Here is a 72,089-nt window from a genome sequence, read left to right on the forward strand (position 1 = left end):
GTTGTAGAAACATCTCAAGGATGATCAATGGAAACAGAATGCACCTGAGCTCAATTTCGAGTCTCATAGCAATGGGTCTGATTACTTATGTAAATAAGGTATTTCTGTTTATTTTTAATACATTTGCAAAAATGTCTAAACCCTGTTTTCAGTCTGCCAATATGGGGTATTGTGTGTAGATTGCTCCATTTTAGAATGAGGCTGTAACGTAACAAAATGTGGAAAAAGTCAAGTTGTGAATACTTTCCGAAGCTATTGATTACAATCCCGTGAACATGCCCATCTCGTGACCACTGTGCTCGACATCAGCACCATCTCCTGTTTACCAAACTGCTACCTGTTCACGTGTGCAAGGAGAGGTGACAACAAGAGAGAGGAGGCGAGGAAAGGAGGAGGGGCCAGTGAAAGAGAGAGAGAGAGCAACCTGGTCTCAGAGCATTTCGTATTATTCTGTACCTCAATCCGAGAGACTCCATTTTGCATGTTATGTTTGGTATTGTTACATGAGATAAATGGTCAATTAATAAGGCAAAAACTCAAATGTTGCGAGTTTGAATCTCGTCATCGACTGCTATCTGAATAGACAATCGGACAATTTTTATTTATTTTTTATTTTTTTTATTTATTTTTCTTCTTGGGCCTCTATAACTATATCTATTGTTTTTACTTTTGTTGTTGTGTGATTTGGATTCATCCCCTCTACCACACGGAAACCCACTAATCTACTGACGGAACGCAAGAGTTGGCTAATAACAGACCTCCATCTTATGCTAGCTTGCTCCTATGCTAGCTTGCTACCGATTTAGCTGACTAAATCGCCGTGACCCCCAACCAACCTCTCCACTCACTGGACCCTTTTGATCACTCGACTGAGCATGCCTCTCCTTCATGTCAATATGCCTTGTCCATTGCTGTTCTGGTTAGTGTTTATTGGCTTATTTCACTGTAGAGCCTCTAGTCCTGCTCATTATACCTTATCCAACCTATTAGTTCCACAACCCACACATGCAATGACATCTCCTGGTTTCAATGATGTTTCTAGAGACAAAATCTCTCTCTTCATCACTCAATACCTAGGTTTACCTCCACTGTATTCACATCCTACGTTACCTTTGTCTGTACATTATACCTTGATGCTATTTTATCGCCCCCAGAAACCTCCTTTTACTCTCTGTTCCAGACGTTCTAAACGACCAATTCTTATTGCTTTTAGCCGCACCCTTATTCTACTCCTACTCTGTTCATCTGGCGATGTAGAGGTGAATCCAGGCCCTGCAGTGCCTAGCTCCACTCCTATTCCCCAGGCGCTCTCTTTTGACGACTTCTGTAACCGTAATAGCCTTGGTTTCATGCATGTTAACATTAGAAGCCTCCTCCCTAAGTTTGTTCTATTCACTGCTTTAGCACACTCTGCCAACCCGGATGTTCTAGCTGTGTCTGAATCCTGGCTTAGGAAGACCACCAAAAATTCAACATTTTTAGACAAGATAGAACTGCCAAAGGGGGCGGTGTTGCAATCTACTGCAAAGATAGCCTGCAGAGTTCTGTCCTACTATCCAGGTCTGTACCCAAACAATTTGAACTTCTACTTTTAAAAATTCACCTCTCTAAAAACAAGTCTCTCACCGTTGCCGCCTGCTATAGACCACCCTCTGTCCCCAGCTGTGCTCTGGACACCATATGTGAACTGATTGCCCCCCATCTATCTTCAGAGCTTGTGCTGCTAGGCGATCTAAATTGGAACATGCTTAACACCCCAGCCATCCTACAATCTAAACTTGATGCCCAAAACCTCACACAAATTATCAATGAACCTACCAGGTACCTCCCCAAAGCCTTAAACACGGGCACCCTCATAGATATCATCCTAACCAACTTGCCCTCTAAATACACCTCTGCTGTTTTCAACCAAGATCTCAGCGATCACTGCCTCATTGCCTGCATCCGTAATGGGTCAGCGGTCAAACGACCTCCACTCATCACTGTAAAACGCTCCCTGAAACACTTCAGCGAGCAGGCCTTTCTAATCGACCTGGCCGGGGTATCCTGGAAGGATATTGATCTCATCCCGTCAGTAGAGGATGCCTGGATATTTTTTAAAAATGCCTTCCTAACCATCTTAAATAAACATGCCCCATTCAAGAAATTTAGAACCAGGAATAGATATAGCCCTTGGTTCTCCCCAGACCTGACTGCCCTTAACCAACAAAAAAACATCCTATGGCGTTCTGCATTAGCATCGATACTGTAATCGGCTGGCCATGCTTTCCACCTGGCTACTCCTACCCCGGTCAACAGCACTGCACCCCCCACAACAACTCGCCCAAGCCTTCCCCATTTCTCCTTCTCCCAAATCTGCTCAGCTGATGTTCTGAATGAGCTGCAAAATCTGGACCCCTACAAATCAGCCGGGCTAGACAATCTGGACCCTTTCTTTCTAAAATTATCTGCCAAAATTGTTGCCACCCCTATTACTAGCCTGTTCAACCTCTCTTTCGTGTCGTCTGAGATTCCCAAAGATTGGAAAGCAGCTGCGGTCATCCCCCTCTTCATAGGGGGTGACACTCTTGACCCAAACTGCTACAGATCTATATCTATCCTACCATGCCTTTCTAAGGTCTTCGAAAGCCAAGTCAACAAACAGATTACCGACCATTTCGAATCTCACCATACCTTCTCTGCTATGCAATCTGGTTTCAGAGCTGGTCATGGGTGCACCTCAGCCACGCTCAAGGTCCTAAATGATATCTTAACCGCCATCGATAAGAAACATTACTGTGCAGCCGTATTCATTGATCTGGCCAAGGCTTTCGACTCTGTCAATCACCACATCCTCATTGGCAGACTCGACAGCCTTGGTTTCTCAAATGATTGCCTCGCCTGGTTCACCAACTACTTCTCTGATAGAGTTCAGTGTGTCAAATCGGAGGGTCTGCTGTCCGGACCTCTGGCAGTCTCTATGGGGGTGCCACAGGGTTAAATTCTTGGACCGACTCTCTTCTCTGTATACATCAATGAGGTCGCTCTTGCTGCTGGTGAGTCTCTGATCCACCTCTACGCAGACGACACCATTCTGTATACTTCTGGCCCTTCTTTGGACACTGTTAACAACCCTCCAGGCAAGCTTCAATGCCATACAACTCTCCTTCCGTGGCCTCCAATTGCTCTTAAATACAAGTAAAACTAAATGCATGCTCTTCAACCGATCGCTCGCTACCTGTACCTAATCTCTGAAACTGGAAACACTTATCTCCCTCACTAGCTTTAAGCACCAACTGTCAGAGCAGCTCACAGATTACTGCACCTGTACATAGCCCACCTATAATTTAGCCCAAACTACCTCTTTCCCTACTGTATTTAATTAATTTATTTATTTTGCTCCTTTGCACCCCCATTATTTTTATTTCTACTTTGCACATTCTCCCATTGCAAATCTACCATTCCAGTGTTTTACTTGCTATATTGTATCTACTTTGCCACCATGGCCTTTTTGCCTTTACCTCCCTTATCTCACCTCATTTGCTCACATCGTATATAGACTTGTTTATACTGTATTATTGACTGTATGTTTGTTTTACTCCATGTGTAACTCTGTGTCGTTGTATGTGTCGAACTGCTTTGCTTTATCTTGGCCAGGTTGCAATTGTAAATGAGAACTTGTTCTCAACTTGCCTACCTGGTTAAATAAAGGTGAAATAAAAATAAATAAAATAAAAAAATCGACAACTTTAGCATTGTAGCTAATTAGCAACTTTTCAACTACTTACTTATTTTTAGCTAATTTTCAACTAATTAGCATGTTAGCTAACCCTTCCCCTAACCTTAACCCTTTTAACTAACCCTTCGCCTAACCCTAACCTTAACCCTTTAACCTAACTCCTAAACTTAACCCTAACCTTAACCCTTACCCTCAACCCCTAACCAAGCTAACGATAGTCCTACTTTTTCAAATTGTTATTAATATTGTATATTTTGCAATTCATTATGTATTGTATGTTTAGAAAATTCATAACATATAAGAACTGTAATTCGTAACATTTAATACGAAATGGGTGATGGCAATCCACAAATGATGAATACATAGGCCTACAATACCAAATTTAACATAAATGGAGTGAGACACTATGCAAACCCAGAATAATATGAAATGCTCTGAGACCAGGTTGGAGAGAGAGACAGCATTACGACACCACTGGAGAGACGTGGAACAGTGATAATAAACCACAACGGCTAGGCTTACTAACTGGGTTAATACAGATGATTACATCATAAACATTGCGCGTGCAGACACCAGGCACTAGAACGCATGCAGTGACCGGTTGCGCAATTGAGAGTGAGAAACTGGGTTAGAGCAAACGGAGGAGCTGAAGAAGGAAGGGATGAACAATGGTTTACCTCGTCTGTAGACACTATCAGCCTCAAACTAATGTAGACACGCACAGAGGGGAGGAAAGAAAGGGGTGAAGGAGGAAGGGAGAGGGAGGAGAGAATGGCACAGTCACATAGAGACAGTGGTGAACAATCGGTGGACGAAGCCTAGCTAAAGAAACAGAAGGAGAGGACAGGAGGTCGGATAAAAGGGATAAACTATGTTCTTTTTTATTTAAAGATGGGGAGTGAAAGAGGGAGTGTTCGCCCTCGGCGTCATAACGCATCCATAGATTAGCCCAAATCAAACGCTCCACCGCCCGTCCATGGCGTAAAGACTGGGGTACATAAATATATCTGAAATAATTAAATAATTCGCTGTGGCGAGAAGAGCGTCAGCCGCAGTGTGTCTCTCCTTGCACCACGTAAGCGCAGCCGAAACAGAGACGAGGACAGGGAGGACGGAGAGAGAGAACAAGCCATCCCTTTCCTAGCCGAACCAAGGAGAGGAAACGCGACAGGCAGACAACAATGGGAATATAGGTCTATATATACCTAAACCATCTGTGAGCAACCAGCACAGCGGAGGTTTTTGTGGTGTTTTTAGCGGTTAGCTATAAAGGAGACCGGTGATTCGGTGTTGCAGCGGCCGCGCTGAAGAACCGCACATGTCAACACGTTCAAGCTCCACATCTCCATCCCCGCCCTGCGCGGATCGCAGATCCGTCTAACGGCAACGCCAGGCAGGTTACCGAATAACGGAACCGTTAACGGAACCGGAGAACAGTGATGAGAAGGACTCGGATCAATGGTTTTATGATATGAGCCTTTATAAACGAATCAATTAATGAATTACTTATCATCGATGAGAAAGGACCAATCAAACAACTGATTTTATGGATTCATGTTGACATGTTCGGAATGATCCCTATAACCTGCTTTATCGGTGTGATGTGCTTTATCTAAGGATCTATAGGCTATGGGCTCTATTCATGACAGAAATATATACATAAATACCACATTTAGGCTGATGACTTAGTAGTAGTCTTAACAACCCATGCGTTTCTTCCTATCTCTATCGATAGATACATGGACAATTAGGCCTACCCGTTAGATCTATGCGTTTGTCTTTGCATAAAAATATGTTTCGGTTAATTTAAAAACGAGTGAAGCAACCGTTTTTTCCTCCCTCTGCTGTATTGAGACGTTAGGCAGCAGGCAGGCAGGCAGTCACAAGCAACACACACACCATCCGTCCCTCTGTGCACCTCTCCATCTATATCCCTTCCTCCCTCCTCTATCCCCCCTCCTCTAATCCTCCCCATCCCTCTGTTCCATTCCCAGATTATCAATTTTTATTAATTTGTTAACGTATTAGCTCTTTTAAGGATTAAAAACTGTTCATCCTATCTCAATCCTATACGCCTCTCCTTCACTAGCATCTCATCGGCGCATCCAGACACAGACACACAAACTTGACATACACACCGGACAGCTCGCCAATACAACACAGCAGCGATGGAGACAACTAAACTGCCCCCGACCAGCCCGTCCTCCCCGACCACCGGGTTCTCGGTACCGTCAGCGGAGAAGGTGGATGGGTTTCCCCGGCGCTCGATGCGTAGAGCCCGGCAGAGGCGCTCCCACTCCTCGTCCCAGTTCCGCTATCAGAGCTCCCAGGTCGAGCTAACGCCACTGCCGCTGCTCAAAGGTGGGTCCTCTGCTTTCTCCTCAATATCTATTCTATGTATGAGACCTTTTGTAGTACGCTACTACTTTATGTCCTATCAATGTGTATTCTATGTTTATAGTAGGCCTGCCTTTGCTCAAAGATGGGTCCAATACCTGCTCATCAAGGTCTATTCTATGTAGTATGGCCTGTAATATGATTTAGGTTGCAGGCTATTTCCTCAATAGTGTACTTTTGACCAGGGCCCAAAGGCTGTCCTACATCTCCATCAACTTCGATTCTATCTTTTTTTTTCAGGAATAGGCCTACAGCCTAGGCTGTATTCTATGTAATAGGACTATTGATGAAATGTAGTGCACTACATAGGGAATATGATGTCAAAGTAGTGCATTACATATGGAATAAGTAGTGCACTACAGTACATCAACAACATTTATTGATTTGATTTAGTCATTTAAAATCATAAGCCTATCAACGTGCATGGTATAGTCCATTAGGACGTAGTGTATGTAGGCTAATAGACCGTATATACAATTACACTACATGGCCAAAAGTATGTGGACACCCCTTCAAATTAGTGGATTTGGCTATATCAGCTACACTCGTTGCTGACAGGTGTATAAAATCGAGTTAACAGCCATGCAATCTCCACAGACAAACATTGGTAGTAGAATGGCCCGTACTGAAGAGCTCAGTGACTTTCAACATGGCACTGTCATAGGATGCCACCTTTCCTACAAGTCAGTTTGTCAAATTTCTGCCCTGCTAGAGCTGCCCTGGTCAACTGTAATTGCTGTTATTGTGAAGTGGAAACGTCTAGGCGCAACAACGGCCCAGCCGTGAAGTGGTAGGCCACACAAGCTCACAAAACGGGACCGCTGAAGTGCGTAGTGCTTAAAATGTGTCTGTCCTCGGTTGCAACATTCACTACTGAGTTCCAAATTGCCTCTGGAAGCAACATCAGCACAAGAAATGTTAGTCGGGAGCTTCTTGCACACAATCCTAAGGTCACCATGCACAATGCCAAGCGTCGGCTGGAGTAGTGTAAGCTCGCCGCCATTGGACTCTAGAACAGTAGAAATGCGTTCTTTGGAATGATGAATCACACTTCAACATCGGGCAGTCCGATGGACAAATCTGTGTTTGGCGTATGCATAGTGCCAACTGTAAAGTTTGGTGGAGGAGGAATAATAATTTGGGGCTGTTTTTCATGGTTCAGGTCAGGCCCCTTAGTTCCAATGAAGGAAAATCTTAATACTACAGCATACAATGCCATTCTAGACGACACTATGCTTCCAACTTTGTGGCAACAGTTTGGGGAAGGCCCTTTCCTGTTTCAGCATGACAATGCCCCCGTGTACAAAGCGAGGTCTATACAGAAATGGTTTGTTGAGATCAGTGTGGAAGAACTTGACTGGCCTGCATAGAGCCCTGACCTCAACCCCATCGAAGACATTTGGGATGAATTGGAATGCTGACTGCGAGCCAGGCCTAATCGCCCAACATCAGTGCCAGAGCTCACTAATGCTCGTGACTGTATGGAAGCAAGTCCCTGCAGAAATGTTCCAACATCTAGTGGAAAGCCTTCCCAGAAAAGCACAGGCTGTTGTAGCAGCAAAGGGTGGGACCAACTCCATATTAATTCCCATATTTTTGGAATGAGATGTTCGACAAGCAGGTGTCCACATACTTTGGGCCATGTAGTGTATGTTTGATGTAGGCTAATCAAGTAATTTCTAATCATTATCAAAGTGGATGAATCTAGAACAGAGCATCCCATAATGCAGGAGTTCCCAAACCTTTTTGGCCCATGACTCAATTTTGTTATCAACATTTATTTGTAACCCCACCATGTAAAAGGAAGTAATTTAATAAACGGCCAATGTTTACTTTTTTAATTGGGGATATGACAGTCTATTACAGATCAGTCTGACAGTACTTTTGACAGTATTTCAATCTGAAGGAAGGATGATTTGTAGTGATTGAAATCAGAATCAGAAAGGTATTATGTTAAGAAGATCATCAGGCAATAATTTTGCATCGTCTTCTGTGTGGAAAAGAACATCATCATTGTATTCATAAAGTATCTCAGAGTAGGAGTGCACAGTTTTGTCTTTTAGATCATAATGAATAAGATTACAGGGGACCTAATTCTACATAACCACTTCTGCTCCGAGAAGCTTTGTGAGTACACATGCAACAATAAAGTAAAATAAATAAGTATTTGTCCTCCAGACCTCCACATCTCCCTCAAACAGGCTGTTAGCTTGGCACTCATCCCCAGCTTTGATGTCCTCCCCTCAGGCTACGGCATCAGCTTGTCTCCCTGGTCATGGGTCTCCACGCTTTAGCTAACACGCTAACGATGCTAAGGTCACATTTTCACCCACGGGGTAGACTTTCCCCCTCTCCTCTCCTCTCCCCTCCTCTCCTCTCCTCTTCACTCCTTCTCTCCCCTTTTTAGTTTTATTATGTATTATTTTACCTTTAATTGACTAGGAAGTTGAGGCAGAGAATCTGTTTATCAAGAGTCAATTCGACCCAAGAGTTATTGTGACCCAAATGGCAATATATTCCCTTTGTAGTGCATTACTTTTGACCAGAGCCCTATGGTCAATGGTAGTGCACTACATAGAAAATACTGTGCCATTTGAAACGCAGCCAGTGAACCTATAACAAAGGCCTGGTCGTGTTTCTAGAACATTATAACATTACTCATACAGATTCTTTACTGAATCCAATTAAATTCTGAATCAATTACAATCAAATTAAATACATCAGTGTTTTTTAGTCCTGGTCCTGGGAACCCAAAAGGGTTCACATTTTAGTTTTTGCCCTACTGTAGCGCTACACACCTGTTCCAACTAATCAACTCATCATCAAACCTTTGATAAGTGGAATCAGGTGTGTTAGTGCTTGGGCAAAACCAAAAAATGGACACCCCTTCGGGTCCCCAAAACCAGGATTAGGAAACACTGGAATACAACAATCAATTAAAATACAGTTGGATAAGTGATAGAATATGCAGACGATGAAGGGCACACAGTTAGAATCCAGAGGCATAAGGGGGTTCTGTCTGTGTGTGAGTGTTTTTGTGTGTGTGAGCTCTGAGCGCTGAAGCCGTTGGCAGAGCCTTGCTCCCTAAGATAGACCAGATAGTTTCTCGTGACCACACACACACACACACACACACACACACACACACACACACACACACACACACACACACACACACACACACACACAATTATACCCTTGCCAATCGTACTTTAAACAAGCCAATTGTGTACTTTTAGGGGACAAAACAGTATCTTTCTTACATATAGTCTACAGGTACAAAAGTGTAACTTTAGAAAAGGTGTGCCTTTTCAGGGTATCACCATAGTGACAAAACCGTTTTTTCCTTTTAAGTGACAAAAACATACCTGTTCTCTATACCAAGTCCTCAAATGTACACACCCCTCTGTCATTCAACTTCTGACACCAAGTCCCTGACTGGGACTTGAACCTGGATCCAGCAACTGTAAAGTCAACACCACAACAACATTATGCCACAAAGTCCATACCTCATGGCAGTGTTGTGTTAAGGTCACTATGTTATCCATTACAGCCCTTTAGTGTGAAATGCTCTTATGTAAGCCTATATGAAGACTTCAGAAGTGGCAGCAGACATACTCAAACTTTAACTAACTTAACTATAGACTTTTTAAACTGGCACAACACTTCCACTCATGGGTGGCGAAAAATAACTAACTGAAAGCCACACACCCACTAAGCCACGCCTTCAATATAAGCCTGGCACAGGTATATTCATCATTGTGCATTATGTTGGGTACAAATATGTACCTTTCTTCAATACATTGTCAATTTGTAGCTTTTCTGCTAAGCAAAGGTACAGATTAGTGCCAACAAGAATTGTTTTTAATATGTGTTTTTGCATGTACTGTACATTGAGTAATTTATTGTTTGATAAATACAAAAAATGCTAACTAATCCATACTTTTTTGCACCTGTTACTGAAATGGTTGTTCCAGTTTAAAATACTTAGGTGGTCTCCTCACACTGTTTCTAATGCTGGCAGCCATTATACATGCAAGTTGCAGGTGAATACACATTTCAACTGTTGGATGGACTAACACTGGCTGGATTCCTTTAGGAATTACTAAACACTTTGCAAGCCAGCATAATGTGACTTGCAGGAAGGGTTGCAAAATGCTGGTAAATTTCCCTTGTTTTCAAGAAATCCCAGTGTGAAGATTCCTGGAAATCCTTCAAACAGGTTTTAAACTTAGGAATTTTGGGAGATTTGCCAGAATTTTGCAAACTTACTTGCAGGCCCGATGTGGCATGTAAACCATGAGTTTCTGTATTAGGATAAAGCTAGGTCTCAAAATAAGGCCTTATGAGATATGTAATGTATTGTGATAAAGACTTTAATTATAATAATAACATTCACCTAAGAACTCATTTGATGAAGGCCACAGGACTGAAAATGAATTAATTCAACAACCACGTCTCTTTCACTAAAGGTCATGAACAGTCAAAATCATGTTTCTCATGAAATTGGATGATATATAAAACCAGCACAAAGTATGATGACCAAAGTATGAACAACTATTGTTGCTTCTGCATAAATAAAGTTTGATCATAAAGTTACTGGTCCCCTCCCCCATGTCAAACTCCTGGATTCAGGAGGCGGGATTATTAAAGGGAATGGCTGATATCACCCTAATTCACTTTTTAATACACCAATGGTAACATGATATTCTCTTACCTAATAAAAAAAACAGTGCCTTGTAACCAACATCGGAGAAGGCATGTTTGCAGAGTTGCGTGGTTTATAGCCAGATAGCTACTCTACTGGTGCCAATATTTGACTGTAGGGTGTCAGGAAATATAATTAAAAGTGTACACTATTTATCTATGGCAAAGATATTTATATGATTCCTTTTCATCTGTGTCTGGTGTTAGCTGGTTACTTCAGCCAGCATGGAACAAAAGGGGGGGAAGGGTTGTTCAAAACTATGACGCAGTTGTCACATCCGTCTGTGCTGCTGTGAACCGCATCACAAGAGACATGCCAAATCGGAGATGTGTAAAATAGAGTTGAAGTCGGAAGTTTACATACAGTGCCTTGCGAAAGTATTCGGCCCCCTTGAACTTTGCGACCTTTTGCCACATTTCAGGCTTCAAACATAAAGATATAAAACTGTATTTTTTTGTGAAGAATCAACAACAAGTGGGACACAATCATGAAGTGGAACGACATTTATTGGATATTTCAAACTTTTTTAACAATTTAAAAACTGAAAAATTGGGCGTGCAAAATTATTCAGCCCCCTTAAGTTAATACTTTGTAGCGCCACCTTTTGCTGCGATTACAGCTGTAAGTCGCTTGGGGTATGTCTCTATCAGTTTTGCACATCGAGAGACTGACATTTTTTCCCATTCCTCCTTGCAAAACAGCTCGAGCTCAGTGAGGTTGGATGGAGAGCATTTGTGAACAGCAGTTTTCAGTTCTTTCCACAGATTCTCGATTGGATTCAGGTCTGGACTTTGACTTGGCCATTCTAACACCTGGATATGTTTATTTCTGAACCATTCCATTGTAGATTTTGCTTTATGTTTTGGATCATTGTCTTGTTGGAAGACAAATCTCCGTCCCAGTCTCAGGTCTTTTGCAGACTCCATCAGGTTCTCTTCCAGAATGGTCCTATATTTGGCTCCATCCATCTTCCCATCAATTTTAACCATCTTCCCTGTCCCTGCTGAAGAAAAGCAGGCCCAAACCATGATGCTGCCACCACCATGTTTGACAGTGGGGATGGTGTGTTCAGCTGTGTTGCTTTTACGCCAAACATAACGTTTTGCATTGTTGCCAAAAAGTTCAATTTTGGTTTCATCTGACCAGAGCACCTTCTTCCACATGTTTGGTGTGTCTCCCAGGTGGCTTGTGGCAAACTTTAAACAACACTTTTTATGGATATCTTTAAGAAATGGCTTTCTTCTTGCCACTCTTCCATAAAGGCCAGATTTGTGCAATATACGACTGATTGTTGTCCTATGGACAGAGTCTCCCACCTCAGCTGTAGATCTCTGCAGTTCATCCAGAGTGATCATGGGCCTCTTGGCTGCATCTCTGATCAGTCTTCTCCTTGTATGAGCTGAAAGTTTAGAGGGACGGCCAGGTCTTGGTAGATTTGCAGTGGTCTGATACTCCTTCCATTTCAATATTATCACTTGCACAGTGCTCCTTGGGATGTTTAAAGCTTGGGAAATATTTTTGTATCCAAATCCGGCTTTAAACTTCTTCACAACAGTATCTCGGACCTGCCTGGTGTGTTCCTTGTTCTTCATGATGCTCTCTGCGCTTTTAACGGACCTCTGAGACTATCACAGTGCAGGTGCATTTATACGGAGACTTGATTACACACAGGTGGATTGTATTTATCATCATTAGTCATTTAGGTCAACATTGGATCATTCAGAGATCCTCACTGAACTTCTGGAGAGAGTTTGCTGCACTGAAAGTAAAGGGGCTGAATAATTTTGCACGCCCAATTTTTCAGTTTTTGATTTGTTAAAAAAGTTTGAAATATCCAATAAATGTCGTTCCACTTCATGATTGTGTCCCACTTGTTGTTGATTCTTCACAAAAAAATACAGTTTTATATCTTTATGTTTGAAGCCTGAAATGTGGCAAAAGGTCGCAAAGTTCAAGGGGGGCGAATACTTTCGCAAGGCACTGTATACCTCAGCCAAATACATTTAAACTCAGTTTTTCACAATTTCTGACATTTAATCCTAGTAAAAATTCCCTGTCTTAGGTCAGTTAGGATCACCACTTTATTTTAAGAATGTGAAATGTCAGAATAATAGTAGAGAGAATGATTTATTTCAGCTTTCATCACATGCCCAGTGGGTCAGAAGTTTGCATACACTCAATTAGTATTTGGTAGCATTGCCTTTAAATTGTTTAACTTGGGTCAAACGTTACATGTAGCCTTTCACAAGCTTCCCACAATCAGTTGGGTGAATTTTGGCCCATTCCTCCTGACAGAGCTGGTGTAACTGAGTCAGGTTTGTAGGCCTCCTTGCTCACGTACACTTTTTCTATGGGATTGAGATCAGGGCTTTGTGGCCACTCCAATACCTTGACTTTGTTGTCCTTAAGCCATTTTGCCACAACTTTGGAAGTATACTTGGGGTCATTGTCCATTTGGAAGACCCATTTGCGACCAAGCTTTAACTTCCTGACTGATGTCTTGAGATGTTGCTTCAATATATCCACAGAATTTTCCTGACATCTATTTTGTGAAGTGCCCTCCTGCAGCAAAGCACCCCCACAAGATGATGCTGCCTCCCCCCGTGCTTCACGGTTGGGATGGTGTTCTTCGCCCCCGCCATAAAAAAGCCTCCCCTTTTTCCTCCAAACATAACGATGGTCATTATGGCCAAACAGTTCTATTTTTCTTTCATCAGACCAGAGGACATTTCTCCAAAAAGTACGATCTTTGTCCCCATGTGCAGTTGCAAACCGTAGTCTTTTTTATGGTGGTTTTGGAGCAGTGGCTTCTTCCTTGCTGAGCGGCCTTTAAGGTTATGTCCATATAGGACTCGTTTTATTGTGGATATAGATACTTTTGTACCTGTTTCCTTAAGCATCTTCACAAAGGTCCTTTGCTGTTGTTCTGGGGTTGATTTGCACTTTTCACACCAAAGTACGTTCATCTCTTGGAGACAGAATGCGTCTCCTTCCTGAGCTGTATGACGGCTGCGTGGTCCCATGGTGTTTATACTTGCGTACTATTGTTTGTACAGATGAACGTGGTACCTGCAGGCATTTGGAAATTGCTCCCAAGGATGAACCTGACTTGTGGAGGTCTACAATTTTGGCTTATTTCTTTTGATTGTCCCATGATGTCAAGCAAAGAGGCACTGAGTTTGAAGGTAGGCTTTGAAATACACCTCCAATTGACTCAAATTATGTCAATTAGCCAATTAGCCTTCTAAAGCCATGACATAATTTTCTGTAATTTTCCAAGCTGTTTAAAGGCACAGTCATTGATGAAATGTCAATGTAATTTGAGCTTTGTGTGTCAGTATATTTCCTTGTGATGATTTTACTCTAACTCGTTGTGTGAAGTACTTAAGTAAAACTACTATAAAGTACTAATTGAGTAATTTTTGGGGGTATATTTTTGACAACCTTTACTTCACTACATTCCTAAAGAAAATAATGTGCTTTTTACTCCATACATTTTCTCTGACACCCAAACATACTCGTTAAATTTTGAATACTTAGCAGGGCAGGAATGTCTTCAATTCCCTCACTTATCAAGAGAACATCCCTGGTCATCCCTACTGCCTTTAATCTGGTGGACTCACTAAACAAATCAAATTTATTTATATAGCCCTTCGTACATCAGATGATATCTCAAAGTGCAAGCAATGCAGGTGTTGAAGCACGTTGGCTAGGAAAAACTCCCTAGAAAGGCCAAAACCTAGGAAGAAACCTAGAGAGGAACCAGGCTATGAGGGGTGGCCAGTCCTCTTCTGGCTGTGCTGGGTGGAGATTATAACAGAACATGGCCAAGATGTTCAAATGTTCATAAATGACCAGCATGGTCAAATAATAGGTCTGGGACAGGTAGCACGTCCGGTGAACAGGTCAGGATTCCATAGCCGCAGGCAGAACAGTTGAAACTGGAGCAGCAGCATGGCCAGGTGGACTGGGGACAGCAAGGAGTCATCGTGCCAGGTAGTCCTTAAGCATGGTCCTAGGGCTCAGGTCCTTCGAGAGAGAGAAAGAAAGAAGAATTAAAGAGAGCATACTTAAATTCACACAGGACACTGGATAAGACAGGAGAAGTACTCCAGATATAACAAACTGACCCTAGCCCCCCGACACATAAACTACTGCAGCATAAATACTGGAGGCTGAGACAGGAGGGGTCAGGAGACACTGTGGCCCCATCCGATGATACCCCCGGACAGGGCCAAACAGGAAGGATATAACCCCACCCACTTTACCAAAGCACAGCCCCCACACCACTAGAGGGATATCTTCAACCACCAACTTACCATCCTGAGACAAGGCTGAGTATAGCCCACAAAGATCTCCGCCACGGCACAACCCAGACAGGAAGATCACATCAGTGACTCAACCCACTCAAGTGACGCACCCCTCCTAGGGACGGCATGAAAGAGCACCAGTAAGCCAATGACTCAGCCCCTGTAATAGGGTTAGAGACAGAGAATCCCAGTGGAAAGAGGGGAACCGGCCAGGCAGAGACAGCAAGGGCGGTTCGTTGCTCCAGAGCCTTTCCGTTCACCTTCACACTCCTGGGCCAGACTATACTCAATCATTTGACTGACTGAAGAGATGAGTCTTCAGTAAAGACTTAAAGGTTGAGACCGAGTTTGCGTCTCTCACATGGGTAGGCAGACCATTCCATAAAAATGGAGCTCTATAAGGAGAAAGCTCTGCCTCCAGCTGTTTGCTTAGAAATTCTAGGGACAATTAGGAGGCCTGCGTCTTGTGACCGTAGCGTACGTGTAGGTATGTACGGCAGGACCAAATTAGAGAGATAGGTAGGAGCAAGCCCATGTAATGCTTTGTAGGTTAGCAGTAAAAGCTTGCCTTGACAGGAAGCCAGTGTAGCGAGGCTAGCACGGGAGTAATATGATCAAATTTTTTGGTTCTAGTCAGGATTCTAGCAGCCGTATTTAACATTAACTGAAGTTTCTTTAGTGCTTTATCCGGGTAGCCGGAAAGTAGAGCATTGCAGTAGTCTAACCTAGAAGTAACAAAAGCATGGATAAATTTTGGACAGAACGTTTCTGATTTTTGCAATGTTACGTAGATGGAAAAAAGCTGTCCTTGAAACAGTTTTGATATGTTCGTCAAAAGTGAGATCAGGGTCCAGAGTAACGCCGAGGTCCTTCACAGTTTTATTTGAGAAGACTGTACAACCATTAAGATTAGTTGTCAGATTCAACAGAAGATCTCTTTGTATCTTGAGACCTAGAACAAGCATCTCTGTTTTGTCTGAGTTTAAAAGTAGAACGTTTGCAGCCATCCACTTCCTTATGTCTGAAACACAGGCTTCTAGCGAGGGCAATTTTGGGGCTTCACCATGTTTCATTGAAATGTACAGCTGTGTGTCATCCGCATAGCAGTGAAAGTTAACATTATGTTTTCGAATGACATCCCCAAGAGGTAAAATATATAGTGAAAACAATAGTGGTCCTAAAACAGAACCTTGAGGAACACCGAAATATACAGTTGATTTGTCAGAGGACAAACCATTCACAGAGACAAACTGATATCTTTCCGAAAGATAAGATCTAAACCAGGCCAGAACTTGTCCATGTAGACCAATTTGGGTTTCCAATCTCTCCAAAAGAATGTGGTGATCGATGGTATCAAAAGCAGCACTAAGGTCTAGGAGCAAGAGGACAGATGCAGAGCCTCGGTCAGATGCCATTAAAAGGTCATTTACCACCTTCACAAGTGCAGTCTCAGTGCTATGATGGGGTCTAAAACCAGACTGAAGCATTTCGCATACATTGTTTTTCTTCAGGAAGGCAGTGAGTTGCTGCGCAACAGCCTTTTCAAAAATGTTTGAGAGGAATGGAAGATTCTATATAGACCGATAGTTTTATTATATTTTCTTTAGGCTTTATTACTGCCACTTTTAGTGAGTTTGGTACACATCCAGTGGATAGAGAGCCGTTTATTATGTTCAACATAGGAGGGCCAAGCACAGGAAGCAGTTTAGTTTAGTTGGAATAGGGTCCAGTATGCAGCTTGAAGGTTAGGAGGCCATGATTATTTTCATCAAAACACAAATGCTTTGTTTGCAAATTATGTCTTGAGTGTTGCAGTGTGCCCCTGGCTATCTGTAAATAAAATTGTTTTTTCCACCTCATCAATCTACACACAGTACCCCATAATGACAAAGCAAATACAGGGTTTTAGAAATGTTTGCAAGTGTATTAGAAATAAAAATTTGATATCACATTTACATAAGTATTCAGACCCTTAACATCTATGGCAGGGGTGGGCAACACCAGTCCTCGAGGGCCATCACTAGCAAACACCAGCTGATTAATCAAATTGCATTCTAAACTGAAGATCATGAGTAGGTGATTATTGGATTAATTTGTGTTAGCTGGGCCTTGGGAATAACTGTGACACCAATCAGGCCCTCGAGGACTGGAATTGCCCACCCCTGCTATATGGGATCGGTGTCCCTATACCGGGAAGGTTGATAGTAACGTACGCTAACGTGCGCTAATGTGACAAGAATTACTTTGTAAGTAACAGCAAACCTTCCAGGACATAGACATGTCTTATATGGGCAGAAAGCTTATATTCTTGTTAATCTAACTGCACTGTCCAATTTACAGTAGCTATTACAATGAAAAAATGCCATGCTATTGTTTGAGGAGAGTGCACAACAACAAAAAACGTTTATCACGTCAACTGGTTTGATACCTTCAGTTCAAGGTAAATAATGTACTTACATTCAGTAATATTGCTCTGATTTGACATCCTGGGGGTCCCAGAGATACAATGTAGCATAGTTTTGTTTGATAAAATACATGTTATATTAAAATGTAGGAACTGGGTTCTACAGTTTGAACCCCTGCTGTCTCTGGCTCCACGTCCACCCTGCCTGGCCATCTTGATGTGTGAAAGTTAGTGTATAAGCTAATGATCCATCATCTATGACATTCCTGGGAGTGTGTAAACTTAAATTTTGCATTACCATAACATTTTTCTAGGTTTTCTGTAGTTATGTACTTGAAAATGTATCAATTGACCAATTCAGCACATTTGGGGAGACTTGATACAAAATACTGTGCAGTATTTCAATGCTTCACTGGATCAATCTGGAACTTTGCACACACACTGCTGCTATCTTGTGGCCAAAATCAAACTAGCGCCTAAACTGCAATATTATATTATGGCCTTTCTCTTTCATTTCAAAGACGATGATGAAAAAAATTAAATAACGCATCTTTTTGTTTTTGTATTATCTTTTACCAGATCTAATGTGTTATATTCTCCTACATTCATTTCAAATTTCCACAAACCTCTCAGTATTTCCTTTCAATTGTATGAAGAATATACATATCCTTGCTTCAGGTCCTGAGCTACAGGCAGTTAGATTTGGGTATGTCATTTTAGGCGAAAATTGAAAAAAAGGTCCTTAAATGAACTCAGTACTTTGTTGAAGCACCTTTGGCAGTGATTACAACCTTGAGTCTTCTTGGGTATGACGCAACACACATGTATTTGGGGAGTTTCTCCCATTCTTCTCTGCAGATCCTTTCAAGCTCTGTCAGGTTGGACAGGGAGCGTCGCTGCACAGCTATTTTCAGGTCTCTCCAGAGATGTATGATCAGGTTCAAGTCCAAGCTCTGGTTGGGCCACTCAAGGATATTCAGAGACTTGTCCCGAAGCCACTCCTGCCTTTTCTTGACTGAGTGCTTATGGTCATTGTCCTGTTGGAAGATGACATTTCGCAACAGGCGGAGGTCCTGAGCGCTCTGGAGTAGGTTTTCATCAAGGATCTCTCAGTACTTTTCTCCGTTCATCTTTCCTTAGATCCTAACTAGTCTTGCAGTCCCTGCCGCTGAAAAACATCCCAATAGCATGATGCTGTCACCACCCTGCTTCACCGTAGGGATGGTGCTACATTTCCTCCAGATGTGACGCCTGGCATTCAGCCCAAAGAGTTCAATCTTGGTTTTCATCAGACCAGAGAATCTTGTCCTTTAGGTGCCTTTTGGCAAACTCCAAGCGGGCTGTCATGTGACTTTTACTGAGGAGTGGCTTCCGTCTGGCCGCTTTATAATAAAGACCTGATTGGTGGAGTGCTGCAGAGGTGGTTGTCATTCTGGAACATGCAACCTTTCAAACCAGAGGCAGATGATGGCACCCATCTGCCGTTCCCGTCCACAACACACTAGCAAAACCAAAACCTAATTGAAGGTAACAGTGCTCACTGTTGCCCCTAAGCGGCCGGTTTCCACACCATCTTCCTTCATCTTCAGACATGGATGGATGTTGAATACTGACTTGTATCACGGGTGACCTGCCTGAATATTGATATAATAACCATCATATAGAAGTAAACTTGTAGTCACATAATGATATGGTGTGTGATTCTCCCACTACGACTCGGGAAATCATGCAGTTAATGTCAGTGTTAAATAACGTATGATGAACACAGGGTGGTGAAAGTGCACGGTGATCTTTTAATGCTCATTTCCAATAAATATTGAGTGTCTGATTCTGGTGACGTGATGGTAGATGCTTGACTGCTTGGATGCCATAATAATGTCAACATGTAGACTAGCCTACCAGCACAGCCTACCCGCACTGTGTCTGCTAGCTGTTGGCTGGAGCGCACGTGCCATGACCAGAGTAGGCACATTTGCTATTTAACGCAAAGTCTTTGTGACAAAACTATCAGTAGAGCTGAAAATGTGATGTAAACACACCGATTTTTATTCGGTACATGAAAACTTAAGAGAAAAAGTAAATTTTGTGTGCACTATGTTATCACATGGTGTTTTTTAGTCTGTTTGGTGGAAACACCATTGGTGGGAAAATACGCATATTTTCTTTATGTGGATTTTTAAATATTCACATGAAAATCTTTTGCCAATTGAATGGAAGCCTAACTTATGTCAATCTCGATAAACAGAACATACTTATTCAGTATCGAAGGCTTTGTTTGACAATCTCAGAATGTCATTAAACCTTTCGGTGTTGTGTAACAGATGTTTCTTTCCATTTATCAGATGGCTGCCGCATTATTTTTTGGAAGAACGTGCGTAGTTATCCTACAGGAGACTTTTGAAGTAGCCTAATCAGATTAAAACATTGTGACTGGTTGTGTTTATGCCACATATAAAAGGTAATACATTGTAAAATATAAATTACAAATATTTGTGTTAAATAACTCCTACATTAAACACAAATCTCAAAGGCTATATTAAAGAGTTAGGTTCTAGGTGCGCGAGGAGTAGTCGTACAGATTGAAGAGGAGGCAGAGCACCATTAAGCTTTCCTTAATAACTGGGCCTGCTGGGAGGATATGTCTTTGTTTACACAGGCATGGTGTTCTTGGTATTCTTCTCCCTAATTGGTCTTTTGACCATTCAGATCAGCTCTGAAAAACATCTGATGTGAACATTTATGATGTGATTGGTCAAAAGACCAATTAGTGGAAAAAAGATCAGAATTGGGCTGCCTGTGTAAACGCAGCTTATGTGGTCACATAGGACGACTTGGGAGAATGATGATCCGCAACAGACAGCATATCTCAGTATGAGAATTGAAAATACAGCCAGACTGGCCTGTTACTGTCCCTTTCCAGACCTTGTACATTATCGAGTGTAGAACTGATTCAAATTGAATGAAAAATGTTGCACCATTATTCAAATGACATTTTCACTGCAGCCTAGAGTAGAATGTTGAAAATTGGTGCAGCTTTGAATGATTTTTTTGTGTTGTATGAATGCTAGTCAGTCTATTGCAGATCTGGACATATACGATCCACCTACTACCATTGTCACTATGAATGGTGGGTGAGGGCAGGATATACAGTTAGACTGGTAGACCATATTGACCTGGTGGTATAGTAATAGTTAGCGCACGGAAAAGCGTAGTGCATAAGGGAAGTACCAAAACACCTTGATATACAGTGGGAAGAAAAAGTATGTGAACCCTTCAGAATTACCTGGATTTCTGCATAAATTGGTCATAAATTGGTTCTGATCTTCATCTAAGTCACAACAATAGACAAACACAGTCTGCTTAAACTAATAACAGACAAACAATTATAAATGTTCATGTCTTTATTGAACACATCGTGTAAACATTCACAATGCAGGTTGGAAAAAGTATGTGGATTTAAAAACAGGTTGACCCTGCTTTGGCAGCAATAACATCAACCAAACATTTTCTGTAGTTATGGATCAGACCTGCACGATGGTCAGGAGGAATTTTGGACCATTCCTCTTTACAAAACTGTTTCAGTTCCACAATATTCTTGGGCTGTCTGGTGTGAACCGCTCTGTTGAGGTCATGCCATAGCATTTCAATCGGTTTGAGGTCAGGACTGACTGGGCCACTCCAGAAGGTGTATTTATTATGTTCAAGCCATTCTATTATTGATTTACTTCTGTCTTTTTGGTTGTTGTCCTGTTGCTTCACTTAACTTCTGTTGAGCTTCAATTGGCGGACAGATACATTCTCCTACAAAATGTCTTGATAAACTTGAGAATTCATTTTTCCATCGATGATAGCAAGCTGTCCTGCCTTGAGGTAGCAAAGCAGTCCCAAACCATGATGCCCCTAAGAAGAGACTTGCTTTGGCCAAGAAACACAAGCAATGGACATTAGAATGGTGAAATCTGTCATTTGGTCTGATGAGTGAAATTTGAGATTTTTGGTTCCAACCACCATTTCTTTGTGAGATGCAGAGTAGGTGAATGAATGATCTCTGCATGATTTATTCAGAATTTAAAGCACATTTAACCAGCATGGCTACCACAGAATTATGCTCTGCAGCGATGCGCCATCCCATCTGGTTTGCGCTTAGTGGGACTATCATTTGTTTTTCAACAGGACAATGACCCAACACATCTCCAGGCTGTGTAAGGGCTATTTGACCAAGAAGGAGAGTGATGGAGTGCTGCATCAGGTGACCTGGCCTCCACAATCACCGAACCTCAACCCAATTGAGATGGTTTGGGATGAGTTGGATCGCAGAGTGAAGGAAAAGCAGCCAACAAGTGTTCAGCATATCTGGGAACTCCTTCAAGACTGATGGAAAATCATTCCAGGTGAAGCTTGTAAAGAGAATGCCAAGAGTGTGCAAATCTGTCATCAAGGCAAAGGCTGGCTACTTTGAAAAATCTAAAATATTTGGTTACGACATGATTCCATATATGTTATTTCATAGCTTTCATGTTTTCACTATTATTCTACAATGTAGAAAATTTGAGAAATAAAGAAAACCCCTTGAATGAGTAGGTGTGTCAAAACTTGGTACTGTAGGTGAGGTGCATGCAAGCAGGTGAGGAAATTTGACTAGGATGGAATAAATTATGCAGCAAAACCTGCAAAAGGGTAATGTTGACCATCTTCTGTGCCCAATAAAAAAAAACACAACCCTCCCCAAAGCAAAAAACAAGTTAGACAACCCTGCCTTATTCTGTACCCACCCCAGCCCAGTACATTTTGGATTGTCCCTTATGTGGTGATGCTGTGTTGTGTTTTCTGATATGTAAGACACTTCTTGAAAGGGACATAATAAAGAAATAGTTATTCTATGTCCTCTCTCTCTGTCTCTCTCTCACTCTCTCACTCTCTCTCTCACTCTCTCACTCACTCTGTCTCTGTCTGTCTTTCTTTCTCTCTCTCTCTCTCTCTCTCTCTCTCTCCCCCTGTCTCTCTCCCTTTCTCTTTCTCTCTCTCTCTCACTGCGTCACAATGTGGGTGAGGTTAGACAATGAGAGAGAGACGGAGGAGGGCTGCTGCTATAATAGTGGCTCTTCGTCTCACACACACACACACACGCATGCACACACACACAAACAGCCAAAACAGAAAAAGTGTTTTTTAAAGACGAGAGTAGTAGTTGCTCATCTCATTTAGAAAGCCACAGAGCCAAGGATGGAGGGAGGGAGGAGAGGTACCCAGGGATATGGAGGGAGGAAGGGGAAGAGAGTAAGACAGAAGAGCAACATAGATGATGTCATCCTTTAATCCTTTCTCTCTCCTCTCTCTCTCTCTCTCTCTCTCTCTCTCTTTCGACCTTTCCCCATCTCTCTCCTCTCCCTCTCCCTCTCTCTCTTTCTCTTTCCGTTTCCCTGTATCTCTCCCTCTGTCTCTCCCTTTCCCCCATCTCTGTCCTGTCTCTCTCTCTCTTCTCAATCTCTCTGTGGTAGTACTATATTTAGCTCTGGCTGTGTGTGTGTGTTGCCGGGTGTCTGAATCAGTGATGCTTCTTCATGTCTGCCCCTTAAAGATGTCTGCACATCTTTAAACTCCCTGTTTATTTCACGTTCTTTCTCTCTCCTACCCTTTCGCTCTCTAGCTCTCTCTTTCTCTCTTTTCCTCTCTCTCCATCCCTGTTTCCACAAACTCACTGTCTCCAATTTAATTTGTATTTTTCTGCCACTGTGCTCCGGAAGCTACAATATGTACACTTAGAAAAAAGGGTACCGAAAGGGTTCTTCAACTGTCCCAGTAGGATAACCCTTTTTGGTTCCATGTAAAATTATTTTTAGTTCCAGGTAGAACTCTTTTCGGTTCTACCTGTGTAAAGGGTTTTACAATTAACTTAAAAGGGTTCTACCTGGAACCAAAAAGGGTTCTTCAATGGGTTCTCCTATGGGGACAGCCGACGAACCCTTTTAGGTTCTAGATAGCTACAATCTTAGAAAAAAAGGTGGTATCTCTCTCTCTATATCTCTCTCTCTCTCTCTCTCTCTCTATCTCTCTGTCTCTCTTATTCAAGTTCGCTCCCCCTCTCTCCATTTCTTTCCCTACCACCCCCTTCTCCTGTATCGCTAATCTTCCCTACCAAGCAAAAAGGTATCTTTAAATGATACCCTATTCCCTATATAGTTTACTACTTTTGAACAGAGCCCCATGGGTCTATTGGGGACACACACTCTATTCCCAGCACAATTCCTTTCCTTGATACTGTAGCCCAGGGATGGGCAACTTTGATGGGGATTGGGGCCACAAAAAATTGGAACTCATCATGAGGCGACGCAGTGGCTTGCGGGTCTGCGTACCCACATCCATACCCACACATGCAGTCTAGTGATTTATACAATCAATATATTTGTGCAGTTAAACTACTTAAATATCTTAACTAAACCCCCTGTATATATAGCCTCACTATGTTATTTTAATTATTTTAAACTTCTATTTTTCTTCAATTCTACATATGTTGCAATTTTACAACAAATTTCATACAATTCTACTCATTTTGCCATGACTTATGCCATGTTAATATGATATCTGATTGCGAGTGACTTACAAAATCAATGGGGCCCCATTGGAGGTCAGGGCCCCTGGGCATGTGCCTTGTGTGCCCTGTCGATATTTGGCCATGATTACTCGTTGGCCATGATAACTAGTTTAGATAACTGGCTAGACTAAATTACCAAGCACCCGAGTGGCGCAGCAGTCTAGGGCACTGCATCTCAGTAATAGAGGTGTCACTACAGACACCCTGGTTCAAATCCAGGTTGTATCACAACCAGCTGTGATTGGGAGTCCCATAGGGCAGTGCACAATTGGCCCAGTGTTGTCTGGGTTTGGCCAGTGTAGTCTGTCATTGAAAATAAGAATTTGTTCTTAATTGACTTGCCTGGTTAAATGAAAAAAACATTTACTGACATGGCTATTTGAGTAACTGTCAGTGACTTACATACTGTAACAAAACCACATTTTTAAATTGCATCTTGTGTATTCTACAATTCTAATTCTCAACAGTACGTTGAGACCCCAAAAATGTAAACGTTTTGCGGGAGGGCCGGCCCCCCGTTTTTGGAAATCGATCCGCGGCCCTCCCCCCCGTTTTTGGAAGTCGATCCGCGGCCCTCCCCCCCGTTTTTGGAAATCGATCCGCGGGCCTCCGTGAGCCGTCTGTTGCCCATCCCTACTATAGGGATACTCCTTTGCTCTCTCTTTCTCTCTATTTTCCCTCCCTTTCTCGATCTGTACTTTCTGGTTCCTAGTTCGGCTCTTCTTCATACAATTACTCTCTATTAAAAACTGATTCAATTTCTCCTTCATAGTCGGACTATGGAGGGAGAGAGAGAGAGAGGAATGGATGGAGGGAGGATAAAAGAATGGAGGGGTGAGACAGAGCTCTACAGTTCGACCATTTTACTCGCATATGCACTTAAATGTTTTGCTGTGCTACCTGGAAGTTTTATTTAGGAGCACCAGTGAGCCTAACATTTTTGGGGATTATATATATATATATATATATATATCAAATATTTTTCATTGTGTTACAATTTTTTTGTGTGTGCGCCTACATTTTTCAACTTAAGTGCACATGTGCTCCTTATAAAAAAGGTCAGCGTAGAGCCCTGTGAGAGGGAAGGAGGGATGGGGGAAAAGGTTGGAGTGGTGAGAAGAGGGGAGGGATGGATGTAGATTTTTAACAGAGACTTTGAACATTTAGTTCTCACAAATTTACTGTTTGGTGTTACCTTGATGTGATCAAAAAGTGCAGTCTGTTGGTTTAACGGTTTTGACTGTTTGTGGGAGTGTTGTGTTTAACTTCTCCGTCTCTCCATCCCTCTCACTCTCCCTCTCTCCATACCTCCCCAGATGCCCCTGTGGCAGAGCTCCATGACCTGTTCTGTAAGAAGCTGCAGCAGTGCTGCGTCCTCTTTGACTTCCTGGACTGTGTGGCTGACCTGAAGGGGAAAGAGATCAAACGAGCTGCGCTCAACGAACTGGTGGAGTCTGTTGCTACAAGCAGAGGAGTTCTGATAGAGCCACTCTACCCAGAGGCTATTAAGATGGTGAGAGAGGAGGAGTGAGGGAGGGAGGAGGAGGCAGGAGGAAGAAGAAAACGTGAGAGGAGAGAGGGAGGGAGAGGGGGGATAATAGTAGCGGAAAGGGGGTGGAGAGTGGATCGAGAAGAGTAGAAGAGTGGAGAAAGGGAGAGAGGGAGGGATGAGAGGAGGTGGAAAGATGTAAAGAACTCTTCAACCGGAGTGTAGAAGAAAAAAATTATTGGTTGAAGGAGAGAGAAAGAGGGAGGAGAGGAAGAGAGGGACAAGACGAAGGAAAGAGATAGATAGCATTGGAGAAAAGAGAAAGGGTTTTGAAGTTCAGAGAAGCCTAGGTTAATTTATTTTCTATTCTCTTATTTTCATCCTTTTCCTTTCCTCCTGCCTCCTCCCTCCACCTCTCCTCTCCTCTCCTCCAACCCTCCAACCTCTTTTAGATCTCAGTGAATATCTTCAGGACATTACCTCCCAGTGAGAACCCAGAGTTTGACCCGGAGGAGGATGAACCCACTCTAGAGGCCTCCTGGCCACACCTGCAGGTGTACACACACACACACACACACACACACACACACAGACACAGACACAGATACATACATACATACATACATACATACATACATACATATATGGGCAGTCACACGATTAGAAACAGATTTGAAATCTATATTTGTGAAGATGATTCCATCTATCACCTTCTGTCTTTTTTATTTTTATTTAACTCTGTCTCAACTGTGTGTGTGTACTATGTGTGTATGTTTTCTCAGCTGGTGTATGAATTCTTTCTGCGTTTCCTGGAGAGCCCAGACTTCCAGCCCTCCATGGCCAAACGCTACGTTGACCAGAAGTTTGTTCTTCAGGTAGAAATCCATTTCTTACATGTCTGCCTCTTACAATATGTATTTCAATATGTCTGTCTCTGTTTGTGTATTACTCAGACTCTCTGGGTTCTGCATTTTGATCATTTATCTCTCTTTCTCTGTGTGTGTGTGTGTATGTGTGCGTGTGCGTGCGTGTAGCTGTTGGAATTGTTTGACAGTGAGGATCCGAGGGAGAGAGAGTACCTAAAGACCATCCTGCATCGTGTCTACGGCAAACTGCTCGGCCTGCGGGCATACATACGCAAACAGATCAACAATATCTTCCTCAGGTACCACGCACACACACACGCTCAGGTATACACACATGCATGTACATATACACACTCACATACTCACTCACTAACATGCAAACACACACAGACACTCATGTACACTCACACATTAACATTGCAAATTATGCGTTTGTGTGACAGTGTGTGTGTGACCTGTCTCTGTTCTTCCAGGTTTATCTACGAGACCGAGCACTTCAACGGTGTGGCAGAGCTACTGGAGATCCTGGGCAGGTGTGTATCTTCTTTGTATCACACACTCTTTACCCTCTATGGGGTGCAGGTGCTCAAGTTCTGTTAGATCAATACATGTCACTGAAAGGTCCATTTTCGAATATAAAAAATTATGAAAACCAGCCAACATTGCTGTCCTTGAGGACTGAAGCTGTGCATCTCCTCTACACTCTACACCAAGAATGTGCAACTTTGATGGGGTTGGGGGCCACAAAAAATCTGAACTTGTGGGTCTGCGCACCCACATCCATACTCACACATGCAGTCAAATGATTTATGCAATCAATCCATTTGTGCAATTAAACTATTTCTAACTCTGTTAACTAAATGCATTATACCCTCCTAGCCTTTTGGGGGCCCTAGGCAAGATTTGGCCCCCCTACACCCTACTAATTATTTTTACTGGCCAATGTCTTGAATTATGGAGAGAAAATGTTTGGTTTTAAAGGGATAGTTCACCCAAATTACAAAATGACACATTGGTTTCTTTACCTTGTCAAAGTTTTAGCATTTGATGCCATTCGTCATGGGACAGATAATAGCAATTTTCAAACATCATGTTCAAAACCTCTATAAGTGACCTTTATGAGCTTCCCAATCAATTGTAAATACTTTCGGATGATTTGTCATTTGGGTGAACTATCCCTTTCAAGCCAAAGTGCAATCAAAAAGGTGATTTCCCTGTGTTTTATATATATTTACACATTATGAGGTTGGAACAATACTGTGACATTTTTTACATGATGATGCTGTTTGAAAAGACTGCCCGAAATTTCAGCCTGCTTGGGTGGTTTGGAGTTTTGGACTGCATGGTGTAATTAGTTAATAGACAAATAACAGCTAGTTTTCAGTTTTCCCTTCACACTCAGACCACTCCCAGACAGTCTTAGCAAAATTCTTACTTGAGAAATTACTTTTTGCTGCAAAGCTATTTTTGTTTATTTTTTACCATTTTATTTTAAAACAATCACTGTAAAGTACTTCATTGTAACCCAGAAAGGATTTGATATTGAGATAAAAGCAGCTGCATTGGACTTTTAAAGTTCATTTTCTGCAATTCTACACATTTTGCCATGGCGTGGAGAGAACATTTTGCAATTTTATAACAAACTTCATGCAATTCTCCTAATTTTGCCATAGGGCAGAGAGAAGAAAATAGCACATTTCCTGCAATTCTATCCGTTTTGACGTGGGGTGGAGATACAATCTTGCAGTTTTAAAATTAATTTCCTACAATTCTACACATTTTGCCATGACTTAGCCATGTTAATATGATATCTGGGTGAGAGTGACTAATAAAATCATTGGGGGCCTACTGGAGGTCAGGGCCCTGGTCGGTATTTGGCCATGATTACTACAAGTTTAGATAGCTGGCTACACTAACTTACCAATCTAAAAATTGTTAGCTGACATTACTAATTGAGTGACTGTCAGTGACTGACATAACCAAATTTCGATGCACAGCCAAATTTCGAAATTGCACCTTATGTATTCTACTATTGCAATTCTCAACTGTAAGTTGAAAAAAACATAGGTCAGATTGTTTTTGGAAATTGTTCCGCAGGCTGCCAGTTGCCCCTCCCTGCTCTACACAGTTTCTCTTTCTCCCTTACTACAAGTGACACACACTGTTTATCTTTCTCCCAAGTCAACAAAACATACCTTTGATTTTAGGTTTCTTCATGCTGGGACTGAGAAGATTGAGAGATAGAGAAATGGAGGGAGGGAGGGAGGGTGAGAGAGTGAGTCAATGTTTTGGGGGAAGGAGGGGGTGTGGGCTTCAGGTTGATGCTGACTGAGTATTTATAGACCCACCCACAAACTCACTGATAGATAGAAGAAAGGGAGAGAGAGAGTGGAGAGAAAGAGACGGGAGGGGAGGGAGAATGAAATAGAGGGGTATATAGGGGTGCCGTAGACAGAAGAGAGAGGATGAGAAACTGAGGATTAGAGAGGGATGCGATAGAGAGAGAGGCAATAGAGAGAGGCAGATATAGAAAAGGAATGGAAAAGAAAAACATTTGTTCTATTTTATCCTCCATAGCTATTTCTCTCTCTTTCATTCCTCAAATAGGAAGAGAGAAAACAAGGGAAGAAAAAGGTCGATTAAAGGATAAAAAAAATGATAAACAGAAGACAGACACAAATAACAACTATGAGAGAGAGAGAGAGAGAGAGAGAGAGAGAGAGAGAGAGAGAACTATACATACCTCTGCCTAAACATCAGTGCCACAGGCATAGGTGCAACTTTGGTTTTAGAAGTGTGGGGAGATGATATAATAGTATATATTTTTTAATCAGTGCCCTTTATGGTTGTGAGGCTTTGGTCACCAACCAATAACTCACAAAATGGGACAAACACCAAATTGAGACTCTGCAGAGCAAAATTAGGCTAATTATCAAAATCCAGAAAAGACCCGTTAAATTCTACAACTACCTAAAAGGAGGCGATTCCCAAACCTTCCATAACAAAGCCATCACCTACATAGAGATGAACTTGTAGAAGAGTCCCCTAAGCAAGCTGGTCCTGGGGTTCTGTTCACAAACACAAACAGACCCCACAGAGCCCCAGGAGAGCAACACAATTAAACCCAAACAAATCATGAGAAAACAAAAAGATAAGTACTTGACACATTGGAAAGAATTAACAAAAAAACAGAGCAAACTAGAATGCTATTTGGCCCTAAACAGAAAGTACACAGTGGCAGAATACCTGACCACTGTGACTGACCCAAAATTAAGGAAAACTTTGGCTATGTACAGACTCAGTGAGCATAGCCTTGCTATTGAGAAAGGGCGCCGTAGGCAGACCTGGCTCTCAAGAGAAGACAGGCTATGTGCACACTGCCCACAAAATGAGGTGGAAACTAAGCTGCACTTCCTAACCTCCTGCCAAATGTATGACCATATTAGAGACACATATTTCCCTCAGAACTCCCTCACACCCCAGACCTCACAACCATAAAGGACAATGGGTATTTTTAGTCAGATTCTAATTGTATGTCGAATTTTATGTTCCTTTTGATGGCGTAGAACGCCCTTCTTGCCTTGTCTCTCAGATCATTCACAGCTTTGTGGAAGTTACCTGTGGCACTGATGTTTAGGCCAAGATATGTATAGCTTTTTGTGTGCTGTAGGGCAACGGTGTCTAGATGGAATTTATATTTGTGGTCCTAGCAAACTGGACCTTTTTTGGAACACCATTATTTTGTCTTACTGAGATTTACTGTCAGGGCCAGGTCAGACAGAATCAGTGCAGAAGATCTGGGTGCTGCTGTAGGCCCTCCTTGGAAAGAAGCACCAGATCATCAGCAAACAGTAGACATTTGACTTCAGATTCTAGTAGGGCGAGGTCAGGTGCTGCAGACTGTTCTAGTGCCCTCGCCAATTCGTTAATATAGATGTTGAAGAGGGTGGGGCTCAAACTGCATCGCTGTCTCACTGCAGGTCCCTGTGGAAAGAGATGTGTGTGTTGTTAGCCAATTTTAACCTCACACTTGTGTACATGGATTTTATAATGTTGTATGTTTTTCCCTCAACACTGCTTCCATCAATATAGCAGACCCTCATGCCAAATTGAGTCAACATCTTTTTTTGAAATCAACAAAGCATGAGAAGACTTTGCCTTTGTTTTGGTTTGTTTGGGTGTGCAGGGTGAGTTTGTGGTCTGACATATGGGAATTTGGTGAAAAGCCAATTCGATATTTGCTCACTACATCGTTTTCACTGAGGAAATGTAGGAATCTGCTGTTAATGATAATGCAGAGGATTTCCCCAAGGTTGCTGTTGACGCATATCCCATGGTAGTTATCGGGGTCCAATTTGTCTCCACTTTTTGGTTCCACATTTTGGGGAAGATGCCAGAGCTGAAGGTGATGTTAAAGAGTTTAAGTATAGCCAATTGGAATTGGTGGTCTGTGTATTTTATCATTTCAATTAGGATACCGACAACACCACAGGCCTTTTTGGGTTGGAGGGTTTGTATTTTGTCCTGTAGTTCATTCAATGTAACTGGAGAATCCAGTGGGTTCTGGTAGTCTTTAATAGTTGATTCTAAGATTTGTATTTGATCATGTAGAGCGCATTTGTAAAGTATTCTGACCCCTTCACTTTTCCACATTTTGTTACATTACAGCCTTATTCTAAAATGTATCAAATAAAAAAAAGTCCTCATCAATCTACACACAATACCCCATAATGACAAAGTAAAAACAGGTTTTGTAGTCATTTGAACATTAAAAAAATGAAATACCTTATTTACTTAAGTATTCAGAACCTTTGCTATGAGTCTCGAAATTGAGCTCAGGTGTTTCCTTTGATCATCCTTGAGATGTTTCCACAACTTGATTGGAGTCCACCTGTGGTAAATTCAATTGATTGGACGCGATTTAGAAAGGCACAATCCTATCTATATAAGGTCCAGCAGTTGACAGTACATGTCAGAGCAAAAAACCTTCCAGATGGACAACCATCTCTACAGCACTCCACCAATCAGGCCTTTATGGTAGAGTGGCTAGACGGAAGCCACTCCTCAGTAAAAGGCACATGAGAGCCCGCATGGAGTTTGTCCAAAAGGCACCTAAATATTAAACCAAGATTGAACTCTTTGGCCTATGCCAAGCGTCACGTCAGGAGGAAACCTGGCACCATCCCTACGGTGAACAATGGTGGTTTGGTAGCATCATGCTGTGGGGATGTTTTTCAGTGGCAAGGACTGGGAGACTAGTCAGGATCGAGGGAAAAATGAACGGATTAAAGTACAGAGAGATCCTTGATTAAAACCTGCTCCAGAGCTCTCAGACTGGGGTAAAGGTTCACTTTCCACTCAAACAATTATTTACCTATATTTAACCAAGTCAGTTAAGAACAAATTCTTTTTTTCAATGACAGCCTAGGATCAGTGGGTTTAACTGCCTGTTCAGGGGCAGAACGACAGATTTGTACCTTTGTACCTCCAACGCTCTAACCACTAGGCTACCCTGCCACCCCAATGACCTTAAGCACACAGCCGAAACTGGCTTCGGGACAAGTCTGAATATCCTTGAGTGGCCCAGCCAGAGCCTGGACTTGAAACCATTTGAATATCTCTGGAGAGACCTGAAAATAGCTTTGCAACAATGTTCCCCATCACAGAGCTTGAAAGGATCTGCAGAGAAGAATGGGAGAAACTCCCCAAATACAGCCGTGCCAAGCTTGTAGCATCATACCCAAGAAGACTCAAGGCTATAATCGCTGCCAAAGTTGCTTCAATCAAGTACTGAGTAACGGGTCTGAATACTTATGTAAATGTGATATTATATATTTTTAAAACTTCTTAGATTGCCCCCTTTATTTCAATTTTCTCCTAAATGACATACCCAAATCTAACTGCCTGTAGCTCAGTCCCTGAAGCAAGGATATGCATATTCTTGGTACCATTTGAAAGGAAACACATTGAAGTTTGTTGAAATGTGAATTGATTGTAGGGGAATATAACTCAATAGATCTGGTAAAAGAAAATACATAGAAAAAAACAAAAAAAAATTCCCACCACCATCTTTGAAATGCAACAGAACGGTCCCAGTTCTATCCATCACTCTGGTTTTAATTCCGATGGTGTCTACAAGATGGCAGTAGTGTATGTGCAAAGTTTCAGATGGATAACTTGAAGTATGAGCAAACTTCATGACATTCAGTGTGAAGTCACCTAGGTACATTTGGGCAAATCGTGAAGGAGGCATTTGCATTCATATTACATTTTTCTGAAAGAATATCGTCAAATCTGTATACTTGGACTTTGAATTAGCTTTTCCAGTATTAGCCATATTATAAGTTCAACATTTGCAAAACAACCAGTTTTCATAACTTCACAACTATTCTTATCATTTTTGTCCAGAAGTAAAAGGCATGCTGTCGAACAAGATTATTAGCTACATTCTCCCGTAAATCCCAGCTCATTGGCTATCTAGCTAGCTTTGTTTGATCCCGATTGGTGCTTATTTGACCAAGTTAGAGTTGTTCAAGTGAAAACCGCCCGCGTCATCGGCGTGCCATGAAGGTGTCGCTATCTCACCAAATATGGTGTCCTATATGATATACTACACCCCTAATTATATAGTGAAGTCTGGTTACGTTCTAGGATCTCTGAGGAATACAAACAAACGTGATTTGACTGGTTGAAACAACGTTTATGGTTAGATTTTCAGGTTCCATTCTTTGCAAATTGAACAAGTGGAAATACAAAATCGATCATGCATGCTATATGGACCATTTTAGGATATGAAAAAGGATTGTATCTAGCAGAATTTAAGTACACATTTCACCTTCAGAGGTGAATTTATCAAACCTATCGTGGTGAGAAAAGTGTTTTGTTGTTAGGAGCTCTCCTCAAGCAATAGCATGGCATTTTTTCGCAGTAATAGGTACTGTAAATTGTACAGTGCAGTTATATTAACAAGAATTTAAGCTTTCAGCCGATATAAGACACTTATATGTTTCGACATTTGTTGTTTCTTTAAAATCTGCGATCGTGACAAGGCTCTGCATGATTTACAACTGTCCCGTTGACCGGACGCCTTTCCTACATTTGCACAAACCTGTTTTTGCATTCTTTATCAAACAATTTGTCATTGTTGTAAATTTCCTCAGGCTGTCTACTTGATTTTTTTTGATTTCATAGGCAAGCTTCTCTCTCTGTCTACAGCATTATAAACGGGTTTGCTCTGCCCTTGAAGTCGGAACACAAGCAGTTCCTGGTTCGAGTCCTGATACCTCTACACACAGCCAAGTCTCTGTCCATTTTCCATGCACAGGTCAGTCATTCTCTCTGTCTCTCTCTGACTCTCTCTGTCTGTGTTTGCCTGTCTCTCTGTCTGTCTCTCTGTCTCTGTATGTCTGTCTATCTCTGTCTGTGTTTGCCTGTCTGTCTGTCTCTCTGTCTCTGTATGTCTGTCTATCTCTGTCTGTGTGTCTGTCTCTGTCTGTCTCTCTCTGTGTCTGTCTCTCTCTGTGTCGGTCTCTGTCTGTCTGTCTGTCTGTCTGTCTGTCTGTCTGTCTCTGTCTGTGTGTGTCTGTGTGTCTGTCTCTGTCTGTGTGTCTGTCTGTCTGTGTGTCTGTCTGTCTGTGTGTCTGTCTCTCTGTCTGTCTGTGTCTGTCTGTCTCTGTCTGTGTGTCTGTCTGTCTCTGTCTGTGTGTCTGTCTGTCTGTATGTGCCTGTCTGTCTCTCTGTCTCTGTCTGTCTGTCTCTGTGTGTGTTCTCCAGTGCTAAGAGTTAAAGGTGCGCTATGGATAAATAATTTTCTGGATGCTAAAATTCGAATACTTCAGGTTATGTGACAAAACAAGGAATTATAGTGTAGAAAATCATTCTCTGATCTAAACCGCTGTGAAATATATTTTCCATAACCAAAATAAGTCACATTTCTATGTGCATTTGGTTGGGTTGCCAAAAAAGTTACACATTGCAGCTTTAAATATTAAATGAGACTACATTGTGCACCCATGACCACTAGAGACCGGCCTGGAGTCACACTACAGACTGACTGCACATCCAGCTGTGATCACAACTCACACTATCCTCTTATAGTATATATAGACACACACAACCAGTATCTGTGAATGTGTGTGTCTGTGTCAATGTGTAGGTTTCTATATATATTTGTGTGCTCTATTCAATCTGTATGTACTTGTATCTTTGCATCTCAGCCTTGGTGTGTGTGTGTGCATATATATGTGTTTGTGAATGTGTCAGTGTTTGTGTGTGTATTCTGAGTATAAATGTCAGCTTGCCCTACATTTCCCTCTTCAGACTCCATGTATTATTTATTAACACACACAGCACGGCCTGCCAAACACACATGCTCTCTCGCTCACTCCCTCTGTTTCCCAGTACTAAGAGTTAAAGGTGTATTATGGTGAAATCATTTCCTGGTTGCTAAAACTCTACTACTTTGCCTAATTTCAGGTTATGTGACAAAACAAGCAAGTATAGTGTAGAGAATCATTGTACCATCTAAACTGCTGTGAAATAAATGTTCAATAACCAAAAATATAGTTTGAAGCAAAAATGAAGCTTAAGAACGGGAAGCATAGAAATAGCGCACACAGAACAGATCTACCGCTTCTTTGACTTGCTTTCAGAAGGACAGATCTATAACTCACATTTCCATGTGAAATTTGTTAGGATGCCCAAAAAGTTAAATATTGCCGCTTTAAATATTATATGAGACTGTAATGTGCACCCATGACCACTAGAGACCGGCGTCGAGTCACACTACAGACTGTGATCACAACCCACACCATCCTCTTATACACACACACAACCAGTATCTGTGAATGTGTTTCTACGTGTAGGTTTCTATATGCGTATGTGTGCTCTATTAAATCTGTATGTACTTGTATGTGTGCATCTCCGCCTTGGTGTGTGTGCATATATGTGTGTGTGTTAATGTGCATGTATTCTGAGTGTAAACTTTGGCTTGCCTTGCATTTCTCTCTTCTGACTCCATGTATTATTTATTAACACACACAGCATGGCCTGCCAACCACACAAACACACAGTTCCCTCAGGGAAAGAGCATGGTTAGCAAACCCCATTCACTCCAGCTAGATCAGCTCAAACTGCCCAAATAAAAACCATTAGCAGTGCAGGTTGGTTTGGTTTATCTCAAGGGTATTCAACTCTTACCATAAGGGGTCCAGAGCATGCTGGTTTTCTGTTCTACCTGATGATTAACTGCATCCACCTGGTGTCCCAAGTGTAAATCCGTCCCTGAGCAGAGGGGAACAATGAAAAACGCAGTGGAACTGACTTTGACTTCCAGAGCTGAGTTTGAGGGGTCTAGCTGGTCTGACCAGCATGGTCTAGCTCATTGTTTCCCTAAGTAGGGGTAGCAACCCCATGTAGGGTCCTGATTTTAAAAATGTGGTTGCGAGAAGCAGTCGTAATAAACAGAACGGTTTCTGTTTTCTTACTACAAATGTGCCTCTATCTTTTTAAAGGGATACTTCGGGATTTTTGCAATGAAGCCCTTTATCTACTTCCCCAGAGTCAGATGAACTCATGGATACCATTTTTGTGTCTCTGCATCCAGTATGAAGGAAGTTTGAGGTAAGTTTTGTGAGCCAATGCTAAGTAGCTTTAGCACAATTACTGGAAGTCTATGGTATCTACTAGTATGCTAGCAGTTACCATAGACTTCCAGGCATTGCGCTAACGCTAGTTAGCAATTGAGCTAACTGTTGTTAGCAAATTCCTTCAATCTGCACGCAGAGACATAAATGGTATCCATCCTCTGGCAAAGTAGATAAAAAGGCTTCATTTTTTAAATCCTGAAGTATACTACATTATTATTATTATTATTATTATTATTATTATTATTATTATTATGACCTCATCACTGAAAGATAAGATGTTTCCCTCTACAATACCCACTAGCCACACAGGACTAATGAGAAAAGAGTGGACAAGACTAGGCACTAAATCAGACTGAGGGAAAAAGAACATCATCAATGATGTACTTTTTTTATACAGAAGATCATACAAAATGATTGCCTGATGATTTTCTTAACTTCCCAATACCATTCTAATTTCAGTCACTTCAAATCATACTTCCTTCAGATTGAAAAACGATCACAATTACTGCCAGACTGATTTGTAATTGACTGTCATAGCCCCAATATCAATAATATTTTGATATCAAAATGGGGTTGTGGGCCAAAAAAGTTTGGAACCCATTATCTAGATGGTTCTGCTGGCTGACCAGCATAGTCTAGCTGGTTCTGTTGGCAGACCAGTGTGTTCCAGCTCAGGGGTATTCAACTCTTACCCCACGAGGGTTGTCTGTTCTACCTGATAATGCATTGCATCCACCTGGTGTCCCAGGTCTAAATCAGTCCCTGATTAGAGGTGAACAATGAAAAAAAGCAGTGGAACTCAGAGTTGAGTTTAAGGGGTTTAGCTGGTCTGACTAGCATGGTCTAGCTGGTTATGCAAAAATACAGCAAAGGCTGGTCACGAGCAAAAACACAATGAAGGCTGGTTACCAGCCTATGCTGGTCTATGCTGTTTTTTTTCAGCAAGGTGAAAGGGAACAATGGCCTGTTTCTCAAATAGTACCCTAATTCCCTATATATTGCACCACTTTTGACCAAAGCCTTTGGGACCTGGTCAAAAGTAGCGTACTACTGATAATAGGGTGGGGACTCTGGTTAAAAGTAGCCAAGGTTTAGGCCAGTGTTTCCCAACTCCAGTCCTCGAGTACCCCTAACAGCATACATTTTTCTATTACTCCCTGACAAGCATACTTGATTCAACTTGTCAACTAATCGTCAAGCCCTCCATGAGTTGAATCAGGTGAGTTTGTCTGGGGCTCCAAAACGTGTGTGTGTGTGTGTGTGTGTGTGTGTGTGTGTGTGTGTGTGTGTGTGTGTGTGTGTGTGTGTGTGTGTGTGTGTGTGTGTGTGTGTGTGTGTGTGTGTGTGTGTGTGTGTGTGTGTGTGTGTGTGTGGTTTGGGGTACTCGAGGACTGGAGTTGGCAAACACTGGTTTAGGCTGCTGTATTTACATTTTTAAAGTCACCAGTTGTCACCTCTTATTAGCCTGGAACTACAAACACCATAAACTCTATCCTAACAGACTACAATACCGATAATCCCTCACCTAACAACAGAAAACAACTCTGTATTTACCCTAGGCTTGTCACTAATCTGACTTTAATCCTTTAAACGCTTCAACTCCTGGCTTATTTTAATCACTGGTTCTTTCCTGCTTTTCTCATTCATCCCTCCCTCCATTCACCCTCTACCTCCGCTCCAACCCTCTGTTGATCTTTCCATATAATGTGCATAGGGAGAAAGGGATGAAGAAAGTCAGGGATGAAGAGTGAAAAAAAAGAAAAGTGAAAAAGATGAGCGAGAGGGGAAAAGGTGAATGGGAGGCAGAGGTAGAAAGTGAATGAATAGAGAGAGAGAGAGAGAGAGAGAGAGAGAGAGAGAGAGAGAGAGAGAGAGAGAGAGAGAGAGAGAGAGAGAGAGAGAGAGAGAGAGAGAGAGAGAGAGAGAGAGAGAGAGAGAGAGAGAGAGAGAGAGAGAGAGAGAGAGAGAGAGAGAGAGAGAGAGAGAGAGAGAGAGAGAGAGAGAGAGATAATAAGCTCTATGTCATATCCCCTCAGGGCAGGCTGTGACATCACTCCTTCCGAAGTAAACACACACACTCCGTCGTCACGGTGCCCACTCGCCATGGCAACGCACCTAGGGAGGGGCAATCGCAACACACACACATGCAGGCACCAACTTGGAAAACGTATCTTTCCGATCCTTAGAGCAGTAATCCGGTGGGATCAGGGTTTTACATCCCATTGTATTCCCACTCTAGGGAAGGGTTTCCCAAACTCGGTCCTGGCCCCCATAGGTGCACGTTTTGTTTTTTGCAATAGCACTACACAACTGATTCAAATAACCAACTAATCATCAAGCTTGGATTATTTGAATCAGCTGTGTAGTGCTAGGGCAAAAAAACTAAACTTCCACCCAGGGGGTGGGCCCCAGGACCGAGTTTGGGAAACCCTACTCTAGGGAACATGTGGGTGGGTGTGTATTCTGACTCTAGGGAATGCTGCAACAATAAAAAACTACAGATTACTGCAATACTACTGCTCATAACACAACACATGGGGTGTGTGCAGTGTTTGTGTGTGTGTGTATACACACACACACAGTATTTGAATGTGTGTGCGTGCATGTGTAAAATACAATATTTTAGTGCGTACACAGTATACAGTACTCCCAGCTAGCCCATTTGATTCCTTGGAAGTTGTTGGAATGTACGTTTTTGGTTTCCCATTGGTTCTGGGAACTGTCAAACTTTTAGCTTTTTGCCATTCTCAGTGCAGGTGGTACATAAAAGCCCTGAAATCCTTAGATCAGAGACCTTATCTTTTGGATCCCTGCTTTTTAAATCTGGCAGCTGATTTCATAGCTGAACCACTTACATCTCTGTTCAATCTAACTCTGGAATGTAAATGAAATTCCAAAGATCTGGAAATCAGCATTTGTCCTACCACTTTTAAAAGGGGGAGATCCAACTCTTTTAAATAATTATAGGCCAATCTCAAAGCTGTCACTCCTGGTGAAAATACTTGAAACCCTTGTAAGTGAACAGCTAAAAGAGTTTTTATTTACTAACTCTATTTTACCAGTGTACCAATCGCACAATTACAGCAGTCATGAAGGTTTTAAATGATATCACTGAAGCCATTGACTAAAACAGCACTGTGTCTCACTTTTTATTGATCTCTCTAAGGCTTTTGATACAGTTGCTCATGCTATACTAAGGCAGAGATTGTCGAGTGTAGGTCTTTCGGGGCATGCAGTTGCATGGTTTGCTAACTATCTGTCTGATAGAACTCCGTGCACTCAATTTGATGGGCTTATGTCTGTTAAATTGTCTGTCTTGAATGGTGTGCCCCAAGGCTCTGTACTTGGTCCTCTCTTATTCACTATTTATATAAATGATTTAGACAAAAATGTCCAAAATGCGCAACTTCATTTTTATGCTGATGATACTGTTATTTACTGTTGTGCCTCATCTCTTACAAAAGCTTTCCAGAACATGCTTTTTATACTGTTCAACATACCTTGTGTCAATTGAAGCTTATCCTCAATACTGACAAAACTAAACTAATGGTGGTTTCTTATACAAGAAATAGACCTCTGAACCTTTCACCTATTACTACCTGTCAGGGCAAGGAGATTGAGTTTGTAACCTCATATAAATATCTTGGAATTTTAATTGATGACGGCCTCTCTTTTAAATTGCAACAACTTACAAAAAAATTGAAGCTGAAATTGGGAATTTATTTTAGGAATAAGGCCTGTTTTTCTTTTGAAGCCAGAAGGAGGCTAGTATCAGCTACATTTATGCCTTTACTAGACTATGGGTATATTTTATATATGAATGCTTCCGGTCAGTGTTTGAGATCAATTGACACTCTTTACCATGGCACTTTGAGATTTATTTTAAACTGCAAAACCCTTATGCACCACTGCACTTTGTATACCAGGGTTGGCTGGCCTTCTCTAGTCACTCGTAGGCTCAGTCACTGGTATACTTTTATTTACAAAGCCATTTTGGGTTTACTACCTTTTTATTTGTGCATTTTTATTGTTCAGAAATGTGGTGGGTACTCTTCGTTCGTTGGACTTTATCCTGCTAACTGTTCCAAATGTCTGAACTGAATTTGGTAAAAGGGCTTTTATGTACTCTGCGCCATCGTCTTGGAACACCTTTCAAAATACTTTTAAACTGGAAGAACTTGTCCCGATTGGTGTTTTTAAATCACTGATGATTTTGAGGCTGATTCCCTGACCTGTCAATGTTTTTAATTTTCAGTTTATACTCTTGTGAATTCAATGGTTATTACTAGATTACTTGTAGTATTTCATGTTGTCTGTCTGTAATTTTTTTGTAATGACTTGGTGCTGCCTATCTTGGCCAGGGCTCTCTTGAAAAATAGATTTTAATCTCAATGAGCCCTTCCTGGTTAAATAAAGGTTAAATAAAAAAAATAAAAAAATAAAAGTCTGCTGACTGTTAAAACTGAATGTTTTTAAATGTTCTGGGAACTTACATTTTTAGTTTGCAGGGAGGTTCTGAGAGCATTTTACTATGGTTCCTTGAAAGTTCTCCTGATAGTTTTTATTAACGTTCTGAGAACCGAAATTCTAGGTTATTTTGAGGTTTTTTAATAATTTCCTTTAAACTTTCACTGAATGTTTCAATAAGACTTTTAATAGCACTGCTAGCCCAGCTAGCACATAATGTTCTGAAAACCATATGTTTCTCAGAGCTTGGTGAGAGCATGGTTCTCGAATGGTTATTTTGCATACAACCTTCCCACAACATTCTGGGAATGGTGCAGGATACCCAGCTAGCACATAACTTTCTAAGAACCAGTACTTCATCATACATTTTTTAAAGGTTTCCTCATATTCCTATTTAAAGTCATGTTCTCTGAATGTTCAGAGAATGGTAAGATACCACGATCTTCTGTGGGAATTTCAGTAGTTCATCATAAAGTTTTTTGCAGGTTTCCTCATGGTTCTATTTAAAGTCATGTTCTCAGAACATTAAGAAAACGTTCCATAAAAACCACAATAAAACATTAAGAATGTTATTTTAAAAAATAAACATTATTTTCAGCGTCAGCACAACTCTGTCTATCCTCTATCTTGTTAAGTGTGTTCAGGTGTGTTAGCTGCGCCCACTAATTGCCCACACCTGATCTTAATGAATGCTCGTTTCCTTTGAAATGGTGTCTGATTGAATATACTAAAATGAACAGCTTTGTATAAGTTAAAAAACTTGGCATCCTAGCTCCATCCTCGTGGCACAGTGGACAAATTCCATGGATAGAGAACAGAAGATCATTGGTTAAAATCTCACTGATGCCGTGCCACAAGAAAATTATATGTTTTTGCATGATTAATGCCTAACAGATGAAATTCCATGTGTTATATCTGTGCTTGGAGTTCAACACAGTTAAGCTAGCAGTGTTTTTAAAAGTCTTATTGAAACATTTTCTCAGAACATTATTTAATTACTTTCAAATAACCTAGAATTTCCATTCTCAGAATGTTAATAAGACCTCACAGGAAAACTTTCTGGGAACTATAGTAAAATGTTCTCAGAAAACATTATGCGGAAGTACTTCCCACAGAAGAACGTTTTTTCTTAACGTTATTTCTTAACTATTTGAGAACATTCCCAATGTCAAACCAGTTTGAGAATATTCCTAGAACATTATCAAACTGAAATTAAATATAACCATGTTTGAACTTTTAGGAAACGTTCTCTTAATGTAATAACATTTTTTTTAATGTTAAGTTCCTTAAATGTGCTGAGCAACTATACGGCGCCATTCCCAGAAAGTTATGGGAAGGTTGAATGCAAAATAACCATAGGACAACCATGCTCTCACCAAGTTCTAAGAAACGTATGGTTCTCAGAACATTATGTGCTAGCTGGGCTGTGTGTGTGTGTGTTAACCTGCTGTACATCTACCACTCTACAGCTGGCGTACTGTGTGGTTCAGTTTATGGAGAAAGATTCTACTGTCACAGAATACGTAAGGAACACCTTTTCTGTCATTTAGGGTTGTAAAATCACAGTAACTTTCCTAAAAATCCCAGCCCTTCCAGAAATCCTGATTGCAGGATTTCCTGCATATTCCCTACTGATTCCAGGAATACTCCAACTGGGATTTTGGGAAAACCTGGGAATTTTGGATTATCGTTTACTGGAATTTTGCAACCTTACTGTTGTTAGTCACTGCTCACACTGGAACTTCCAGTATACATAAAACACTGTAACACCGTGCTGGACTTTGCCTCGGTTTGTTTTCTGTTCAGATTATACGAGGGCTCCTCAAATACTGGCCCAAAACCTGCACCCAGAAAGAGGTGAGATATCTTTGTGTGTGTGTGTTTTTTTATAAACCCATGGTGTGCTTCTCTCATATGTGTGTGAGCCTGTGTGTGTGCATCTGTGTGTGTGTGTCCACCCGTGCGTGTTGTGTGTATATTTGTGTGCATCTGTCTCTTCATCTGTGTGTGTGTGTGTGTGTGTGTGTGTGTGTGTGTGTGTGTGTGTGTGTGTGTGTGTGTGTGTGTGTGTGTGTGTGTGTGTGTGTGTGTGTGTGTGTGTGCATCTGTAGGTGATGTTCCTAGGGGAGATAGAGGAGATACTGGATGTGATCGAGCCATCTCAGTTTATCCGTGTTCAGGAGCCTCTCTTCAAACAGATTGCTGCCTGCATCTCCAGCCCACACTTCCAGGTACACGCACACACACACATTAAAATTAAAGCTCACACATGCACGCACGCACATACACACTCACAGATCTCTGCCTGCATCTCCAGCCCACACTCCCAGGTTAGGCCATGCCCACCACATCTGGACAGCCAATCCCCTGTCCTCTCACATTGATCTAACAAACTGCAAAGGACAAATTCTCTGGACAATAAAGATTTGTTCTACTGTTATACACTGAGTGTACAAAACATTAAGAACACCTGCTCTTTCCATTACTGACTTACCAGGTGAATCCAGGTGAAAGCTATTATCCCTTATTTATGTCACTTGATTTATCCACTTCAATCAGCGTAGAAAAAGGGGAACAGACCGGTTATAGAAGGATTTTTAAGCCTTGAGACAATTAAGACATGGATTGTGTATGTGTGCCATTCAGAGGGTAAATGGGGAGAGAAAATATTTAACTGCCTTTGAACGGGGTATGGTAGTAGGTGCCATTTTGTATCAAGAACTGCAACACTGCTGGGTTTTTCACGCTCAACAGTTTCCCGTATGTATCAAGAATGGCCCACCACCCAAAGGACACCCAGCCAACATGACACAACTATAGGAAGCATTAGAGTCAACATGGGCCAGCATCCCTGTGGAACACTTCCAACACCTTGAAGAGTCCATACCCTGACGAATTATGGCTGTTCTGAGGGCAAAAGGGGGGTGCAACTCAATAGTCGTAAGATATTCCTAATGTATTGTACAGTCAGTGTATATAACCTAAGCTTTCTCGTTCTTCCTCCCTCTATTCCCCTTCTGCACTCCCTCCATCCATCCCTTCCTCCCTCTTCCTTCCTTCTCCCTCACTACTTCTCTCTCTCTCCATCCCTTTCTCTCTCTATCTCCCACCATCCCTTTCTCTCCCTCTCCTTCTCCCTCCCTCTCTCCATATCTCTCTCCCTCCCTGCTGTAGGTAGCAGAGAGGGCCTTGTACTTCTGGAACAACGAGTACATCCTGTCTCTGATAGAGGAGAACTGTCAGGTGATTCTACCGCTGGTCTTCGCCACACTCTACAGAGTGTCCAAGGAGCACTGGAACCAGTGAGTGACCTCTACCCCTTAACCTCTAACCCCTAACCTATAACCTTTGCTCTTTAAGTCTGTATGAACTGTGAATCTCTGCAGATATACCTCTCTAACCCCACCTTCACTCGTTTTCTGTCCTTCTCTCTTTCTCACCTCTCCATCTCTCTCTCTTTCTCTCTCCCTCCATTTCACTCTCCCTCCATTTCTCTCTCCCTCCATCCCCCTCTCCCTCTCTCTATCTCTCTCTCTCTCTCTGCAGGACTATAGTCTCTCTGATCTACAACGTTCTGAAGACCTTTATGGAGATGAACAGCAAGCTGTTTGATGACCTCACTGCCTCTTACAAAGTGGAAAAACAGAAGTGAGCGTGCGTGTACTAATATATGTGTATAACACCCCTGTTTCTCATCCTCCCCTCTTTCTTTCTCCTTTTCTCTTTGTGTTCACTTGCATTCAATTCAAGGATCTTTATTGACACCAATGTTCCCTCTAAGCTACATGCATGCGCAGGGGCGCAGCTCCCCGGGACTGCCCCGCAGAAGAAATATCAGCCAGCGCAGAGAAGCACGAGATTGAACTTCACTCAACTTCCTACAGTGTTCCTCATTAGTTAACACTATTAACATTTCCCTTTCCTGTGGGAATTGTGATCGAATCAACGCAACATTAGCCACTTTCAATGCAACATACCGAAACAAAATGAACTATGCTAAGTTAGTATGCAAAACTAACTTAGTACGCAAAACTAACTATGCAAGAGATTTTGTTGTAGGCAGAACGTTTCAGAGTAAGATTCTATTGCATTGACACGCACGACTTAGCCCATACTCTACACAGACTGGTGCGTCATAACCAATCAGAGCTGCAGTAGGCCTATATGCAAATAGGCCGTTGCTGTATATGGATCTGTGCCATTCACTTTGAACTGGACTGTGTTTACAGCATGAGTGGTCATGTGCAGATACGCTTGTTTTAAGATCAAAGCGAGAGCCACATGTGCACATTTGTTCATATCCTTTAATAATTTGTGAATTATTAGCCCAGTTATTGATAATTTGTAGTCAGCAATGGTGGAGTGATTACTTCCTACAAGAGCACAAAACATGTATCTTTGAAAAACGAGTTGGGTAAAGAGCATTTTTTGTCTTCATTTTGTAAATTGAAACAGTCTTGAATTAGCTAAATTGGCAATAGGCAAAGGGTAGAATAATTTGTCTGATTCTCTGTAATAATATTATGGAAATAATAATGCATTTTATTTTGTAAAGTGGTTTCTTGCATCAAACAACAAGACAACATTTTCAGTCACCTCCTTGTCTGAAGGATAAGTGGATAAATAGGTTAATGTCAAGCCCTGCATGTTTTTTTTTTATCTCATGTAATGTAGGCCTATGTACATTGAACACCACACATTGGCTTCTACTGTTAGAACAGATATTTCCATGTTAAAATGTTATGGGATGCATTTTCTCATTTGGAAGTTGCATTGATTGACACCACACGTCATTATCTTCAATCAATCAATCAAATGTATTTTATAAAGTGCTTTTTCCATCAGCAGTTATAACGAAGTGCTGTACAGATTATCTTACATTTCTCTGACTCAATTTAACCCCCCGCCCTCACAACTTGACACAACTGTGGGTAGCATTGAAGTCAACATGGGCGAGTATCCCTGAGGAACGCTTTCGACACCATGCCCCGACGAATTGAAGCTGTTCTGAGGGCAAAATGGGGGGTGCAACTCAATAGTAGGAAGGTGTTCCTAATGTTTTGTACACTCAGTGTGTATATAACCTAAGCTGTCTCTCTCTTCCTTCCTCTTCCCCTTCTGCTCTCCCTTCCTCTCTCCATCCATCTCTTCCTCCTCTCACTCTCTCCCTCCACCCTTCCTCACCTTTCCCCTCAAGGGAGTTGAAGAGGGAGTGTGAGCGTGCAGAGCTGTGGCGGGGGCTGGATGAGCAGCAGGAGAGGAGACTGCAGATCCTGGGGGAGGCCAGTCGCAATCAGAAGAACCTCCAGGAGAGAGGGGAGCCTCCTCAGCCCACCTCCACACAGATGGCATTCCCTGAGCAGCCAAACCCTGAGCTCAGCGGAACCTCTTCTAACACCTAGAACCAGACAGCGGAGGATCAGTACCAGGATACATAGAGTACTTAGAGGACATACAGAGACAGTATGCACATAGCCAAACACACACATGTACACACAAAGGAGCAGACGCACACGCTCAAACACACACACACACACACACACACACACTGACAACGTACACATAAACACATACAGAGTCGCACACAGGCATATACTGTTTACACACACACACACTCATGCAGAATGTAAACAAAAGAGGAATCAACTCAAACACATAAACTACATTGAAATGCAAACACAGCCCTCTACCTACTCACTGGAAGACTACCCACACAAACTGCCCATCTTAAACAAGACATATTTCTCTCTCTCACACTCACACACACACACACACACACACACACACACACACACACACACACACACACACACACACACACACACACATACTCTCACTCACACACACAGGTACTGGTTCTAGCTGTCTAGGTTTTGACGTGGAACCGTTTTCCCGGTTCTCCGACAAAGGACTTTATACCGTCCCAAAAGATACAGAGGAATGATGACGTGAATGCTACATAATATTGTTGCTTCTTCTTCTATTCTTCTCTACTGTACTACTACTACTACTGATGTTTTTTTATATATATATATATATATATATATATATATGTCTGAATATTATGATTATTATAGTGTTGGTGGGAGAATCTTTAGTGTAGAACTCCTAAAGCTTTAGCATAACTTGAGCATGGTCCAAATCACACCCTATTCGCTACAGAGCGAGTGCACTATTGGCCAAATGTAGTACACTATATGGGGCCTAATCCCCATATTGTAGTGCAATACTACTGACCAAAAGCAGTGCACTATAATGGGGAAAGGGGCTACTTCCCAAATGGCACCCTATTCCCTACATAGTGCACTACTTTTGACAAGCGCCCTATGGACCCCGGTCAAAAGTAGTGCACTATTTAGGGAATAGGGTGCCATTTTGGACGTACCAAGTGTATGATTTTGGGCGACCGCTAATCTCCTAAACTAAAACAATGTTCTGATATGTTATTATTCTTGTCCATTCATAATTGGGCATAGAGAGAAGGAAGAGAGTCAGAAAACCAAGTTTTTTTAGTAATATTCTAATTTGTTTTGGATAATGTGTGTATTGGGGTCGTGTCCTAATTGGCACCATTTTCCCTATGAAGTGCACTACTTAGCACTACTTACTACAGTAGTACACTATATAGGGAATAGGGTGCCATTTGGGATGTGACCTCAGTCTACCATCTGTGGGCTCAGTCTACTAGTCCTTGATATCACACTGTCTTACTGTTCTTCTGTGCATCTTATTATGATTCATTCGTTTGATGAAATTATTTTGAATTTGTTTTAATATTTTTATTTTTTGTGTGTTCATTTTGGCAATATCTGATATTTATGATATTTTTTTATTTGATCTCTGGAATTGTGACCTTATTGCAGGAAGTTGGCAAAGATGAGACGTGTTTGTGTGTGTGTGTGTGTGTGAGAGAGAGATGGAGAGGTCATGGAAGTGTATGCGTGTGTGTTCATGTGTGTAAGATGCAGAGGTGATGGAAGTGTGTGTGTGAGAGAATTCAGTATGAGTGTAACAGTGACAGGAGATGTGTATAGACAGAGTGATAGAGGGAGAGAGGTGGCATCAATCCCTCTTTCTCTCTTCTCTCCCATTTTCTCCTTTCGTGGGAACAGGATTTGAATCAGAATGTAACACTTTTGATTGATTGTGAATCTGGAGGTTTTTCTTGCGTCTTGTTACCAAGACAACCAGACCAGCAGCCTTCAACACTCCTTTAACAGTTTTTAGTTTCAACAAAACAAAAAAGGACATAAAGAAACAAACCTCACTATCGTTAAAACACTTCCTGAATTTTGCAAGTTACCCATAATTCCCCCATTTGTCAGTCAGTCAGTTCGCTGGGAAAATAATCTTCCCTTCCACTATTCTGTTCTAGAACAAGAAGAATCCTTCCGGAAATCGGGAATGCTGGAATTGGAACGCAATTTATCAACTGAAAGAAGAGGTTCCCGTCAGTAAAATTATAGAACAGCAATAATAATGGAATTGAATATGTACGCATAAGTAGCATTGCTAAACTACAATTGCAGTGTCCTCCTGGTCTGGTTTGTACAGTGCCTTGCGAAAGTATTCGGCCCCCTTGAACTTTGCGACCTTTTGCCACATTTCTGGCTTCAAACATAAAGATATAAAACTGTATTTTTTTGTGAAGAATCAACAACAAGTGGGACACAATCATGAAGTGGAACGACATTTATTGGATATTTCAAACTTTTTTAACAAATCAAAAACTGAAAAATTGGGCGTGCAAAATGATTCAGCCCCTTTACTTTCAGTGCAGCAAACTCTCTCCAGAAGTTCAGTGAGGATCTCTGAATGATCCAATGTTGACCTAAATGACTAATGATGATAAATACAATCCACCTGTGTGTAATCAAGTCTCCGTATAAATGCACCTGCACTGTGATAGTCTCAGAGGTCCGTTAAAAGCGCAGAGAGCATCATGAAGAACAAGGAACACACCAGGCAGGTCCGAGATACTGTTGTGAAGAAGTTTAAAGCCGGATTTGGATACAAAAAGATTTCCCAAGCTTTAAACATCCCAAGGAGCACTGTGCAAGCGATAATATTGAAATGGAAGGAGTATCAGACCACTGCAAATCTACCAAGACCTGGCCGTCCCTCTAAACTTTCAGCTCATACAAGGAGAAGACTGATCAGAGATGCAGCCAAGAGGCCCATGATCACTCTGGATGAACTGCAGAGATCTACAGCTGAGGTGGGAGACTCTGTCCATAGGACAACAATCAGTCGTATATTGCACAAATCTGGCCTTTATGGAAGAGTGGCAAGAAGAAAGCCATTTCTTAAAGATATCCATAAAAAGTGTTGTTTAAAGTTTGCCACAAGCCACCTGGGAGACACACCAAACATGTGGAAGAAGGTGCTCTGGTCAGATGAAACCAAAATTGAACTTTTTGGCAACAATGCAAAACGTTATGTTTGGCGTAAAAGCAACACAGCTCATCACCCTGAACACACCATCCCCACTGTCAAACATGGTGGTGGCAGCATCATGGTTTGGGCCTGCTTTTCTTCAGCAGGGACAGGGAAGATGGTTAAAATTGATGGGAAGATGGATGGAGCCAAATACAGGACCATTCTGGAAGAAAACCTGATGGAGTCTGCAAAAGACCTGAGACTGGGACGGAGATTTGTCTTCCAACAAGACAATGATCCAAAACATAAAGCAAAATCTACAATGGAATGGTTCAAAAATAAACATATCCAGGTGTTAGAATGGCCAAAGTCCAGACCTGAATCCAATCGAGAATCTGTGGAAAGAACTGAAAACTGCTGTTCACAAATGCTCTCCATCCAACCTCACTGAGCTCGAGCTGTTTTGCAGGGAGGAATGGGAAAAAATGTCAGTCTCTCGATGTGCAAAACTGATAGAGACATACCCCAAGCGACTTACAGCTGTAATCGCAGCAAAAGGTGGCGCTACAAAGTATTAACTTAAGGGGGCTGAATAATTTTGCACACCCAATTTTTCCGTTTTTGATTTGTTAAAAAAGTTTGAAATATCCAATAAATGTCGTTCCACTTCATGATTGTGTCGCACTTGTTGTTGAGTCTTCACAAAAAAATACAGTTTTATATCTTTATGTTTGAAGCCTGAAATGTGGCAAAAGGTCGCAAAGTTCAAAGGGGCCGAATACTTTCGCAAGGCACTGTAGGCTATCCGTGCTCAGAAACATAGAAACGATTGAGGATGACCATGTATTTTTTTTCCCGGGGACCAACAGCTGGGTAGATGAATGTACAGTCAAGTTAAATTGTAGAAAGGAAAAGATGATGTGTTAAATTAACTTCACTTTGAGAAAACAATGGAGTGTGTTTGTGTCGTTTTTTTAATGGTCTCTTGTGTATTCTCTCTCTCTCTCTCTCTCTCTTTTGTCCCTATCACTCCATCCATCTAATGGGGCATAGATGTTAAGTCCCCTATTTAGGGTTCTGGACCGGTTCCAACTGATATATTGCTGTACAGAGCACTCTGTGAATTTCACAGGGTTCAGTGCTTTATAGTGCCAGAAAGCCCCATCTGTCTGCTTTCCGTTACCACTCTTGTCAGTGGTGCTGACTTGAAGTGTCAGGTTTCACACCATACATTTGCATAGGGAATGAGTGTAAAATTTTCTGTTCTATCCAGACAAAGAAAATCCGGTAATCATATTCTCAGACTAATTTATAGCTGTCAACATAAAAAAACATGAAATATCATCATTTTTCATATTTTAATCATATTTGTACTATGTATTTGAGCTTGTGTTCTCAAAAGTGAGTACACCTCAGCAAGTTATAACTATTTTTACTAAAAAGGTGAACTCATTACTAGTTATTATTAGGCGGAAATCTACATTTTGCAATAAAATTCATGATTAAACACACACACACACACACACACACTATCTACCTTTCTCTCTCTGCCTCTCACTCGCTCCCTCTCATCCTTCACTAATTTCTCCATCTCTCAAATCAAATTTTATTTGTCACATACACATGGTTAGCAGATGTTAATGCGAGTGTAGCGAAATGCTTGTGCTTCTAGTTCCGACAATGCAGTAATAATCAACGAGTAATCTAACCTAACAATTCCACAACTACTACCCTATACACACAAGTGTAAAGGGATAAATAATATGTACATAAAGACATATGAATGAGTGATGGTACAGAAAGGCATAGGCAAGATGCAGTAGATGGTATCGAGTACAGTATATACATATGAGATGAGTAATGTAGGGTACGTAAACATAAAAGTGGCATAGTTTCAAGTGGCTAGTGATACATGTATTACATAAAGATGACAAGATGCAGTAGATGATATAGAGTACAGTATATACATATACATATGAGATGAGTATTGTAGGGTATGTAAACATTATATTAAGTGGCATTGTTTAAAGTGGCTAGTGATACATTTTTTGCATACATTTCCATGAATTTCCATTTTAAAGTGGCTGGAGTTGAGTCAGTATGTTGGCGGCAGCCACTCAATGTTAGTGGTGGCTGTTTAACAGTCTGATGGCCTTGAGATAGAAGCTGTTTTTCCATCTCTCGGTCCCTGCTGGTTCAGCAGGCTTGTCTCTCCACAGTCTTGTTTATCCACTAGCAGGTTGAACAGGCAGTGGCTCGGGTGGTTGTTGTCCTTGATGATCTTTATGGCCTTCCTGTGACATCGGGTGGTGTAGGTGTCCTGAAGGGCAGGTAGTTTGCCCCCGGTGATGCGGTGATACAGCCCGGCAGGATGCTCTCGATTGTGCATCTGTAGATGTTTGTGCCGCGCCTTCTTCACAACGCTGTCTGTGTGGGTGGACCAATTCAGTTTGTCCGTGATGTGTACGCCGAGGAACTTAAAACTTACCACCCTCTCCACTACTGTCCCATCGATGTGGATAGGGGGGTGCACCCTCTGCTCTTTCCTGAAGTCCACGATTATCTCTTTTGTTTTGTTGACGTTGAGTGTGAGGTTATTTTCCTGACACCACACTCCGAGGGCCCTCACCTCCTCCCTGTAGGCCGTCTCGTCGTTGTTGGTAATCAAGCCTATCACTGTAGTGTCGTCCGCAAACTTGATGATTGAGTTGGAGGCGTGCATGGCCACGCAGTCGTGGGTGAACAGGGAGTACAGGAGAGGGCTCAGTATGTACCCTTGTGGGGCCCCAGTGTTGAGGATCAGCGGGGTGGAGATGTTGTTACCTACCCTCACCAACTGGGGGCGGCCCATCAAGAAGTCCAGACCTACCCTCACTCTCTTTCTCACAAACACACTCACACACATGGATGACCCCCCCCCCCCCCAGAGGAGTCGCCAAGTTTAAGGGCATTTCGTTATAATTGCTATGATGTCAGAGTGTACAATTTAACTAAAACTAAAAGCAAAATCAAAACATTTGTTCTGAGATAGGGCATATTCAGACAGTGGAGAAGATGCCCAACTGTTGTTTTTATAATTAAACTAGTCTTTACGTAGCCTACCAAACAGATTTGTATAGTCTACTTTCGTTGTTGGTGGTTCTTTATTTTGACAATATTTGTGAAATTTTAAATTATTTGTTGCTCCTTTTAAAATAGTTTAATCCTTTTCTTTTTGTGTAGTTAACGGGCACGGCTCATGACAATGATGTTTATTGGCACTGCGCGCGTCACTCCAGGTAATTTGAGCGCATGAGGACCATCAGCCTTGCTGTTGCCATTAGTAATGTTTTCAGGTACATTTCTGTACGTGAACAAAACAGACCTTTGATTCTGTTGATAAGACAACGATAGGAACCAGTAGATTGTAGAATGCAGCATAACTCTAATAACACATCTACATCATTGATGTAAATGTTTAGAAATCAGTTTAGCTTACAATTTGAATAAAATAAAAACGTTGTATAACTGATGGACATTTTATTTCCTTTAACATGACAAGAACGTATCACTGTACTTGTCTAGTTGCTCAGGCTCAGCACAGAGATCTCTTGATTGGCCGTGCAGGAATCATGACGTACGCTTGGGGAGATTCTATATGTTTGTAGTGTAAGAACAGAAGAGACTTCAATAGTTTGACTTACCTGTCTTATATGAAGCAAAGTTAAACTGATAGTAACTTATGTGAAAGTTACCATAAATTATTACAAAAATGTTGTGGACCAGATGTAGACCAGATGCAAATTTGATGTATGAGTTTAAAATGTATTGAGCCATCAGACCATTCTCATCATCACTTCTCTCTCTATTCATCTCTCTCTGTCTCTGTCTCTGTCTCAGGATTTTGTTGCCCCGCTAACTCTCTCTGGCTACATTTACACAGGCAGCCCAATTCTGTTTTTTCTTTGCTAATTGGCATTTTGACTGCTGCAACACCTGGGAGATAGGTAAACAGGACAACAAACACATGCACACACCTGGACACTTCCTTGAACAAAGATAGGGCTTTTTTAAGCTGCTGTAGAACTCCTCCTCGCTTGGCCTGCCTCCAAGCCGCCGATTGTGCATGTGTTTATTCTCGCTTGCTCTATAAGTCATCCTACGTCTTGCCATCTCATCATATCATCTTGCCATATCTCACCTTATAAAACAACAATGATGTATCATTGGCAGTGTTAATGGGGTTGTTATGTTGTTTCTGTTGCCCTATAGAAGTCGTTCCCGGAGCCCCCCTACATCCAGCGGCACCACCATGTGTGTTCCTACGGGCGTACCCGCTATCTGATGGCCCACCTTCCAGGCTGCCAGCTTCACGTCTCCCCCTTTACACCTAGAGCTGTGTGGGGAGTGTATGTGTGTGTGAAATAAAGGTCTCACCCCTCTACCCCATCCTCTCACCCAGCAGTGCCACTACTGTCTGCTTCACACAGGACACTGAGGGAAAGGAGTATGTGTATTGGTTGGGGTGGCGGGGAGCAGGGATTGTATGTCGGGGGAGGGGGACAAGGATGTGTGTTTGTGTGAGAGAGAGCGATTGAGGAGATGAGAGGTGTGTGTGTGTGTGTGTGTGTGTGTGTGTGTGTGTGTGTGTGTGTGTGTGTGTGTGTGACCAAGAGGGTTTCATATTGCTGTATGTACACCACTGTAGTGTTGTCACACAGAACACTTATTTAAAAATATGTAGTAATCTTTTACATTTTTATTTCCTTATTTCCTCAATTTCCTCAACACTTCCAAGATTCTTTCTTGTCACTTATTTACAAAACATCAGTTGTTCAAGCTCATTAAATGAAATAAAGTTTAATGTACATTCTTTTGTCTCTTAATGTCTGGCTGTGTAGTGGCCATAAAATTAATAGAACAGAATTGGAACTTCTGACCATGGCAACTTGATTGGTAAACACTCAAATTGGCTGCCAGTCCACCCATTGATTTGAAAGTTGGATTCTAGTTCTACTCATTCTAGTTCTGTGGTTGGGGCTGTATAGCAGATCTATGTAGAGTTAATTATTGTATTATCTATAGTGGTTTGACTGGCTGCCTGTGCCTACGAATGCATCCCAAATGGCACCCTATTCCCTATTAAAGTGCAGTACTTCTGACCAGAGCGCTATGAACCCTGGTCAAAAGTAGTGCACTACAAAGGAAATAGGCTGTTAACTCATACAGGGTCACAAACGGTCTTCTTCTGTCTTAAACCAATGTTTAAACCAACAATTCTTAAATAAAGCAACGTTATAAAAAGTGTTTCTCAAGTCTTTTTTCCCTGCTTCACCATTCCATTCTAGGCATGCACAAACCTCTCTCTCTCAATATACAGTACATTTGATTGACAGATTGCTCTCCTTGGGACTCCTTCTTATCCCAGTCCTCATGATACAGTTTGTGCATGTTCCCGCGGCGACAGTGGCATCTCAGTAGTGTGACTTGCGACACATGTCGCAGTGACAGGCCCGCGCCGTCAGAATCTCAATGTCGTTGTGATGACGAGCACGAGGGCAGTTCAGACGAACTTTGATCTTAGGAAAATTAATTACAATTTAAATATTTTATATCACGTTTGACATTTTCAGACATGTCAAGTGACAATGTTCCAACCAAATAGGTAAACAGGATGACATACCCTTACCCTGTGTGTGTGTGTGTGTGTGTGTGTGTGTGTGTGTGTGTGTGTGTGTGTGTGTGTGTGTGTGTGTGTGTGTGTGTGTGTGTGTGTGTGTGTGTGTGTGTGTGTGTGTGCGTCTTTGCTGATAGTGTAGTATTTCAAGGCTGAGATAATGTTGTGTGTGTGTCTCTGTCTCCATACTCTACCTTTGCATCCTTGCTGATGGTACAACATCTTGACGCTGAGGTGATGTTGTGATTGAAGTTAGATGCCACCAGGACAGAGTAGCGTGAGGGAAAGGCACTGGACTCACAGTATCCAACACAGGCATACACAACATGGGTTCCCTTACATGTCCCACGCCGGTCACTACGGATGGTCACGTTAAATGCTGCAGGAGTGGAGAGGAAAGAGGAGAACAATTAATTTAAACAAGTAATTGACCGACATAATTTAAATTATTTGAATAAAATGTTGTATGTTTTTTTTCTGTGAGCTCAATGCGCACATTGCAGATTCTCTAGAGATAAATTAGATCCAGCCAGAACTGTGACGATGTAGTAGGGAGTTGTTGTTTCCAACAGGCCAATATTCAACATAATTATCACAGTTTATGTGCGAAACTAACTACAATGACCATAATCCATTGCGCATCTACTTGTCCAGTCTGTGTTTCTTTTATGTGTGCAATGGGAAGAGATAGAAGAATGCACAATAGTGAGGGGATAAAGACATCAGCTGTTGCTTGGTGAGGTGTCCCTACCTGAAACTACAGTTGAAGTCAGAAGTTTACATACACCTTAGCCAAATACCTTTAAACTTAGTTTTTCCACAATTCCTGACATTTAAACTTATTTTTTCCACAACATAGCCAAATACATTTACACTTAGTTTTTCCACAATTCCTGACATTTAATCCTAGAATGTGAAATGTCAGAATAATAGTAGAGAGAATTATTTATTTCAGCTTTATTTCTTTAATCACATTCCCAGTGGGTCAGAATTTAAATACACTCAACAAGTATTTGATAGCATTGCATTTAAATTGTTTAACTTGGCCTTCCACAACTTAGCCTTCCACAGGCTTCCCACAATAAGTTGGGTGAATTTCGGCCCATTCCTCCTGACAGAGTCAAGTTTGTAGGCCTCCTTGCTCGCTCACACCTTTTAAGTTCTGCCCACAAATGTTCTATAGGATTGAGGTCAGGGATTTGTGATGGCCACACCAATACCTTGACTTTGTTGTCCTGAAGCAATTCTGCCACATTTTTGGAAGTATGCTTGGGGTCAATGTTCATTTGGAGACCCATTTGTGACCACGTCCTGACAGATGTCTTGAGATGTTGCTTCAATATATCCACATAATTATCCTGCCTCATGATGCCATCTATTTTGTGAAGTGCACCAGTCCCTCTTGCAGAAAAGCACCCCCACAACATGATGCTGCCACCCCCGTGCTTCACGGTTGGGATGGCGTTCTTCGGCTTGCAAGCCTCCCCCTTTTTCCTCCAAACATGACGATGGTCATTATGACCAAACAGTCCTATTTTTGTTTCATCAGACCAGAGGACATTTCTCCAAAAAGTACGCTCTTTGTCCCCATATGCAGTTGCAAACCGTAGTCTGACTTTTTTTATGGCGGTTTTGGAGCAGTGGCTTCTTCCTTGTTGAGCGGCCTTTCAGGTTATGTCAATATAGGACTCATTTTACAGTGGAAATAGATACTTTTCCTCCAGCATTTTCACAAGATTCTTTGCTGTTGTTCTGGGATTGATTTGCACTTTTCACACCAAAGTACGTTCATCTCTAGGAGACAGAGCGCATCTCCTTCCTGAGCAGTATGACGGCTGCGTGGTCCCATGGTGTTGATTCTTGCGTACTATTGTTTGTACAGATGTACCTTCAGGCGTTTGGAAATTACTCCCAAGGAGGAACCAGACTTGTGTAGGTACAATTTTTTTTCTGAGGTCTTTGGTGATTTCTTTTAATTTTCCCATGATGTCAAGCAAAGAGGCACTGAGTTTGAAGGTAGGCCTTGAAATACATCCACAGGTACACCTCCAATTGACTTAAATGATGTCAATTAGCCTATCAGAAGCTTCTAAAGCCATGACATAATTTTCTGGAATTTTCCAGAAGTAATGGGCAGCCACTACCATCATGGGACTTTAATTAATTGTTTTTTTTCTGTGTTGTTACAGCATTCAACTCTGATTGTTTTTTATTAAATGAACCAAAACCACCTCAAAAAGCAATAATCACTCAGCACGAGTGTATTTATCTGTAAAGAGTGTGTGTAAAAGTACATTATGTGTGTTTGCATGTATCTGAACATCGTGTGTGTGTGTGTGTGTGTGTGTGTGTGTGTGTGTGTGTGTGTGTGTGTGTGTGTGTGTGTGTGTGTGTGTGTGTGTGTGTGTGTGTGTGTGTGTGTGTGTGTGTGTGTGTGTGTGTGTGTGTGTGTGTGTGTGTGTGTTAGACTGACGGTATAGATGGCAGCCAGGTCCTGTGCTGAGCCCCTCGTAGCTGAAGTTGAATGGTGACAGCAGCAGCAGGGTCAGCAGCCGCATTAGCACACATAGGTTAGAGGGCACACACTGAGACATGATGACCAAGGACAGTGGCCTGCATGGGACAAACAGAACAAACAGAGAGAAGGATTAATATAAGTTGGAGTTTCCATGTCTCTAAGTGTGTGTCTGTGTGTGGTCATTTGCACTGTTAGTCTCAGCCAGTGTGTTTAGGTGATTGTTACCCTGTTTCAGTGTGTGTGTGTGTGTGTGTGTGTGTGTGTGTGTGTGTGTGTGTGTGTGTGTGTGTGTGTGTGTGTGTGTGTTAATCATTACTCATTTGATATGAAAGCAAAATCTATGCAAAAAGTCTACATTAAGTTATGAGGACAGATATGACTTCAGGATTCGGCCCCAAGTGCCCAACGTGGAACTCAAGTTTATCCATCATATTCTGCAGGCCTAAATGCACTTATACGTATGATAAAACTAAATATGTTACTGAATCACTTGGCAAAACCCTTAGTATAAATGTAAGAATAATGTGTAGACTAAGTAAATCCCTACAAGATCAGATGTATCTGAAACACACCAATCCACTATTTTGTGGCCAAAACACACAGTATTTATTACATACTGTACACAATAATTGCAGAACTTAAGTTATTGCATTTTTCTTAGTGAGATGTGGCTCATTAAAACTTTCATGCAACTTATATTGGCAGAGACAGACAAACATCTACTGACACACACAAACACTCAAGAATTTATACACAAAATCTCGCCAACACAATAATTTATCCAAAAGCCTGAATATGTAAAGAAAATACAAAATACAAAATTGAGACTATTAACAGTGAGAGCAACAATTATCAGGTGTGTGTGTGTGTGTACAGGGAGTACAGGAGAGGGCTCAGAACGCACCCTTGTGGGCCCCAGTGTTGAGGATCAGCGGGGTTGAGATGTTGTTGCCCAGGTGGTGAGGGTAGGCAACAACATCTCCACCCCGCTGATCCTCAACACTGGGGCCCCACAAGGGTGTGTTCTGAGCCCTCTCCTGTACTCCCTGTTCACCCACGACTGCGTGGCCACGCACGCCTCCAACTCAATCATCAAGTTTGCGGACGACACAACAGTGGTAGGCTTGATTACCAACAACGACGAGACGGCCTACAGGGAGGAGGTGAGGGCCCTCGGAGTGTGGTGTCAACAAAACTAAGGAGATGATTGTGGACTTCAGGAAACAGCAGAGGGAACACCCCCCTATCCACATCGATGGAACTGTAGTGGAGAGGGTAGCAAGTTTTAAATTCCTCGGCATACACATCACAGACAAACTGAATTGGTCCACTCACACAGACAGCATCGTGAAGAAGGCGCAGCAGCGCCTCTTCAACCTCAGGAGGCTGAAGAAATGCGGTTTGTCACCAAAAGCACTCTCAAACTTCTACAGATGCACAATCGAGAGCATCCTGGCGGGCTGTTGCCTGGTACGGCAACTGCTCCGCCCACAACCGTAAGGCTCTCCAGAGGGTAGTGAGGTCTGCACAACGCATCACCGGGGGCAAACTACCTGCCCTCCAGGACACCTACACCACCCGATGTTACAGGAAGGCCATAAAGATCATCAAGGACATCAACCACCCGAGCCACTGCCTGTTCACCCCGCTATCATCCAGAAAGCGAGGTCAGTACAGGTGCATCAAAGCTGGGACCGAGAGACTGAAAAACAGCTTCTATCTCAAGGCCATCAGACTGTTAAACAGCCACCACTAACATTGAGTGGCTGCTGCCAACACACTGACACTGACACTGACTCAACTCCAGCCACTTTAATAATGGGAATTGAGGGGAAATTATGTAAATATATCACTAGCCACTTTAAACAATGCTACCTTATATAATGTTACTTACCCTACATTATTCATCTCATATGCATACGTATATACTGTACTCTATATCATCGACTGCATCCTTATGTATACATGTATCACTAGCCACTTTAACTATGCCACTTTGTTTACATACTCACCTCATGTATATACTGTACTCGATACCATCTACTGTATCCTGCCTATGCTGCTCTGTACCATCACTCATTCATATATCCTTATGTACATATTCTTTATCCCCTTACACTGTGTATAAGACAGTAGTTTTGGAATTGTTAGTTAGATTACTTCTTGGTTATTACTGCATTGTCGGAACTAGAAGCACAAGCATTTCGCTACACTCGCATTAACATCTGCTAACCATGTGTATGTGACAAATACAATTTGATTTGATTTGATTTGTATAAGTGTGTGTGTGAGGTGCTGGTGTTACCTGTTAAGTTGTGGTATATGTTTTCTTCAGCCCAGGGGAGTCAAGGTGAATCGGCAGGGCAGCAGCGTCGACAGGTGTGTGTGAGTGTGTGTTTTCTACCTCACACATGGCTATATGTAGCCCCTCAGGTAAACGGGAGAAGAGTCTAAGTTACTCCTTTGGTCACACCCACAGCAACCTCTTTTTCTCTCTCTCGAAGTGCGTGTGTGAATGTGAGAATGTGTTTGAGTGTGTGCGAGTGTGTCTGGACCCCTCATTCCCTCCTTTTCTTAACCTTCACTGTTAGCCTCTCTCTCTCTCTCTCTCTCTCTCTCTTTTTCTCTCTTTTTCTCTCTTTTTCTCTCTTTTTCTCTTTAACCATGACAACACAAACCTGGACAATTCCTTGTCATGAAACAAGCTTTATTGAGCCGCTGTAGTACTCCTCCTTGCTTGCCCCATCTAGAAGTGTGTGTGTGTTTATTCTTGCTTGGTCCAATAGTGCTCTATTGGTCCTCCCACGTCTAGCCATCTCATCATACACTACATGACCAAAGTATGTAGACACCTGCTCGATTCCGATCTCATTCCAAAATCATGGGCTTTAAAATGGAGTTGGTCCCCCCCAGCCTCCACTTTTCTGGGGTGGCTTTCGACTAGATGTTGGAACATTGCTGCAGGGATTTACTTCCATTCAGTCACAAGAGTATTAGTGAGGTCGGGCAAGGATGTTGGGCAATTAGACCTGGTTCGCAGTTGGCGTTCCAATTCATCCCAAAGGTGTTCGATGGGGTTGAGGTCAGGCCTCTGCACGGGTCAGTCAAGTTCTTCCACACTGATCTCAACAAACCATTGTTGTATGGACACTTGTAAGAAACGGGTGAGGCTGAAATAGCCGAATCCACTAATTTGAAGGGGTGTCCACATACTTTTGTATGTATGTTCTAACCATATCTCACCTTATACAACAACAATGATGTATCATTTGCAGGGTTAATAGTGGTACCACCATATTTGTTCCTATGGGCATACCTGACGCTACCTGACGGCCCGTCTGCCAGGCTGCTACACCTACCCTCTGGCTCTGAACTGACGCTGTACTGTCTGTTCTACACTGGATACAGAATGTGAGACCTTCTGATATGGAGCTTTATGGAGAGTGTGTGTCTGTTTGTGTATGTGTGTGTGAGACATGTTTCCCCCTCTACCCCATCCTCTCGCCCTGCAGTGCCACTACTGTCTGCTTTACACAGGACACAGTGTGAGACATTTTGATTGTAGTGAAGGGTGTGTATGTATATTTAGGGGTGGAGCAGATTGTGTGTTTGATTGTGAGAGAGAAAGAGAGATGGGAGGAGATGATAGTGTGTGTGTGTGTGTGTGTGTGTGTGTGTGTGTGTGTGTGTGTGTGTGTGTGTGTGTGTGTGTGTGACCAACAGTGTTTCAAATGCTGCATGTACACCACTGTAGTTTTATGACACAGCAAACCTTGGGGATAGCCCCCTTATATTACATTTTCACCTAAAATGACATACCCAAATCTAACTGCCTGTAGCTCAGGAACTGAAGCAACGATATACATATTCTTGGTACCATTTGAAAGGAAACACTTTGAAGCTTGTGGAAATGTGAATTGAATGTAGGAGAATATAACACAATAGATCTGGTAAAAGAAAATACAAAGGAAAAAAAACTGTTTTTTTTCTACCACAGAACGATCCCAGTCCAGGCCATCACTCTGGTTGCAATTCCAATGGTGTCTACAAGATGGAAGCAGTGTATGTGCAAACTTTCAGATGGATAACTAAGTATGAGAAAACTGCATGACATTTAGTGTGAAGTAACCCAGGTATATTTAGACAAATCGTGAAGGAGGCATTTGCATTCATATTACATTTTTCTGCAAGAATATCATCAAATCTGTATACTTGGACATTGATATAGCTTTACCAGTATTAGTAGCCATATTATAAGTTCAACATTTGCAAAACAACCAGATGTCATGACTTCATAAATCTCCATATTCTTGTAATTTTTGTCCCAAAGTAAAAGGCTTGCTGTCGCACAAGGTTAACAGCTACATTTTGTGACAGATACGGGGTTTCCAGAAATTCTCGTAAAGCCCAGGTCATTGGTTATCTGGCTAGCTTTGTTTGACAAAGTTATAGTCAATCAATTGAGGACCGTCCGCGTCATCGGTGTGCCATGAAGGCGTCGCTATCTGACCAAATTTGGTGTCCTATGGGATATACTACACCCCTAATGATATAGTGAAGTCTGGTTACGTTCTAGGATCTCTGAGGAATACATACAAACGTGATTTGACTGGTTGGAAACAATGTTTAGGGTTAGATTTTCACAGATAACTTTCTTTGCAAATTGAACGAGTGGAAATACAAAATTGATCGTGCATGCTATGTGGACCTTTTTAGGATATGAAAAAGGATTTTATCTTCACCTTTATTTAACCACGTATGCAAGTTGAGAACACGTTCTCATTTACAACTGCAACCTGGCCAAGATAAAGCAAAGCAGTATGACACATATAACAACACAGAGTTACACATGGAGTAAAACAAACATACAGTCAATAATACAGGAGAAATATCATTCTATATACAATGTGAAAAAATTAGGTGAGATAAGGGAGGTAAAGGCAATAAATAGGCCATGGTGGTGAAGTAAATACAATATAGCAATTAAAACACTGGCATGGTAGATTTGACAGTAGATGTGTCACAACCTGACCATAGTTTGCTTTGTATGTTTCTATGTTTTGTTTGGTCAGGGTGTGATCTGAGTGGGCATTCTATGTTGTGTGTCTAGTTTGTCTATTTCTATGTCTGGCCTGATATGGTTCTCAATCAGAGGCAGGTGTTAGTCATTGCCTCTGATTGGGAACCATATTTAGGTAGCCTGTTTTGTGTTGGGTTTTGTGGGTGGTTGTTTCCTGTGTTAGTGCCACACGGGACTGTTTTCGAGTTTTCACTTTGTTGTTTTGTTTTGTTTATGTGTTCATGTTCAGTTTTCTAATTAAAAAACCATGGACAACTACCGCGCTGCATTTTGGTCCTCCTCTCCTTCCCAGGAAGAAAACCGTGACAAGATTGTGCAAAGTACACCACTGTACAGGTTAAAGGAGCAAATAAATAAATAAATACAGTAGGGGAAGAGGTAGCTGTTTGGGCTATTTATAGAGGGGCTATGTACAGGTGCAGTGATCTGTGAGCTGCTCTGACAGCTGGTGCTTAAAGCTAATGAGGGAGATAAGTGTTTCCAGTTTCAGATATTTTTGTAGTTCGTTCCAGTCATTGGCAGCAGAGAACTGGAAGGAGAGGAGGCCAAAGGAGAAATTGGCTTTGGGGGTGACAAGTGGTACATACCTGATGGAACACGTGCAGCTATGGTGACCAGCGAGCAGAGATAAGGCGGGACTTTACCTAGCAGGGTCTTGTAGATGACCTGGAGCCACTGGGTCTGGCGACGAGTATGAAGTGAGGGCCAGCCAACAAGAGCATACAGGTTGCAGTGGTGGCTAGTATATGGGGCTTTGGTGACAAAATGGATGGCACTGTGATAGACTGCATCCAACTTGTTGAGTAGGGCATTGGAAGCTATTTTGTAAATGACATCGCCAAAGTCGAGGATCGGTACGATGGTCAGTTTTACGAGGGTATGTTTGGCAGCATGAGTGAAGGATGCTTTGTTGCGAAATAGGAAGCCAATTCTAGATAAAACTTTGGATTGGAGATGTTTTATGTGAGTCTGGAAGGAGAGTTTACAGTCTAACCAGACACCTAGGTATTTGTAGTTGTCCACATATTCTAAGTCAGAACCGTCCAGAGTGGTGATGCTGGACAGGCTGGCAGGTGCAGGCAGCGATCGGTTGAAGAGCATACATTTGGTTTTACTTGTATTTAAGAGCAGTTGGAGGCCACGGAAGGAGAGTTGTATCGCATTGAAGCTCGTCTGGAGGGTTGTTAACACAGTGTCCAAAGAAGGGCCAGAAGTATACAGAATGGTGTCGTCTGCATAGATGTGGATCAGAGACTCACCAGCAGCAAGAGCGACATCATTGATATATACAGAGAAGAGAGTCGGCCCAAGAATTGAAACCTGTGGCACCCTCATAGAGACTGCCAGAGGCCCGGACAACAGGCCCTCAACAGGCGAGGCAATCATTTGAGAAACCAAGGCTGTTGAGTCTGCCGATGAGGATGTGGTGATTGACAGAGTTGAAAGCCTTGGCCAGGTTAATGAATGTGCACAGTATTGCACAGTATTGTTTCTTATCGATGGCGGTTAAGATATCGTTTAGGACCTTGAGCGTGGCTGAGGTGCACCCATGACCAGCTCTGAAACCAGACTGCATAGCGGAGAAGGTACGGTGGGATTCGAAATGGTCGATGATCTGATTGTTAACTTGGCTTTCGAAGACCTTCTAAGGCAGGGTAGGATAGATATAGGTCTGTAGCAGTTTGGGTCAAGAATGTCCCCCCCTTTGAAGAGGGGTATGACCGCAGCTGCTTTCCAATCTTTGGGAATCTCAGACGACACGAAAAAGAGGTTGAACAGGCTTGTAATAGGGGTTGCAACAATTTCGGCAGATCATTTTTAGAAAGAAAGGGTCCAGATTGTCTAACCCAGCTGATTTGTAGGGGTCCAGATTTTGCAGCTCTTTCAGAACATCAGCTGACTGGATTTGGGGGAAGGAGAAAAGGGGAAGGCTTGGGTGAGTTGCTGTGAGGGTTGCAGGGCTGTTGATCCGGGTTAGGGGTGGCCAGGTAGAAAGCATGGCCAGCCGTGGAAAAATGCTTATTGAAATTCTCAATTATAGTGGATTTATCGGTGGTGACAGAGTTTCCTATCCTCAGTGCAGTGGGCAGCTGGGAGGAGGTGCTCTTATTCTCCATGGACTTTACAATGTCCAATAACTTTTTTGAGTTTGTGTTACAGGAATCAAATTTCTGCTTGAAAAAGCTAGCCTGGGCTTTTCTTACTGCCTGTGCATATTGGTTTCTAACTTCCATAAAAAGTTGCATTTCACAGGGGCTGTTTGATGCTAATGCAGAACGCCACAGGATGTTTTTGTATTGGTTAAGGGAGTCATGTCTGGAGAGAACCAAGGGCTATATCTGTTCCTGGTTCTAAATTTCTTGAATGGTGCATGGTGAGGAATGCATTTAGAAAAAATAACCAGGCATCCTCTACTGACGGGATGAGGTCGATATTCTTCCAGGATACCCGGGCCAGGTTGATTAGAAAGGCCTGCTCGCTGAAGTGTTTCAGAGAGCGTTTGATAGTGATGAGAGGAGGTCGTTTGACCGCTGAAACATTACGGATGCAGGCAATGAGGCAGTGATCGCTGAGGACAGGTTGGTTAGGATGATATCTTCTCACCCCTTGACAACATTCATACATTCACAATAATGATATAAAATCAAACATTCATTAAATCACACATGTAAGATACTCAATTAAAGCTACACTCGTTGTGAATCCAGCCAACATGTCAGATTTTAAAAAGCTTTTCGACGAAAGCATAAGGAGATATTATCTGATGATAGCACAATGACAACAAAGAGGGTAGCATATTTCATCCCTGCAGGCGCTACACAAAACGCTGAAATAAAATATAAAACAAGCATTACCTTTGACTAGCTTATTTTGTTGGCACTCCAATATATCCCATAAACATCACAATTGGTCCTTTTGTTAGATTAATTCCGTCCATATATATCCAATTGTCCATTTATTTGACGCGTTTGATCCAGAAAAAAACAGCTGCCAAAAAACTCAACGTCACTACAAAACATTTCAAAGTTGCCTATAAACTTTGCCAAAATATTTCAAACTACTTTTGTAATACAACTTTAGGTATTTGTAAACGTTAATAATCGATCAAATTGTAGACGGGGCAATCTGTGTTCAATACAGCAAGTAAACAAACCATGCTCCTTTTTACATCTTGCGCAACTCAATAGTGTAATGTTGTTCCAGGATGTGCTTCTTCTTCGTTGCACAAATGAAGTGGTAGGAACTGAAAACATCCCTTGGCAAAGACAAGTCAGGGAACAGTCAGAGGCAAAAAAATTATAATAATCTGAACAGTTAGTCCTCGGGGTTTTGCCTGCTAAATAAGTTATGTTACACTCACAGACATTATTCAAACAGTTTTAGAAACTTCAGAGTGTTTTCCATCCACATTTACTAATAATATGCATATATTATATTCCTGGCATGAGTAGCAGGAAGTTGAAATTGGGCATGCTATTTATCCAAAAGTGAAAATGCTGCCCCCTATACCTTAAGAGGTTTTAATCTACCCATTGTGTCAGATTTCAAAAAGGCTTTACAGTGAAAGCACAACATATGATTATGTTAGGTCAGAGCCTAGTCACAAAAAATACAGTCATTTTCCAGCCAAAGAGAGGAGTCACAAAAAGTAGATATAGATATAAAATTAATCACTAACCTTTGATGATCTTCATCAGATGACACTCATAGGACTTCATGGTACACAATACATGTATGTTTTGTTCGATAAAGTTCATATTTATATCCAAAAATTGCAATTTATATTGGCGCGTAACTGAACGTAACGTTCAGTAATGTTTTGCTTCCAAAACATCCAGTGATTTTGCAGAGAGCCACATCAATTTAAAGAAATAGTCATCATAAACTTTAATATAAGATACAAGTGTTATACATAGAATTAGAGATATACTTCTCCTTATTATTAATGCAACCGCTGTGTCAGATTTTTTTTTGACTTTACGGAAAAAGCAAACAATTCAATAATCTAAGTATGGCGCTCAGACAACAAATCCGCCATGTTGGAGTCAACGGAAGTCAGAAATAGCGTTATAAATATTAACTTACCTTTGATGATCTTCATCCGAATGCACTCCCAGGAATAACCGTTCCACAATAAACGTTTGATTTGTTCGATAAAGTCCATCATTTATGTCCAAATACCTCCTTTTGTTAGTGCGTTCAGTTCACAAATCCAAACTCAGGATGCGTGGGCAGGTCCAGGCGAATGTCATATTACAGTTCGTAGAAACATGTCAAACGATGTATAGAATCAATCTTTAGGATGTTTTTATCATAAATCTTAAATAATGTTCCAACCGGAGAATTCCTTTCCTTTGTCTTCAGAAATGCAATGAAACGCAAGCTAACTCTCACGTGAACACGCGTGACCATCTCATGCCACTCTGAAAGACTACTGACTCATTCAGCTCCCATTCCCCCCTCCTTCACAGTAGAAGCATCAAACAAGGTTCTAAAGACGGTTTACATCTAGTGGAAGCCGTAGGAAGTGCAATTTGACCCCATAGACACTGTATATTCGATAGGCAAAGAGTTGAAAAACTACAAACCTCAGATTTCCCACTTTCTGGTTGGATTTTTCTCAGGTTTTCGCCTGCCATATGAGTTCTGTTAAACTCACAGACATCATTCAAACAGTTTTAGAAACTTCAGAGTGTTTTCTATCCAAATATACTAATAATGTGCATATATTATCAACTGGGCCTGAGTAGCAGGCAGTTTACACTGGGTACGCTTTTCATCGAAATGTGAAAATGCTGCCCCCTATCCCAAACAGGATCTATGAGGGTGCCCATGTTTACGGCTTTGGGGTTGTACCTGGTAGGTTCATTGATAATTTGTGTGAGATTGAGGGCATCAAGCTTAGATTGTAGGATGGCCGGGGTGTTAAGCATGTCACAGTTTAGGTCACCTAGCAGCAAGAGCTCTGAAGATAGATGGGGGGCATTCAGTTCACATATGGTATCCAGAGCACAGCTGGGGGCAGAGGTTGGTCAATAGCAGGCTGCAACGGTGAGAGACTTGTTTTTAGAGAGGTGGATTTTTAAAAATAGAAGTTCAAATTGTTTGGGTACAGACCTGGATAGAAGGACAGAACTCTGCAGGCTACCTCTGCTGTAGATTGCAACACCGCCCCCTTTGGCCGTTCTATCTTGTCTGAAAATGTTGTAGTTAGGGATGGAGATTTCAGAGTTACTGGTGGTCTTCCTAAGCCAGGATTCAGACATGGCTAAGACATCCGGGTTGGCAGAGTGTGCTAAAGCAGTGAATAAAACAAACTTAGGGAGGAGGCTTCTAATGTTAACATACATGAAACCAAGGCTTTTACGGTTACAGAAGTCATCAAAAGAGAGCGCCTGGGGAATAGGAGTGGAGCTAGGCACTGCAGGGCCTGGATTCACCTCTAATTCGCCAGAGGAACAGAGAAGGAGTAGGATAAGGGTACGGCTAAAAGCCATGAGAATTGGACGTCTAGGACGTCCGGAACAGAGAGTAAAAGGAGCAGGTTTCTGGTGCGATAAAATAGATTCAAGGTATAGTGTACAGACAAAGGTATGGTCGGATGTGAAGACAGTGAAGTCACTTATTTACAGAACATCAGTTGTTCAAGCTCAAAAGTTTGGACACACCTACTCATTCAAGGTTTTTTTATTATTGTATTGTCTACATAGTAGAATATTAGTGAAGACATAAATTATTCACTTTGAAATAACACATATGGAATCATGTTGTGACCAAAAAATTGTAAAACAAATCAAAATATATTTTAGATTTTAGATTCTTTAAAGTATCCACCCTCTGCCTTGATGACAGCTTTGCAAACGCTTGACATTCTCTTAACCATCTTCATGAGGCATACTTTTCCATCAGTCTTGATGGAGTTCCCACATATGCTGAGCACTTGTTGATTATTTTTCCTTCACCCTGCGGTCCAAATCATCCCAAACCATTTCATTTGGGTTGAGGTGGGGTGATTGTAGAGGCCAGGTCATCTGATGCAGCACTCCATCACTCTCCTTCTTGATCAAATAGCTCTTACATAGCCGGGAGGTGTGTTTGGTCATTGTACTGTTGAAAAACAAATGATAGTCCCACTAAGAGCAAACCTGATGGGATGGCGTATCGCTGCAGAATGCTGTGGTAGCCATGCAACTTCTTAAGGATCGGTGTCTCGCTAGCGGGACAATGCTATTGTTTGAGGACGGCGCCCCACATCAAAATAGTTTTCCACCGCCACAGGTTTAATATATTCACATATAAAGATTAAATGTTCACTTACTTATTGAAAATCTTCCTCTGATTTGTCATCGAAAGGGTCCCTGCTAATACATGTAGTGTCGTTTTGTTAGATTAAATCCTTTTTCATTTACCAAAAAGTATTTTTAGTTGGCGCCATCGATTTGAGTAGTCCACTCGTTCAACTTGCAGAGAAAGGAACCCAAAAATCTACCCTTAAACTTTGTTTCAACAAGTCAAAATATGTTTCTATTTACTCCTCAGACACCCTAAAATATAATCAAACTATAATATTTATTTCGGAAAGAAGATTGTTCAATAGGAAACCGATTTTAGCAGGACCCAACTTCATCATGACGTGCAAAAACACAGATTTCCAAGACTGTGTCCTCTTACAAATACGGTTATTTCTTATTCGTTTTTGAAGTTACAAGTCTGAAACCTTGAACGTAGACTGCTGACACCCTGTGGAACCCATCCAGGCATCTATTTTACATCTATTTTACAATATGACCTTTCTCTTGCATTTCTAATGGAGAAAAAAAGGGCCTAGCCCTAAGAAGTTTTTATATTAAGTGATCCTTGAATTCTAAACAAATCACAGACGGTGTAACCAGCTAAGCACCCCCACACCATAACACCTCCTCTTTACATGCTTTACGGTGGGAAATGCACATGTGGAGATCATCCGTTCACCAAAAATCTCCAATTTGGACTTTAGACCAAACGACAGATTTCCACCGGTTAATGTCCATTGCTCGTGTTTCTTGGCCCAAGCAAGTCTCTTTTTCTTATTGGTGTCCTTTAGTAGTGGTTTCTTTGCAGCAATTCAACCATGAAGGCCTGATTCATGCAGTCTCCTTTGAACAGTTGATGTTGAGATGTGTCTGTTACTTGAACTCTGTGAAGCATTTATTTGGGGTGCAATCTGAGGAGCAGTTAACTCTAATAAACGTATACTCTGCAGCAGAGGTAAATCTGGGTCTTCCTTTTCCTGTGGCGGTCCTCATGAGAGCTAATTTCATCATAGCAAATTCAGTTTTTTGTGACTGCACTTGAAGAACCCTTCAAAGTTCTTGAAATTTTGCGGATTGACTGACCTTCATGTCTTAAAGTAATGATGGACTGTCTTTTCTCTTTGCTTATTTGAGCTGTTCTTGATGTAATATGGACTTCGTCATTCCACAAATTATCTCTAAACAAGGCACACCTGTTAATTGAAATGCATTCCAGGTGACTACCTCATGAAGCTGGGTGAGAGAATGCCAAGAGTGTGCAAAGCTGTCATCAAGTCAAAGGGTAGCTACTTTAAAGAATCTGAAATATAAAATAGATTTTGATTTGTTTAACATTTTTTGGGATACTACATGATTCCGTATGTGTTATTTTATAGTTTTGATGTCTTCACTACTATTCTATAGTAAAAATGTATGTATATATAAACATGTGAATGTAGAGTCATTTGGAAAGTATTCAGATCCCTTCACTTTTCCACATTTTCTTACGTTACAGCCTTACTCAAAAAAATATTAAACAAAATTATTTCTTTAACAATCTACACACAACAACACATGATGACTAAGCAAAAACAGGTTTTAGATTTTTTTGTAAATTTATAAAACAACAAAAACAGATATTTACATAAGTATTCAGACCCTTTGCTATGAGACTCGAAATTGAGCTCAGGGGCATCCGGTTTCCATTGATTATCCTTGAGATGTTTCTAAAACTTAATTGGAGTCCACCTGTGGTAAATTCAATTGATTGGGCATGATTTGGAAAGGTACACACCTACATCTATATAAAGTATCACAGTTGACACTGCATGTCAGAGCAGAAAGGCACAGATCTGGGGATGGGTACCAAAAATGTCTGCAGCATTGAAGGTCCCCAAGAACACAGTGGCCATCATTCTTAAATTGAAGAATTTTGGAACCACCAAGACTCTTCCTAGAGAGGGCCGCTCAGCCAAACTGAGCAATCAGGGAAGAAGGGCCTTGGTCAGAGAAGTGACCAAAAACCCGATGGTCACTCTGACAGAGCTCCAGAGTTCCTTTGTTGAGGCTGGAGAACATTCCGGAAAAGCAACCATCTCTGCAGCTCCACCAATCAGGCCTTTATGGTGGAGTGGCCAGACGGAAGCCACTCCTCAGTAAACGGCTCATGACAGCCCACTTGGAGTTTGCCAAAAGGCACCCAAAGGCAGCCAAAGAAACAAGATTCCCTGGTCTGATGAAACGAGCATTTACCTCTTTAGGCTGAATGCCAAGTTCACGTATGGAGGAAACCTGCACCATCCCTACGGTGAAGCATGGGGGTGGTAGCATTGTGCTGTGGGGATGTTTTTCAGTGGCAGGGACTTGGAGACTAGTCAGGTTTGAGGGAAAAATGACAGAACGAAGTACAGAGAGATCCTTGATGAAACCCTGCTCCAGAGCACTCAGGACCAAAGAATGGGACAAAGCCAAGACAATGCAGGAGTAACTTCGAGACAAGTCTCTGAATATTTGTATGCATTTGTATATATATCAATATTTACACAAATATATATGGGGTATTGGAAATGATGCAGACAATTACATTGAAGGAAGCTACAATCTATCTGCAATATTAAAGCTGATCTCCCTCCTAGAAATATTCAATAATAATAATAATAAATATTATATGTTGCAATGTTCAGTTGACTCCTCTTTCCTACATCAAATGAATAGAAACATTATAATGCTTACTTCATTGAGAATGTATGTGCAGTTAAACTTTGGCCATTGAATATATTATGAAAAAAATAAGTATTTTCAATGTCTGTATATTACATCATTCCAACTTTCATTCAGAACTTCAAATTAACCTGATATTTCTATTCAACAGCCAGAAAATACATGTTTTCAAATTTCATTCAGAACCGAAAATTAATCTGATTTCCACGTCCGAAAATGCAAATTTTCAACGTCCCAAAAATCAGAATTTTCAATGCCTGGGAAATACGTATTTTCAACGTCCGTAAAATACCAATTTTAAACATCCGTAAAATTTGTATTTTCACCTTTCATTCAGAACCTGAAATAACCTGAAATAGACCTTTCTTCAACATCTGGAAAATATGTATATTTCAACATCCTTTTGCTTATTGAGATGGTTGATCTTGGGAGAGGGTTTAAAATTAAATCTGTCCATGAAAATAAGATCACGAAATTAGGAAGTTTTGTACTGGTCAATCAGAGTATCAAATTTGGTCATTTGAGGCTTATTTATTCTAATAGAAGTTGTCTTATAGTTAGGTTGTAATGACTGCAATGAAATTAGTGGACTCGTGGTATTTCAGCAACTTTGAAAAATATGCTTTATATCAGAGTTGTGCCAGTTGTTCACACGCGTATCTGCATTCTCAATGGTTAGAATGGTCCCATCTGATCTCGCCTTCTCCCCCTGCCTCCCATCTTTGAAGACATGTATTTCCATTATTAGAGCAGTCACTCAACTATCTTGTCTAGATAATCTTCGGTGGTAGAGAGGGGTACGGGGTCAGAGGTCAGGGGTAAGAGGTCATGGGTGAACTTGAACCAGAATCTGGGCTTCTAGGAG

General features: G+C 41.7%; 2 protein-coding genes across 2 annotated transcripts; one reads left to right on the forward strand and one right to left on the reverse strand.

The window, feature by feature from the left end:
• Positions 1-5,477: 5,477 nt before the first annotated feature.
• On the forward strand, positions 5,478-48,202 carry LOC139378787 (serine/threonine-protein phosphatase 2A 56 kDa regulatory subunit beta isoform-like). The gene is made up of 13 exons (XM_071121286.1): positions 5,478-6,079; positions 25,446-25,642; positions 26,071-26,172; positions 26,401-26,493; positions 26,653-26,783; positions 26,958-27,017; positions 33,700-33,808; positions 42,068-42,121; positions 42,405-42,455; positions 42,710-42,829; positions 43,773-43,900; positions 44,145-44,246; positions 45,796-48,202. The coding sequence occupies exons 1-13, from the start codon at positions 5,887-5,889 to the stop codon at positions 45,998-46,000; spliced, it is 1,545 nt and encodes a 514-aa protein (XP_070977387.1). The 5' UTR covers positions 5,478-5,886; the 3' UTR covers positions 46,001-48,202.
• Positions 48,203-54,430: 6,228 nt separating this feature from the next.
• LOC139379539 (glycoprotein hormone alpha-2-like) lies at positions 54,431-57,227 on the reverse strand. Its single transcript, XM_071122357.1, has 3 exons — positions 57,107-57,227; positions 54,828-55,012; positions 54,431-54,535 (listed from the first exon to the last, which is right to left on the reverse strand). The coding sequence occupies exons 1-3, from the start codon at positions 57,225-57,227 to the stop codon at positions 54,431-54,433; spliced, it is 411 nt and encodes a 136-aa protein (XP_070978458.1).
• Positions 57,228-72,089: the final 14,862 nt, after the last annotated feature.

This window comes from Oncorhynchus clarkii, chromosome 21 (assembly GCF_045791955.1).
Source record: "Oncorhynchus clarkii lewisi isolate Uvic-CL-2024 chromosome 21, UVic_Ocla_1.0, whole genome shotgun sequence".
Classification (NCBI taxonomy): Eukaryota; Metazoa; Chordata; class Actinopteri; order Salmoniformes; family Salmonidae; genus Oncorhynchus; species Oncorhynchus clarkii.

What these genes read in the sequence shown, in the direction of transcription:
- LOC139378787 (XM_071121286.1), top strand. Translation starts at nt 5,887, where the DNA reads ATGGAGACAACTAAACTGCCCCCGACCAGCCCGTCCTCCCCGACCACC. An exon ending in ACCAGAAGTTTGTTCTTCAG is followed by an intron (nt 26,494 to 26,652) that starts GTAGAAATCCAT and finishes GCGTGCGTGTAG; the next exon opens with CTGTTGGAATTGTTTGACAG. An exon ending in TGTCCATTTTCCATGCACAG is followed by an intron (nt 33,809 to 42,067) that starts GTCAGTCATTCT and finishes ACCACTCTACAG; the next exon opens with CTGGCGTACTGTGTGGTTCA.
- LOC139379539 (XM_071122357.1), bottom strand. Translation starts at nt 57,227, where the DNA reads ATGTCTCAGTGTGTGCCCTCTAACCTATGTGTGCTAATGCGGCTGCTG. An exon ending in ACCTGGCTGCCATCTATACC is followed by an intron (nt 55,013 to 57,106) that starts GTCAGTCTAACA and finishes CCACTCCTGCAG; the next exon opens with CATTTAACGTGACCATCCGT. An exon ending in CCATCAGCAAGGATGCAAAG is followed by an intron (nt 54,536 to 54,827) that starts GTAGAGTATGGA and finishes AATTTTCCTAAG; the next exon opens with ATCAAAGTTCGTCTGAACTG.